Source organism: Hippopotamus amphibius, chromosome 13, assembly GCF_030028045.1.
Source record: "Hippopotamus amphibius kiboko isolate mHipAmp2 chromosome 13, mHipAmp2.hap2, whole genome shotgun sequence".
In the NCBI taxonomy this organism is placed as follows: Eukaryota; Metazoa; Chordata; class Mammalia; order Artiodactyla; family Hippopotamidae; genus Hippopotamus; species Hippopotamus amphibius.
Window position 1 is genome coordinate 41,825,425 of NC_080198.1, and position 71,302 is coordinate 41,896,726.

The following is a 71,302-nucleotide window of genomic DNA, read 5'->3' on the forward strand; positions in this document are numbered from 1 at the left end:
TTAAATGCTTTCCTCAGATGTCTTGAAATCCTACTGTCTAGTCATATTTGAAAGTGAGAGATCAAAAGCTGAATTGGTATGGCTTACCAACGGGGAACATCATCATAGGGATCTGGTTAGCCTGCTGATGAGGGATTAGTGTCTGTATCTTTAGGTCTTTCCCCCTGAGCTGGTCAGATTCTCCAGAAGAAGGCTCTTTCCATCTCCAGAATGGACTGATACTATTGCAATCTGGGAGGCAAGTTGAGACCAGGTGGCCAGAAGAGCTCAGCATAGAGAATGAATGTGTTCCTTTTATCTTCCTATTTTTCAGAATGTTTCCTAGGCCTTCAGCTTTGCCTGGCACTTCTCAGCCCAGTTCCCTCAGTTTTAACCTCTTCAGAAAACAATCCTTCAGACTTCTGCTGAGGGACAGTTGCCCTCAAGAGGAATGGAGGACAGTTTCCAGAATCTAACTATAGTATTTTTCAAACAGCTTTCTCCCAGGCTTCATTGTTTTAGGCCCTCCCTCACCCTCCCATTCCAGAATACCTTGTGTTGCCAGTTCTGTAGGGTTCGTTTTTTGTTTTGTTTTGTTTTTGTTTCTTTTTGAGAATTCTGTGGTATAAATCATACCATTTCTCAATTTTCCCCATTACTGGCTTACAGTTACCACTTGTCCATCTGCTTTCCAGCTTCCAAGAGGATTCTGCTGTTGTCTTCTGTCTGTTCTCCCCATCTTTGTAGGCTTATGCCTTTTTTTTTTTCTTTTTTTTTTTTTAAATCCTTGTTTTGTAGCTTTTGTGGGATTTCCAGAGGGGTCAAATTAGATAGACAGTCTGTTTTAAAACATCTTTCAATGTCATTTTTCTCTGGCAACAGACTGCAGCTGCCTGAATTTCTGTCAGTTCAGAAATAACCTTTTAAAATTGACTCCTTCCATTCAACCAAGTTTGTAAAGACAAGACATTTCCAAAATTTGGCAATGCTTTGATTACACTCTGCTCCAAGAACCAAGCCATTACCTCAAGACATCTTGATTTCAACTATGTAGTTGGGTTGTCATGCAAAGGATGCTAAAGTGCCTCCCCACTTTCCTCATCTCTTTCTCTTTGCTGTCGTTATCTGGAACCATCACTAATCCTTCACATCTGAGAATTACTGACTCTTGCGTCATTTACAGAAAGTTAGTTTCATTCTCCCAGGGAGACCAGTTAAACAAACTTTGATGAAATGAGAAAGTAAAGAAATAACTTATTCGGTAGGCTTAAAGTTGTCACGAGATACTTCCAGTATTTTCAATTCAACACACTGCCGCCATCACCATCATCATCACCATCATCATCATCATATGTGGAAAACAATGGTGTTATGGATGCTAGGAAAAGACGCTGGGGTATATATGCCTGCTTAGAATTAGAAAAATGGACAAAATCTGCTTTACTCTCCTGTCACCATAAACATATTTGAAGCATGTTTAGATTTTCTGAAAATTTCTTTCTCTTGATGAATCTGCCCTCAATTCCCTGGGGAGCACCAAGAGCCTCCCTACTTTTCTCATTCTCTTCCTTCCCTCTAAGGCCTCAGTTTCCCAGTCTGTCTGCCTGAGGAGGAAAGTGAACTGGAAGGTAAACTCTGTTGTTCCCCCAGCTCACAGTCTAGGCCCTGCCATAGGTGGAGGGGTGGGGGACAGTCATGCCCGCAGCCTGGACATCCCTGCCTCCCTTGTGGACTGTGGGCAGAGTTTGCTTTATTCTCAACATTGAAGACACATAAAAGGAACGGGATGAAGCTCCTAAGAGATTGTTTCTCACCCTGTTCCCAATGAGAGTAGGGAGAGCCTGGATAAGCTCAGTTCCTCCAAGAATCAAACAAAAGTGGAAGCTGAACGTAGACCAATGCTCTTTCACGTGCTCTGCTTCCAGGTTGTTCTGGGTGACCCTGGCCCAGCCTCTGGCTGCCCACTGGCACAGACAGACCCAAGGGGGCCCTTGGAGTCGTTTCAGCAGAACCTTGGTCTGCTAGGTGAGAGTCCCTGAACCATCCATTGCCTCTCCTTGTGGCCCTGTACCCTGGATTTGGTGCATGGTCTGTAGCAGGGAAGGAGAATCCACAGGACCTCGGAAACCAGAGAAAGGTGGCACACCAGCAGTTGGAAGGAGGAAATGATGCCCAGCGCCACTGATTTACAGCCCAACGATTGGAGTAAATGCCTCATGCCAGTACCATTCATGCTATTCACAACTCAAGGAAGGGGCCCCTGTGGACCTGTTCAGGTTTCTTTTCTTGTCCCTCTCCAGCCTCATGCATTTATTCACTCACTCATTCACTCTTCAAAAATGTAACAAAGCAACCCCGGTTGTGGAAACCTTTTCTGGAGCTATCAAATCCTGCATCCATAGATTACTAACTGGCCTGGTGACCCTGGGCAGGTTGCATGACTCAGTAAGTCTGTTTCATCTGTTATGTGGAAGGGATGCTGTGAGCATGAGAAATACTGTCTGTGAAGTGCCTGGAGCTGGTAGCAGGCTTACAGTTCTGCAAAGACTAGCTGTAGCAACGGCTTTAACGTTCAGCGAGCCTCCAGCCCAAATCAGGAAGCAGAGTCAGAAACCAGAGCTTGGGACAGTGAAAGGCTCACTGGCTTCCCCAAGGGCGACCTTCGCGCCCGTAGACAAAGCCTTGAGAGGGACGGCGGCCAGGCCCGGGAAGGTGGCTACCGGTCCCAGCGCTCTGGATGAGAGAGGCGGGTGCAGAGGCAGGAAGGGGAGGAGGACAGGGAGGAGGGGACTGACCCGGCCAGCTAGTGCTCCCGCGGCGCTGGGCGGGGCCAGGGCCAGTCCGCCCCGCGCGCAGGTGAGCGAGCCGGGGCGGAGCGCAGCGAAGCCGGTGCCAGGCTCCGGCGCCCGCGGCTGCTGCTCCGAATCCCGGGCCACAGTCGCTTAACCCGCCGAGGCCTGGGCGCCCCGCAGCCATGGCCGGCCTGAACTGCGGGGTCACGGTCGCACTGCTGGGGGTCCTGCTGCTGGGCGCCGCGCGGCTGGCCCGCGGAGTGGGTGAGTGCGGCGCTGCGGGGGTGCGGGGGCGCTGAGGGTCGCGACCGCCCGCCCGTTCGCGCCAGGCGGAGAGGGGGCGCAGGGGTGCGAAGGGTGCAGGGTGGGGCGGGGGCGGCGCGATCGGGGGGGCACCGACGGCCGGGGGCCCCCCGGGACGGCCCGGCTCCCGGGCGCGCGGCGTCGGGCGCGGTGGCCGGGCCCTTCTGGATTCCGCGCGACCTCGCCCAGGGCGCAGGCCGTGGCACGTGGGGGTGTCCCCGAGCGGGGAGCCCCGCGGTCGGGGGCACAAGCCGGGCGGCGACTGAGAAGGAGGAGAGAAGGGCGCGCGGAAGCCGGGCCCGGGGGACCTCGCTGAGGTGTGAGGTGGCGCGCCGCGCGCTCGCGGGGCTCTACCTGAGTTATCGGCGGCGCCGGGCTGGGCGTGAGGAGGGACCTCTCCTCTCTGCTCACTCTCTACCTCCGCGCCTGGGCCAGGGAGACGGGGCGAGAAAACCGGGGTTTGGCGTCACGACATCCCACCTAGTTTCTCACCTTTTCCCCTGTCCGCCGCTCCTTTCTCGCTCTCCCGACGTTCAGGAACATTCATTCAAAGATGAAAGCGCTTCTGCGGCGCGGAGGCTCCGCACCCCCCCGCCCCTCGCACCGGCGGGTCGTGGGCTTTGACGGCGGAAGGGGGTCGTCGGAGGGGGAGGTCCAGAGGGGTGTGGGAATTCCGAGTTCCGGTGGGGGGCAGGGAGCGCCGCATCCCGGCTGCCTGGGCCTGTGAGGAGGTGCCCTGCGGGCCCTGGAAGTATTAAAGCCGTTCTGGTCTCGTCATGTAAGAACTTGATCTGAGGCCTTTTCTGAGACTCGTACAGGTTGTGTTTTTTTTAAAGAGCTAGCCAGGAAGAGATTTGGATCTTTGATTACCCTTTGCTGCATCGAAGGGGACGTTTGTGTTTGGCAGGCAGGTAAATTAGGGGAAATTAAGTTAAAGAATCAAACTAAGCGGATGAGTTGAACTTGGGCGTTCCAGCAACTGCCGTCATGACAAATCCGAGACAGGAAAGCTTCCTGGTTCTTTTCTCCAGCAGCACCAGGTGACATATTGCTGCACAGGAGATGGGACGTTGAAAAAAGTGTGTGCATATTTACTGTATTTATTGTAATTTAGGACTGAGTTTTCGAGATTTCCCTGAAGAAAAAAGTCAGTTTGAGAATAAAGAGTAATTTAGCTAATGAAAATAGGTGTACCCATCTGTGAGAAAAAAGTGTGCCCACCACACTTGAGAGCTGTCTTGAAACTCCAGGAATTGTCTGAGATGTTTCCGGTTGTCTGTAATAACAGTTGAGAATTCCACCAATAAAAGTAGGTGGACATGTGTTAAATGTAAATTAAGGCATCCGTGCATTACTGACAACAATGATAGCCTGTCCTGAACTGACTTCTGTCACGGGTCTGATGCCTCCCTGTGGCCTGGAGACGCTGCCATTTTGGTCTCCAGTGGCTCCAGTGGAGTCTGTTCTTTCCAGGAAGTTCTTGACTGTTGGAGCCATGTCTCATGGTTCATTGTATACATACAGGAAGCCCAGGAACTTTCCCATTTCACTTTCTTAAATTCTTCCTGTGGTCTTGGGAACTGGACCTTTGAGGCCATGTCGCTGGGATGAACTACAGGTTATGCCTTTGTGGTTGGAACAGCCACAGTACATTTGCTTTGCCCAAAATCTCGGGGTTGGTCTAACTGATGGGGGCCTTTGAGAAGTTACTAGTGTCTGTCCTGAAAAGGTGGAGAAAGCCAGAAAGCCTGGCACGGTGGATTTAGTTTCTAAATCCCTGAACTCTCTAAAGACTCTGCAGAGTGAAAATGAAGTTGGTGTCACTGCAGAGATGGAGAGTAAAGGAAGATTTGCATCTTGGTGGGGTGTGTTTGTTTGAGTTTGTTATTCCCACCAGCACCCCCGCTTCTAAGAATGAAAGATTGATTAAGTTAAAATAACCTTGTTAAAACCTCAGCTTGTGGCTTTTCTAGAACCAGGGACCAGGGTTTGGATCAGTGACTCCATTCTTGCTGCCATTGTTTCCTGCCAAAAATATGAATAGACGTCAAATGATGTGTTCACTCACCCCGGGTGAGTGTGTGTGTTCATCATTCTTCAGATCCAAATGAGGAGCTGGTGGCTGTTTCCTGGAATGTGTAACTGGCAGAACTGATGAGTCCTCCCCTCACCCTCCCCCACACTCACGCAGATTTATGTGACACAGTCAGACACCGCTGCTCTGCTGGTTGTAGAGATGTGCCCAGGTGCTGACCCATCCGCCTCAGGGTTCACCTCAGATGCAACTGTTTTCTCTGTAATGACTGTATCCCCTCCCCGTTCTTCTAGGGGTTCTCCCAGGCTATCAATGTGGGGAAAAGAAGTTGAAATTATTTAAATGTTTTACGTTTTATATATATATAAAATTATTGTAGAAAAATTTGCAACAAATATAACAAAATCATCTGTGAGCAAAGCACATTGGTCATTTTGGTGCACAGTCTTAGTGTGTGTGTGTGTGTGTGTGTGTGTGTGTGTGTGTGTGAAGCCAAAAATGGGACCATCCCTTTGTATAGCTTTAACTAGTCCCCTATTGGTGGGCATTTAGATTGCTTTCAATTTTTCCTACTGAAAACAGAACGTGTCCAACAATCACGGTCTGTTCAGTGAAAAGACATTAAGAATTATGTAGCACAGATTATATAATGAGTATGAAATATTATCTTTGTGTTGCCGAGGTTATAAAGCAGTATCAGCTGCATTATCCCATTTTGATATATCTGAGAAGGTGTTCCTGTGGCTATATTGTTCTGCACATTCTTGACTATTTTGTCCGACTAGCATTCTGGAAATAGAATTGCTGGGAGAAAAGAGTAGAGAGAAGGTTAGGGTTTTGAATACACATGTCCATGTTGCCCTGTGGGGAGCTTGTCCTGTTGTCCTGGTGTACATTCCGGCCAACAGAGTGTGAATGCCTGTTTCCCACACTCCCCCGGGCTGTCATCATTGTTTCACGAGCATCTGTGGAAGAAGCATTCCTCCCTCTAGCTCAGCAAGCAGGATCTGAACAGTGTTGGTGGGTATTCAAGTATCTTTGGAGCACCCCAGCTAGGTGGTACAAGCAGTCCAGCAGCACTTTTTTTCTTTTAAATCTTTATTGGAGTATAATTGCGTCAGAGTATTCTGCTAGTTTCTGCTGTACAACAAAGTGACCAGCCATATGTACACACATATTCCCATATCTCCTCCCTCCCGAGCCCCCCTCCCAACCGCCCCATCCCACCCCTCCAAGTCCTCACAAAGCATCAAGCTGATCTCCCCATGCTCTGCAGCAGCTTCCCACCAGCCATCCACTTCACACCTGGCAGTGTGTATATGTCAACGCTACTCTCTCATTGTGTCCCAGCTTCTCCTCCTCCCTCCCTGCCCCGGTGTCCTCAAGTCTGTTCTCTATGTCTGCATCTCTATTCCTGCCCTGTCACTAGGTTCATCAGTACCATTTTTCTAGATTCCATATATATGCATTAGCATACAGTATTTGTTTTTCTCTTCCTGACTTACTTCACTCTGTATGACAGACCCTAGGTCCATCCACCTCGCTACAAATAGCTCGATTTCATTCCTTTTTATGGCTGAGTAATATTCCATTGTGTATATGCAGCAGCACTTTTTTTTGCTAAAACAAAAACAAAAACCCAGAACTGACTCCCTTGGCTTATAATACAAGCCTCACCTTTGATTTTGCTTAGTGGTGCTGACTTTGGTTTGGACGGAGGAGAAGGGGAATTTGCTGGTCAGAAGGATCCATGATTGACATTAAGATGGGTGGGATGGTGGGGGCTGGTATGGGGGAACCATGGCTAAGTGTCTCCATCTGGGTGATTAAGAAAAATTCACACCCTTTAATTATCATTCTAAATTATAAAAATTATTCCACAGTCAAATTATTTCAAACCACTTCCTACAACCTTGTAATGAGCCCATCACCTTCTCCTGGGCAGCTGGCAACATTTTAGAGAACATGGCAAAGAGAGCCAAGTTCTCTTCCTCACCTCTTTGTAGAATACAAACCTTGGATTTGTATTCAGTACATAAGTTTTTTGTTTGTTTGTTTTTTTAATTACTAACTACTACTTGTAATAGCTAACACATACTGAGCTTCTGCTCTGTGCCAGCCATTCTTCTGAGTATTTTACATGTAAGCATCTCCCACTGAACATCAGTAATCCATCCCTAGAAACCAGACATTCTGCATGAAAACACTAACAGATGCCCTGCATCTTATTATTTCATGTGGGACGAACTGCAACAACCCATTGCACGAAACCCAAACCCCCAGCAGTTTCCAAAAGCATAATGAAACTCCGGAAAATACCCGTGTGTAATCAACAACCAATTCTATTAAATGTAAAATGCATAAGACATCCCTTCTGGATTGCCAGACCATTTACGGTATGTGGCTTTTCACAGACAATTTCTTCCTGCACCCCTTTTGTTGGCACTCACAGGCATCTCCACTAGATCCTAACATTCTGCCTGTTGTATTTGCAACATACATTTTGTTTCAAATGTTGTGTTGCATTTGGAGATGTAAATATACATGTTTCCTAAATAGACATTGGCCAGCAATAACTATGATGGATGACACAATGTTTGAGTAATAAAAACTCAGCTGTTCCCTCTTGAGAAAATGTACCCTCGTAAATCAAGGAGTTGAGGAGGCATTCTTGAGTAGACCTGCTAATCATTTAGCTCTCCATCCTCAGGGAAGTACTCCTATAACCCCCTGAATAGAGGGGCACAGAGAGGTGAAGTAAGTTATCCAGGGTTACCCAGCAAGTATGTAGTGATGCTGAGATGGCAGCCCAGGTAGCTTGACTTCAGAACCCAGCTTCTGTCACCAGTGTGCCAGGCCCCCTGTGCACAGTGGGACTCCCAAAGACAGCATTTGCTGGTCATCTTAGAGACCGTGTCTGCACTCCAGACATTTTCCTTCATTTTCTGAAAAATCAACCAACACGTAGTGAGTGCCGTGTTCATATTTGTTTTAGGAATGTGTGTTTTTGGGGGGTTTTTTTGAAAATTTTTTATGGATGTCACATTGGTTTATAACATTATATAAATTTCTTGTGTACAGCATTATATTTCAACTTCTGTATACCCTATGGTGTGCTCATCACCAAAAATTTATTTTCCATCCATCACCATACAGTTGATCCCCTTTTCCACATTTGCACCCTCTCACCCTGTCCCTTCCTCTCTGGTAACGGCTACTCTGTTCTTTGAATCTACATGTTTGTTTTTGTTTGGTTTGTTCATTTATTTTGTTTTTTGTTTGTTTGTTTTTTATATTCCACATATATGTGAAATCATACAATCAAACAGATGACTTCCTCCATCTAATAGCATAATACCCTCAAGGTTCATCCATGTTATCACAAATGGCAAGATTTCATCCTTTTAAGGCTGAGTAATATTCCATTGTGTGTGTGTGTATCTATTTATATGTGTCACGTCTTCTTTATCCATTCATCCATAGGTGGGCACTTAGGTTGTTTCCATATCTTAACTATTATAAATAATGCTGCTATGAATATTTGGGTACATGTATCTTTTAGAATTAGGGTGTCATTCCCAGAAGTGGGATAGCTGGATCATATGGTAATGTGTGTATGTTTTTAATATGTAAACAATTTAAAAACTATGCTTAGAAAAAGAATTACCTGTACATGGTAACAAAATTTCAAATAGTACAAAATGATCTATGGGGGGTTTGAGGGTAATATGTCAACTTCTACCTCTAACCCTAGGCCTCCTCCCAGAGGCAGCTGTGGTTTCTTGCACATTGTTCCTGAGCATATACAAGTTTACAAATATACATACCTCCCTTCTTTACACAAACAGGAACACAAATATAGTATATAGTATAGGATATGTCCCATATGTGTCTTGATTTTTTTCATGTAGCAATCCATCTTGGTGCTAACTCCATACCAGAATGTGCGGAGCTGTCATGCTTTTTTGACAGCTGCATAATATTCCTTGCCATGGGAACATCATGTTATATTTAACCAGCTGCTTGTTAATGGATTGTTCCAATCTTTTGTTGCTATAAACAGAGCCTCATTGACCACCTTTGCAGTTGACTTTGTTGGGTATATGGACAAGTTTATCTGTAAGTGAAATTCCTGGATGAGGAATTACTGGGTCAAAGGGTTTGCACAGAAAATGTCAGAGCAAGTAGAAGAAAGTGAATAACAGGGGAAGCAACTTGCCCAAGAGCCCAGCTAGTAAGTGGTAGTCCTATCTGTAAATCTGGGCCGTCTCGTTTCAGAGTACAGGCTCTTAACCACCCCAGGCTGCAATGTACTCCTTTCTTTATGCTTTCCAGTTGAAACTAATCATAAACTTTAGACAAGGGAAATATTTTGAATTTCCTTCCAAACATTTACTTTCGGTTCCATGATCAGAATGCCATGAGCACTGTGTATCGAGAAGGCTGAAGACAGGCTTGCTCTCTGATAGCTCTTCATGTTTGCATTGAGGATTGATTAATTCTTAGTGACTTTTTTACCTTGGTAAGTCTAATAGTTAAGGTGTAACACACTTTGAGATGCTATAACACAGACCCAAATGTGTCTAATGGCTCAAACACAATAGATGTTTATTTCTTGTTCATAGAAGGTCCTAAACAGGGGATCTCTTCTAAGCAGTGATGTGGGGACCCAGGCTCCTTCCACTTTCTGACTCCACCATCTTCAAGAAGAGTGGCTTCTGTGTCCATTCATATCAAACTGATAGAAGGAAAAAGAGCAGGAGTGGTCTTATATGGAGGGTTTTATGGTCCAGGAATGGAATTTGTTTCATATCACTTCTGCTGCCACTCTGTTGGCTATAACTCAGTGGCATGGCCCCATCCAACTGAAAGGGATGGGATATAGTATAGATGGGAGCCCAGGAAGAAGTCATTGTCCAGTTGGCAATGTGGCCAACAGAGTGGTAGGAGCGCCAGACTTAAGGGTCAGGACACCTGGTTCTAACTTCAAGTCTTGTCAACAGTTAGCCTTATGATGTGGGAAAAGTTGCCTCATCTCCCTGGGCCTCAGTTTTCCAATCTTTCATGTCGGGGCTTGGACCGTGCAAAGGAGCTACCAGGCCTAATGTCTTATAAGCTGATTTATATCAGAACTGATTTGTGGACCTTCTGGAGACCCCTGAGATAGTAGAAGAGCTCAGGCAGGGTCATATCCAATCCTCATTAGGAAAGTGGCTGGAATGGTGCTTGGGACATAGCAAGTGCTTGATAGATATCTGTGGAATAAACAAATGGATAATCCAGGTCAACGCCAAGTCCTTCCAGGAGAGGGTACAAGTTTATAGACGTTAGATGACTTCTTCAAGTCACACTGTGAGAAGGTGGTGAGGGCAAGTTCTAAAGCCCAGGTCTTCTGGCTCCAAATCTGATGCAAATCAGACAGAAGAGGAGGAGGGGGGAAGCACAGTCCCGGTGACTGCATGTGTGCACTGGGAAAACTAGAAAGTAGAAAAAAGGAAGTGTGGATTGACAAATGGGACCACAGCTTTCTGTGTGCCTGCAGAGTATAGAAGATACCTTCTTGGTGGCCTGGGTTCTCTTCCTCACCCCAGGGCCTGGGATCTTCATTCTGTAGAACATGCTTATAAGTCTCTGCTGGTCCCTTTAAATGCGTATCCAGGAGGAAGTGGATGAGGGTGTAGGTGGGTTTTCGTGAATGCTGTCCCACTCCTGGATACTTCCAAGGGAATAACTAGAAAATGATGGAGATAAAGTAAAAGAAGCAGGGTGTAAAGTACTGTGTATGTACAGTGTGACTCTAGTCATAGGAAAAAAGACTGGAAGGAAGTAATTACACCAGAAGCATCTGGCCTACGGTGTAGCCAGCAGAACTCTCCTGTGTGAAGGACAGCTTGCTGGAAGCCGTGATGATCGTGACAAGGACTTTGTATTGTCCTGCACTTTCTCCCATGTGAACCACATTGCTTCACAATATCCCAGCTTGGTTTGTTTGGTTTGGATTTCTCTTAACAGTAATATTGAATTTGTGAAAGACAGCAGTAGAAAATCAGAATTTGTTTTACAGATATGTACTTCACAAACTTTTATAAAATTTAAAGTTCTTTCTTCAGTTATTGTACTTAAAAAATAATCTGCACTTTTCACTTGTCTCCTGAGTACAGCCCAAGCCAAGGGCACCACTGAAAACCTTATTGGTCTGACTTTGCCAGGAAGGGGCTGTCCTCTTGGAGAGGCCGTCCATTCTGCCAAATGGAAGTGCGGCTCAGCAATATACTATGAGTCCATTAACCATCTCACCTCAGAGTGTGAACATCTTTAAATGATAAATTTAGAAATATTTCAAAAAAACAAATTATAACTATTCTGTGAGCACAAATGGTATAACTTTCTTTGTTTTAAATGCAGAGTAAATATTTCCGACCCTCAATGACAGAATATCAAAGTATTCTGGGGGAAATGTACCATTTCTGCAAAAATGTTTGGGTGCCAACCTGCTGCCTTTGGCTGTTACAATAAAAGACAGTCTCCAGAATTGAGTGCATCAACTTTCTGAGTCCAAAAATTACACGGAGTTCAAGTTAGGCTGTTGTTTTTGTTTTGGGGTCTGCCCAGTTGGCCGTGTTCAATGTCACACAATGCTTGGAGCCATGCGGAGGCTTCTCAACACTTGACAATGTGTGATCCAGCTGGGAGCTGAGCTAGGATGGTGTATGTCCAGGCATGTGCTGGATTCCTTCAAGCAGATGTTTTATCTTCCATCGTGGTGCTGGTGGTGGGGACATCAAGCTATCCAAACAAGAATGTGTGGCTAAAACATTTTTTAAACTGAGAACAACTCACAAACATTTGGTGGGAGGTCCCAGGACATCATGGAGGATGCAGAGCTGGTGAGATGAAGCCCCTGAGTGTGAAGGGCTCAGGGCACCTCCCGGACCCAGACAGACACTTGACTCTGGTGCAGAGTGGCACACTGGCCACAGAGGAGAAGCCAAGAGCCAGCAGCACAGAGGGTGAAGTTATCATATGCTGCTGCTCCTGATAGAAACCTACACTGTGCTGGAGGCCCCAGCCAGCTGAGGGCACTGTCTCAGGAGGACTCAGCCTGTGGTGATGGGCTGTCTTCACCACCAACCACCCGCTGACAAGTCTCAGTAGAATGGGGCCTTGGAGCATCTTTGAGGCATAGACCCAATGAAAATAGTGTCTGTAAATCACTGAGCACAGTGTCCAGCCTCCAATATATTCCTCACTTGATAATTGTTATTACTTTGATTATTTGAGTTGAGCCCAAGAAGAGCACTGAGATTTTCAGGAGCAGACAACCTGGACCAAACTGCAAGGCCGTTGTCTCTGTAACCAGGCTGCTTTTGGGAGACATGTTGGTTGTTTGAACCCCTGCTACTATACACTGTGTTTCAGTCACTATCCCAGTGCCGTCAGCTTTGGGCCCTTATGAGGAAGGGGAAGGTCCTAGAATTGAAGCTGCTGGATTAAAAACTGCAAGATAATTGTTCTCAATGGTGCTAAAACATGTTTTAAAAAATTGTTTGCAAGCGAGCACCTGCGCACGCACGTGCGCGCACGCACACACACACACATTTCCTTTTAGCCAAGGAACTGATCAGACCGGTTTTATATAACTTAAACATCATGCCCAATTACACATGAGAAGTGAAGAGAATGTCCCCGTGGGCTTCTGAAGATTACAGCTTTCCTTGTGAGCAGATGTCATAAACGGAGACTGGGCTGGAGTGTGCCAGGCCGTGACACCGGAGCTGGGTATTTCGTGGAGCCTGGCAGGGCCCCTGCCTGTCATCCCTGCTGAGAGGTGGAGGATTTCCCAACTGCCCTGCAGTTGCTGACAGTCTTATCAGGCACTTCAGCCCTGGGCTGTCAAGAGCAAGTCCTCAGCTTGTCACAACAAAGAAGACATTTTTCAAATTGTAAACAGTGCTTGGGTCATCTTGTAGAAGCCCATTCCCAACGCAATGCAGCCAAACCCTTGAAGAAACATCTTCCAGCCTCCCTGGTTTCCGCTTCTGTGGGAATACAATTCCAGTTCCAGTCAGGAAGGTATGTCCCACTGGCACCTTGAAACTCCAGATGAGCATCTTCTTCTCTATCCCTGGTGACTGGAGACTGGAAACAACCCAAATGTCCATCATTAGAAGGCTGGTTAAATTAATGATGGTACATCCAAATGGTGGACTGCTACACAGCCATTTAAATGAATGGGGTGGCTCTCGGTGTACAGAGATGGAATGACCCCCAGTATATATTCTGGAGGGGAAAATACGAAATTCAGAACAGTGAGGATGGTATGCTACCCCTTGGCAAAATGAAATGAAATAAAATAAAATAGGAGTGCCTTCTAGATATATGCTTACATATTTTACTTTGTGCTTCATGTATTTTTTATCTAAAAGTAAAATATATTTTCAACTTTATTGAGATATAATGTTCATACCCGAAAATTCACCACTCAGTTGCATTATTTGATGAGTCCTGCCAGGTGCCTGACACAATGTTTCAATCACCCTGCAAAATTCCTCCAGACCCCTTTGCAGGCAATCCCTGCCCCTTGCCCCCTGAAACCGTTGATTTGCCTTCTATCACCACAGTTTTATCTTAAAAGTAAGTTTAAATTAAAAAAAAAGTTTAAAGCCAGTTATGAATGTAGCAGTGATTGTCCTCAAAAAAGTCTGCAGACGCTTCCTGCAAGAAGTTGGTTGTACAGAAGGGATGGAGTAGATATATTAAGTCACTAGGAGTCAGGGAGCTAATGACCAAAACTGCCTTCTCCACCTGGAGCAACTTTTCTTGAAAAGCAATTTGCTGCACTTCCCACCCCCCTATCCACTTTTAGGGCCTAGCACTGAGCAGGCCTAGAGAATGTGACTGTTGCCTAGAATGTCTTGAAAAGAGCGAGCCTAGTCTTAAGTCACTTGGTAACAGAGTCCGTTCATTCTCCAGATGTTGGAGGCCCATTGTGCTGCATGCTAGACATTAAGAGGTAGAAAACCCAAGTCCCTTGCTCTCTGGGGGCTTACCGCCTAGAAGGGATTCACACATGTAAACCAGGAGCTACAAAAGGGTGATCTGAGGGCCTTGGCCCAGTTCTATTTGATGTGTTTTGAAAAAAGCTGAATCACAATGTATTTAGTAGAGCATGTACCCTCTGATTCAACAGAGGCCCTCCTCACACTGTTGGCTTTTCTCATTTACATTACCTGCCTGGGCCCTGAAAGCATTTGCATTTGAGACACTATCCAATGTGGTAAGTACAGCAAAAGATATATGTATAAGAACTGCAGTAAAGATTGGGGAAGGAGAATACCTTCCACAGGTGGGAAGAGAGAAGGAGGAGGACAGGTGTTCTGGTGTCTGAGGTCTGTGGAACCTCATAGTAAAACCCTAAAACATGACCTGGAACAGACGTATGGCTCTGTCATTCATCACCAGTAATCCCACGGTGTTGTTTTGATATTTTGAAAGTGTTCTCCCACCATCTCTGAAAAGACAGCTTGCAAAGTAATCCTCTATCTGGAAGAACGTAATGAAGAGTAATCCTTCAGCTTATGATTTATGACTGGAGACTGGCTAAAGGAGCAAAGCGGAATGTAGTTTGAATGATGATTAAACTCCTCAGTACTCTGGGGTTTTCTGAGTTGTATTCCCATCCTCCTCTTCCTTCCTTGGCAATAGCACTTAGCAGCAGGACCAACTCCTACTGTGAGGAAGGAGTACGGGTCATGAAAGGGAAAGTGCTCTGAACCACAGCCTCTCTCCCTTTCAGGAATAACCATCTACTTTTTTCTTCCACCTTCCAACACAATGTGCTTTGGAGCCAGGCTCCTCAAAACCCCTAGCTCAGCATTCTTGGTCCCTCAACTCAGTTTTTCACCTCCCTGAATTTATGGCATAATTATCTTAAGATCATTAGCTACTCCCACCACTGGCACTGTCCAGGCGCCAAGGGCGGCCATCCTAGTTGATGTAACACCCTGCCTCCATAAGGACCATCCTTGCTGATATAATTTTATCCATGGTAGCTGGACACCTATAATGTCCATTCTTGTTGATGTAACACCACCCGTGTTAATACCTTCTGTAACAGTCATCCTCGTGGACCTACACCTTCCATAACAACCATCCGTGTTGACACAGTACCTTCCATAATGGCCCTCCTCATTGACGTGACACCTCCTGGAGGCTGTCCTCACCCCTCTGGATGAAGAAAGCATGTGTCTGTCTGGCCCCAAATATTTCCTAGAGTGTGCAGCCTTCCTTTACTGACCTGTTTTTACCGTGAGCTGCCTGGTTTGCCAGAGGCATCACTGTATTGACCTGGCCCATGGTGGTTTGAGAGAGCTTCACTCAAAGACTTATCCTCCAAGTCAGGCTATGTGGATGGATCACCCCCCACCCTTACCCCTGCCTTTAAGATTGCTAGAAACAATGGTAACTAGACTTATCATGGTGATCATTTCATGATGTATGTAAGTCAAATCATTACCTTGTACACCTTAAGCTTACACAGTGCTGTATGTCAATTATATCTCAATAAAACTGGAAGAAAAAATTTTAAATAAAAAGATTGCTGGAAACAAAACAACCAAAGGTACTAACCTCTACTCCCTGAAAACAAGATGTTTAAACAGAAGGATGTATTCCCAGTTGGCTGCAGCCCTGGCCCTCTGGGATAGTGATATACCCACCTACTCTCCCCAATCCTATCCCCCTAAGTGAGCAAGAGATTGGGTCTCCGCAGTTAAGAAACAGTTAGACCTGATGTGTGTAGATTCTTTTTTCTTTTTTAACTTTTTATTTTTTTATTTTTTACAATAAACTGCATATATTTAGAGTGTACGATTTGGTATCCCAGTCTCCCAATTCGTTCACCCCCCCCAACCCTGTAGATTCTTATTTAACTATCTCCCTACTAACCTTTTATCAGAGGAACTTGAACAGCTAACCTCTGATGGCAAGGTGAGACCATTGGCAAAGGACTCCAGGGAACACGGGAAAAATGGGAATTTCAGTAACTTCTGAACTTCCGGCAGGTGGAGAAGGGGAAGGCCCCTCATTCTGTTCATGTCCCTGAGCACATATACAGGTGGATTTTTTAACTCTGCTCCTTTGATTCTTCTGCATCTGTCCTTGTGATCCTCAGTGACTTTCAAGGTCATTGTGACTCGTACTTCAAGGTCTGGCAAAATGAATCTTTTTAACATTTCATAAAATGTTAATATGATTTACACTGGCCCTGAGGCAGTTTAGCATATCATCATGAATTATTTGCAGTGGTTATAAACTCAGTTATATTTGTTATTTAATTCTGCAGCTCCCGCATGCAGTCTCTTATTATGCAGATTTCTCTACCTCTGTGAGCCTCTTTAAAATCATCCCTCCACCCAGTACAATTCCATTCAATCTGGAGTTAAATGTTAAAGTTTGGGTCTTAAGGCAGCAGGAAGCCTTAAAATGGCCATGGTCCCAGAGGGGTTTATACATAGACGTGCTCATTTGCTCCAGATGGTGGCCCAGACAGGGCCCATGGCCTAGTTATGCATCTCTAACATACATCTCCTATATGGCATGTGTCTCTGGTCATAAAAGGGAAAAATTGGTGGCTCCCTGCAAACCCATCACCACTTTAAAAAAGTAACTCAAAGCACAAGCCCTGCAGACAGTTGATCGCTAGTGTCCACTTTAGAGAATCATTCAGTTACTTTAGAAAATTAACTTGCATCATCGCATATAAATTTCTCTCCTGAGGAGTCTGGGAATTAAGAGTAGGGAGTGAATGGATGGACACAATGGTCCCTGTTTTAATAAACTATTCCAAAAAGTCAGATTGACTTAGAGCGCACATGCTTTCTTTTATTTAACATTGCTCTTTGAACTTTATTGTCCTCTATGATTGTTCTAAGAGCTATGGAAATAGTAAACTATTTTAAAGGGAATTGTGGGTCTCTTTCACTGAGGGGAGTGAGGACATAATGTCCTTCGAATTCTCAGGTCTGTGGATGAGATTCCCCAAAGCTGGGCCCAGCCTTGTGCATCTCACCATTACCTTGAATCATGTGTCCAGAGTCAACCTTCTTTACAATTACAGAACCAAGTTGTCTTCGGGGTTTCCACTTCCGTTGTGCGTGCCCTGGTCCTCCTCCTGTGCCTTCTTCCCTGCCCTGACCCCTGCCCCTCCAGTGCAGGCCTGGGTCCCAGTTCACCCTGGGGCAGGGCTGCCCTTGGTCACCCCCAGGCCCTTTATTTATAACTGTAGTCATGTTCAGTCCTTCCTGGTGTGTTAACTGATTGTTACAGTGTTTTTAGTGTATGGGCTTAAAATGTGGCCCTGTTCTTTAAAGAGCCTATGAAGCTGTCGTGGTGGAATGGCAGGCTAGTTCTTCAGTTGGGAGGTGCACATGCTATTTGGGGTTGGGGCATGGGACGGTCCCTGTCCTGTCACCTCCCGTGCCTCCATACTTCCAACAATAGCCGGAAGAATTCCCCCAGCTTGGCCTGACCCCCACGTTCAGCTTCTTTGTGGGGACGCTGTGTGGGCAGCCATCAGCCCACTTCCTTTTCCTTCCAAGAAAGAGAATGAAAAAAGGTTTGGCTCTGCTTTTCCCAAGTCCGGCAGGCCAGACGATTAAGGTGGCTGGAGTGGGGAGGGGGACAGGGTTGTAGGGGAGCATTAGTGTGCTTTCTCAATCATGTCCTGCCTGATTTCCAAACCAATGAACGAGCAGCTTTACAGCTCAGATACCTGGAAGGACAGGTGGGAGTCTCTTTCCAGGAGGAGGTATTTCCTGCCAAGCCAGCCAGAGGTCTGGGTTGAGATTCTTGCAGCCCAAGTAAAGGGGAAGGAAATTCAGGAGATGGGGGCTTGGGGAACTCTCCTAAATATAGGTGTGATTTTGCCCATGAACCTCACTGACAGTGGCCTTGAGAAGTGAGCCCCTCGGGCAGGGGCTTCTGGAGGATGCTTTTCTTCCAAGACATGGCACTAGCCCTTTATACCCAGTGCTTTGTTCCAGAATTATGGCTTCTTTTTTCCTGCCACTAACTTGACCACTTGCCTCCCTTGCCCATAACCCCCAGGCAAGCCTCACAAAGCTGCAGAGCCATCAATGGCTAAACTGGACAGGTTCCCTTTCTCAGGTCCTTGCCCTGAGACGCTGCCAAAAGAATCACACAAAAGAAGAACCACGCCCCAAACATTTTGAATTCCAGGGAACTTGAAATCTTTAGTTTAAATTCAAACCACATCTTCAAATTATTTTGAAACGAAGTGCCTATTTAAACAACGTGCATCTTAAACAAACACCTCTCCCTTTTGATATCCTGGAGATTCCCTGGAGAGCCAGCAGCTGGGGAATGTTTTATTCTGTTTCTATTGTTGATGATGATAATAGGCCATTCTCATCACAAGGCTCCTGGCCGTGTGTGGACTTCCCTGGGCAGGGCTGGCTCTGCTGACGTGCTGTTTTTCATGTGCTGGGCTCCAGCGCCAGGCTGCTCGGGCACAAACCTGGTCCTCTTACTAATCATATACGCCTGGGCAAGTTACTTGACCTCTCTGAGCCGCGGTTTTGTCATCTTTAAAATGCGGGTTAACATTAGAACCTGCTCTGTGGGGTGGCTGTGGGCATTTATAAATTCTTATCAAGTGCAAGCATGGACCCTGCACATACTAAGTACTCAGTGTTAGTATTAAGACCAGCCTGGTATCTAGACTCCACAGGCTTCTCACCCAAGAAAGGCTGATTCGTTTCTGAAACAGCAACTTGCCTTGTGGTTCTTTTTGATGTGAATGTAGGAAATTAATTATTTCCAGGCAGGCAGAAGGCTGGTCTTCCTGCCATTGGTGAGACTTCCGCCTCGGTTTACCAGTCTGTAAGCAGATCTGGTCAAGGCCATGCCAAAGAGATTTAGCGTGTCTACACCAGTTATTCCTCTACCGCCTGCAGGCCTTGCTGCCCCAGGTCCACTGGATTAATAACACTCTGACTTTGGCGGTGTGAGCATCTGGCACCCCCTCCTCACAGCAGGCCCCATTCAGCTGAGTTATGTTGGTTCTGATGCTCAGGCCCTCCCTGTTGGCCAAGGACTCCACATGCTTCATAACAATGGCAGCACTTCCTCCCCTTCTACTGGTTGATTCCACCAGCTTTGGCAACTTCCTGGAGGGCAGCTCAGTGTTTGGGCTTCACCCTGGGAGAATGGGGAGGGCAAGTGTGCTGAGGTCAAACCAGAATCTCCCAGCTGCCTCCTGAGCTCAGCAAACAGGGACGTGAGGTCACTTCTCTGAGCCTCAAAGGGATGCTGGAGTCACATGAGTCAATAGTTGTAGAAGGACCTTAATAGCCGGTGGGCAGGGCCAGGCCAGGGCAGGGGAGGCGTGGAAAATTTAAGGAAGCATTCACACTTGCACAATCCTGAGTGTAATGAAGTTTGCTCTTAGGTGCCTTACCTGCTCATCCTCGTCCGGCCCAGCCAGCCGGGACTCTGGGCTTTAGATTGAGAGCCGAGCTGCTGCTACAGTTGTTTTCCTACTTAACACCCTTCAACAGTTCCCAGCAGTACCGCCCCAGTAGCAGTAGCTGCAATGTGCTATCTATCATTACTAATATCAACAACGGCAGCTAACAACGCTTGACTACCTGGCACCGTTCTAAGCCCTTCATAGGTACTAACTCATTTAGCCCTTATAAAAATTCCATTATTACCCCTATTTGCAGGTAAGGAAAGTAAGGCACAGGGAAGCTAAGGAATCTGCCCAATGGGACACAGCTGCTCAGTGGTACCAAGTCAAATTCTAGAATCTAAGCTCTTCACCACTACTTAAAGCTGCTAACATATGCTGGTCCCACTGAGTGAAGTCCAAACTCCATGGCAACAACCAAACCCTTTCCCAGCCTGGCCCCTGCCTCTGTGTTCAGCCTCCTCTACCCGCATTTCCTTGCCCTCTGGCCAAACCAAACTCCCTGGAGTGACTCCAGGTGTCTTCTTCACACCTGTGACTTTGCACCTGCCATTCCTTCCACCTATTCCTTCCAATACCCATTTCTCTACAGGCAAACTCCTTATTCATTTTCCTAGACCCCTCTTAAGCCTCCTCCGTGAAGGCTTCCTTGACCACCCCAGATAGTTAATAGCTGACCTCGGCGTCTTCAGAGTACCATGAACTTCCTTGGTGCCCTCAAATTGCTGACTATCTGATGGGGTCTAATGGGGCAGACAGACAGTCAAACATACATTCAACTCCTGTGAATTCAGCAATTGCCTTCCGCAGGGAGTAGGCGGGAGAAGTCATGCAAATGATGTGTGTCCCCACGGGGTGGAGGTGGGGTGGAAGGGTGAATGCCCATCCCTTCTGCTGGTGCCCCTTCCTCCGGCTGTCATAATATGAGCATCCACAATTTAACAAATTGGATTTTGCAAACCTGGCCCCTAAAATCAAATCAGTGCTTTATCTGGGGCTCAGTCTGAGAAGAAGGAGGGGGAAGCAAACACCAGCCACAGCCCTGTGGACTCTTTGAGAGAGTGATGTGGGTCTGCAGTGTGACATCTTCCTGAGAGAGGACAGGGCTTAATTCCCCAGAAGTGGTTATCTCCTTAGGGGCTTGCTTCGGAATCTGACTCCCACGCAGACTGTGACTGATCGGCCATGCTGATTCACAATCGTACTGCTTGGTTCCTGAGTCTGAGTCCTTCACATCCTGGGCATTAACCCCATAGGTCTTCATGTGTATCTTCTGGTGCCCAGGCTGTGCCCAGTCCCTGGCTGGGAGCTGTCCTGTTCATCTTCATTGGACAGAGAGAGTGGATGAGGGCAGAGTGTCCCAGGAAACCACACCCAGCTTTGAGGCAACAGGTTCTGACCCATCTAAGAAACTGTAAATTACACCTGTCAGTCTTTTAACCTCTATTAGACACATCTGGGAACAGATAACTTCCTGGTATTTACCTGGTGAATCCCCTTCCTTACATTTGCTTCCCTTACAAAGAGATAGGATGGCAGGGAAAGGAATAACAGGGGCATTTGTATAATATCCTGTGATATGTGATTAATGAACGGTGATTAAAACAATTGGAAATTCCCACCTGAGAAGCCGCTGGTGAGGCAGAAACTAGCCAAGGCATCCTAATAAGGAGAGGTCGGAAGGCAGGAGAGCTGAAGATGAGAGCTGTGAGTCATGAGCCTCTGTGTGGTGCCTGCAAGCTCTCCAGCCCCACAGCCCACACGCTGCTAATGTGAGGGTCGCCTTGGATTTCTTTCAGCCCGTGCGATCTCGAAATCATGGCAGAATCTGGAGCTTTGGGTTTCTGTGAACTTGGGTAATAGATCTTCCAAAATACCAGACCAATGAAGTACCAAGTCCCCAGGGAGACAAAAGAGATGTTGAAGAAGAAAATGCCCATCCATTTTCTTTGAATTACAGTACATTTATCAAGCACTCAGATGTGCCAACCTGACTGGGGGTGGGGGTGGGGTGGCAGGAGGCTGAGATTTATTCTACAGTGTTGGAATTTTCAATTTCAAGGGATGATTAATGGTGGTGAGTGAGGAAGAGGGAAAATGTGCAAGCAAGATGTCATTCTCAAACTCCAAGCATTTTTGATAAATGAGATATAAATGGTTTTACTCAAGCAGTGGGGGTCTCTCTGCTACTTTTATTACAGTGGGGGCTGAGTAAGGAGGGTCTAGATTTCAAGTGTATACATGGTTGAATCATTATCTTCTCATTCTGGCTCTCCCCCTCCAGCTAGTATATTTATCATTGATGATGAGGGGGGACAGTTGAAAATAACATGGCCTTTGCTGTGACCCTAGGAAACAGCATGTAATATAAATGGTCTCCTGCTGCAAAGGTGGATAAGCCCTTTAGTGCTCCCTGGGCTCTGAGCCAGGTGGGGATTCTCTGATCTGGGGCACTGAAGGAGAGATACGAACTATGGCCTGACTGTAGAACATGCTGGGTTGGTCATCCTGAAGTCAGAGCAAAGAAACATGGTAAGATGTTAAAAGTCTACCCCAAGTGAGTCATTTAACCCTTACAAGGCTTCATCTGCTTTGTTTCCAAAAGGAGTTTGGATGAAAATCTGGGTTATTTAGACCCAAAATAAAAAATATAAACAACAGAAGTAGCATTAGCAATTCATGAAGGAAGAATTGGCATATTCAGTCATTAGAGTTGGGACAATTGGTTTTCCATATGGAAAAAATAGACAAAAAAGGAATCCCTGCCTCCCACCATAGGGGAAGAAAAAAGTATTTCGGATTCAGATTCCCAGGTCCCACATTGGGCCTACTGTGACTTAGAACGTCATCATTTTCAAAGCCCTCCATGGACCACTTAGAAACCCCTAGTCTAGACTATTAACTCCCAGAGGGCAGGAACTCCACAGCTGTTTTTGTCATTAAATCTTTTGCACCCAGGATGGTCCCTGGAACGTAGCATGAACCCAGAAAATGTTTGAATGAATAGTTGATTTCAAAGATTCTAAAAGAAAAAAAAATGAATTTTTTCAAAAGATTGTACATTTTTATTTGGCTGTCATTGATAATGGAATAGACTGTCATATATGCAGAATTATTTGGGGTACTGACCTGGCTGAAAACAGAAGAGAAGAACTGAATGGAGAAATTTTACTGAGATCAGCCTTTTCTTCTCAAAATCTAATTTAAAGCTATTTGAAATTATTATACATAACTTGGGAGAAACTAGGCCCACCTCAATATATTATTAAACCATATTTTAACTGTGGTCATGATTATTCTTTCTTTCATTTATTAAGTGCCTGCTTTGTGTAGAAATACAATTTTTCTAGCACAAGTTTTTTCCCCTCTGTTTTATTTATTAAGGTGTAACTTACACATTATAAACTTCACCAATTTTAGGTACATAGTTTTGATGATTTGTGGCTTTTGTGTGCAACCTATAATCACCACCGTGGTCAAAATAAGAGAATGGTTTTCTCATCCTACAGAGTCTCCTCTGCCCCTTTGTATTTCATCCCATCCCCTCCACCTCCAGCCTTAGGGAACTGCTGATCTGCTTAGGGTCTAACACTCAATTAAAGTAACAGTAACCATGACTTCCCCAGTGGTCCAGTGGTGAGGACTGTGCTTCCACCGCAGGGGGCCTGGGATTGATCCCTGATCAGGGTACTAAGGTCCTGCAAGCTGTGAGGCATTCTTTATAAAATAAAATAACAGTAATCACAGTTGTAGAGCCAGGAATTTTTTTAATATTTTTGCCAAAGAGAAGAAATAAGAAAGAAATTGGTAACCTAGCCAGCCAGGCTGCAGCTCTGAGGTGATTGCAGCTTCACTTGACAGTGAATTAGCCCCCGTGGAGACCCAGGGTTGGAGGCTGTGAGAGAGTGTGCCGAGCCTTCGGAGACCCCGTACCCCAAGACTTTTTTTTACAAATAACATGGTAAGACCTTCTTTATGATTACAGAAAGAGAACGCAAGGGTTGACACATTCAGCCCAGATATACATCTGACAACTGGGTTTCTGAACATGCATGTAGACTCATTTTTTTTTTTTTAATTTTATTTTTTTTTTGGGGGGGGTACATCAGGTTCAATCATCTGTTTTTATACACATATCCCCGTATTCCCTCCCTTCCTTGACTCCCCCCCCTCGAGTCCCCACCATAGACTCATTTTTAATCTGGTATCTTAAAGAACCCCTGGGCCTTCTGATCTCTTTCAGAAGATTCTCAGCGGCCATGCTGCTTGAAGATGAAGCATTCAAGGAAAGAAACTTCTGCTTTAGAGAATGTTTTCTTTCTCTGAGGCTATTAGTTAAAAAGCTCAGAGTCCCTGGTTCCCACCCAGATTTATTAGCCCAAACTGAAATACAGGAATAGTAGTAAGTCTATGAGAAACTAAATGCGGCAAAGACAAGAATGTGGAGATATTTTTATGGTGCTGTTGGGAGGGGCCTCAATTGTGCCTCCATGTGGGTACCAGGCACTGTTTGGGTCCTGAGGCTATCAATGAAAAAGACAGGCAAATTCCTGCTGCCTACCTGTAGGCAGCAGCTCCCATTCTGATCGCAGGAGGTGGGAATGAATAGCACAGGTCCTCTCAGAGAGAAGAGCAGGGATGAACAAAAAGCAGGTGCAGGATGGCTGGGGTAGCTATGGAGTGAGCACTTTAGGTAGCTGGTCAGGGTAGACTGCTCCGAGGAGGTGATCTTTGAGCTGAAACCTAAATAACAAAAAAGAACCAGCTCTTGCTAGGGAAAGAGCATTTCAAAAATCAGGACCAGCACATGCAAAGGCCCTGAGGTAGGAAAGAAGTTGATGTGTTCAAGAAAGAAGGCAAAGGTGGCCCAAGCACAGTGACCAAGGTGGAGACGGGTACAAGCTGAGGTTAGAGAGATAAGACATTTTGCTCCAAAAATGCAAATCTGAGCACAAGTCACAAAGCGAACTGTGCTGGTGCCCCTGTGCTCTGAGAGATGTGTCACTGCTGGGCTGTAGTTGGGAATGCTTACATTTGCAAAATCGCTTCTTATTTCCTCGGATACTGATTACAGATGAGCTAGCAGGGAAGGTAGAGCTTTTCTAGCCCAACCCCCTGATTTGTAAAATGAGGCCCAGAGAGGGTAAAGTTCTTCCCTCGTAACCTGGAGGAAGTATTTGCGTTCATTATCACAGGTTGAGAGATCAATTTCCACCCTACATAAAGAGCTGCTGCCTGGTGGGGCTGGTGCAGAGTGAATGGGGGGTGGGGAGGGCGTGAGGGGTACAAGAGAAGGTTGACAAAAATCCAGACAGCAGCTGGGCTGTGGGAACACAGACACTCCCGTGCAGTGAGTGGGAGGAGAAGTGAGTACAGCTCTCTAGCAGGCTAGCAGTTCTGATAAAATGAAAGCACAAGGTTGGTCAAAAACTGGAAAGAATGCAAATGTCACTGAATGGGTGCCTGGGTAAATAAATTGCAGTCTCTCCAGACAATGGAATACTACTCAGCAGTGAAAAAGAACAAACTGCTGGCCCATGCAGTTATGTGGGTGACTCTCAAACACACTGAGCAACAGCAGCCAGGGGTAAAAGGGAGGAAGTGAGTATGCACACTGCTTTGCAGGAAGGTCTAAGTCAGGCAAAACTAATGGATAGTTTTCTGGGGCCAGGACTGCAAAGGATGCCGAGAGAACTTTGGAGGGTGATGAATATTTTTATATTTTGCTTGTGGTGGTATACGTGTGTATACACATTTGTCGAAACTCTTTAGGTCCTTTTATAATGTATATAAATTATATCTCAATAAATTTGATTCTAAAAATTTTTTAAAGGGAGGGAAAAAGTAAAGCTTTTGATTAAATTCTATATAACCAGCTATTCACTGGCTAAGCAGTTACTGAGCCCCTTCATGTACAAGGCGCCATAACAGGTGCCGACCAGCTGTTTGCGCAGAACACGGTGGGACAGAGGCTCCAATGCCAGCCTCTCTGTGAGCCCCATGATTCCCTCCTCCAAACAACGGGCCCCCCATCCTCTGCTCCCAGCCCATCAGCCACCCAGAGACCCTAATCAGAACCCAAGTCAGGGAAGGGACAGTGGCTACTAAGAAGAAAAGTAGCTCTCCCTTTTGGTCTGAGAGGACCTAAAAATCCATGAAGCAAAGGGAATCGGAAGGAGATTGGGCTTGTTCATGAATCAGGGCCCTGTCCTGACTGGTGTGTACCCACTCCTCTGTTTAGTAACCAACCCCCATCTCTCTTGCTTGATACTGTTTGCTCAAATAATTTTGCTGCGCCTCCGTCTGAGGTATTAGCCTTGTTTGACTGTAATTTTCCAAGTTCATTGATACAATATGTTTGTATCTAATTTCTGCAAGTTTTCCCAGCCTCCACTGCTGCATATATGTGTGCATGGGGGCCTATGAAGTGGCCTGGGCAGGAGATAGCCCCTTTTTACAGATAAGCACGTCTCTCTGTAGAAAGACAGTTTCTGTGTGTGGACTTTCACCTACATTCATATTGTGAAGAGATGTGGCAGTTTCTCTCTATTTAGTGTTATTGCACAGATAGGGTATCTGAAAACATACTGCTCCGGACACCTAGGATGTGATATAGTGTTTTTAATTTTCAGAAAAATTAATCAGCCAAACAAGAGCTGTGTGTCAATGCCCAGCCCGCAGTGGCCGGGATCTTGCCCACAGGTAAAGATAATACTGTCATTTTGTGTCATCCCACTTCTCACACCTGGGAGAAGGAACAAAGGGGACAAGGAGGGCATCCTCCTGGACCAACTGAGGGGACGGCAGCAGGTTGGCAGCCCTAAATCATCCTGTTCACTCCATTTTTCTTCCTTCCTTCAGAGGCTTATGAGATTGCACTGCCACGTGGAAGCAACATTATGGTCCTCATAAAGCCTGGGACTCCAACTCTGCCAGTGAAGCCCTGTCACATCGTTTTTTCTAAAAGATGGGTGACCACGTTGTCCATCAAAGCAGGAGAGAAAATAGTCTTTTCCTTTAGCTGCCGGGATCCAGAGAATTATTTTGTTATCGAAATCCAGAAGAATATTGGTAAGTATGCACTCAGGGACAGTTCGGCTTCCCTGCCTCTCTTTTCCACACTAAGCCAGCCTCTATTGCTAGAGAGGTGAGATCTGTTCTGAAACTCTGCACTCTCTTTAGCTTTTATGTGGCCAGTCACAGTTTTAAGTGCTTCACATGGTTTCAGTTGTTTAATCCTCAAAGCAGCCCTAGGAGAAGTTCTCAAAGAAAGGAACTTGCCTAAGACGGCATAGCTGGTGTGTAGCAGCAAGACAGGAACCCAGGTAGTCTGGATCCAGAGTCTTTGCCAGTAACCACTATGCCACAGTGTTTTGTAACAGAGCTACAGATCCTCAGGTGATGCTCTGTCTGATGTGCTAAAAACATCTGGCTGAGCAGGAGCAAAAGTCAAGGGAGTTGGAGGACAGAAGAATTGGAAGGTTGAGGAGATAAGAGTGGGTAAATGGGTCCACAAGGCACAATGGGAAAAAAACAGTAGCTTTGCAGGCTGAGGGACCTGGGTTTGACCTCAAATGCCAGGGCTACTGATCATGTGGGCTGATCCCATGGCTTCATATGAGTTACTTAACTGCTTTGTGATTTAGTTTTCTAGTCTATAAAATAAAGGCATTGTTCCAACCAATAGGGATGTTTTGAGGATGAAATAAAATTATGGATTGAGAGTGTATGACACATCAGAAGTCAACAAACTATAGATATTTGGTATTATTAATCATAATTTGAGTTTGGGATAGGAGATTGACATAAGAAATAATAATCAGGCAGAAAGAATTAAAGGTATACTTTCCCAGTCATTTTAAGGTGGCACGCCAACTAGGAACTAATAGATATGTTAACAACAATGTGAACGCTATTTTGATCTAATCAAAGCTATATTCAAAATTTCTTCACCTTTAACTGAAAATAAATGAATTGGGAATAGATCATGAAGGAAGAAAAAGGATAAAATAAACATTAAGAAGAAGGAATTCATAAAAAATAAAAGGAGAAATTAAAGTACTTAAAAGCAGTTTTAAAAACTATGTTTGATAAATAAAGCCAAGACCTGGTTCTCTGTAAAGACCAATTAAATAGACAAACTCTGACTAGTCTCCTGGAAAAAAGAAAGAGAAATTACAGATGTACAACGTTGGGTATATGAATGTGGATTTAATGACATATACAAAGCAGATTGCTAAAATTGTTAGAGACTATGATAATAAATGTGAAAATCTGAATTACAGGATGATTTCCAGGGGAAATTTAATGGGCCAGATTGACTCAAAGAAAGGGGGGGATCCTGAATAAGTAAATAACCAAGGAGGAGATTGGAAAAAATGTCCAGTGTGAAGGAGAACAGAGTTTGGATTAGAGATGGTTTCACAGAGGAGTCCTATAAAACTCCAAGTTAGCAGATAATTTCCATAATATTTAAACCATTCTAGAGAAAGATTGACAAACCTTCTATGTAAAAGGCCAGAGAGTAAACATCTCAGGCGTTATGTGCTGGATGGTCTCTGTCACAACTCCTCAGCTCTTCCATTATAGCACAAAATCAACCGTAGACAATAGATAAACAAATGGGCAATGAATACCCCACGTTTATTTATAAGAACAGGTGTTTGGCTGGATTTGGCCTGTAAGCTATGGTTTGCCAAACCCCATTTAGAGCATTGAAAGAGGTGAAATTTCACAGTTCATTTTATAAGGCTGTTACAACCCTGATGTCAAAATCTTCTACCGCATAAAAAAAGAAAACCATAGACCAATCTCTTATGAATATATATGCCAAAAATATCGTAAGTAAAATATAAGTATATCAAATGCAAAAACTGCATTGAAAGACTAAAGCAAGAGGAGCAGGGGGGCTTGTTGGAAGACGGAAGGATAGTTCACCATTAGTCAATCAGTTTAATGTACTGCTTTGTGTGATTAGGTGAAAGGGAAGAAACTCCATTTGACTGTCTTAATAGATGGTCTTAAATGTTTTTAATAAAACACTCTTAGTAAACCAGAAATAGAGGGATGTTTTCTTAATCTAACAAATTGTATCTATCAAAAACGGATAGCAGGGGCTTCCCCAGTGGTCCAGTGATTAAGACTCCATGCTTCCACTGCAGGGAGCACAGGTTCGATCCCTGATGGGGGAAGTTCCGCATGCCCAAAACAAACAAACAAACAAACCTGATAGCAAGTATATTTAACAGCCAGACATAGAAGCGTTACCAATAAAACAAGGAACAACATAAGGATTCCCACTATGCATGCTTTTGGTCCCCATTATTCAAAACTTCTAGTTAGGTATTTAGAGATAATCTTAATAAATACATAGAATGTATATGAAGCAACATATGCAATTTTACTGAAGGACCAAAGAGAAGATGTAAATAAATAGAGAGATATACCATGTTACTTGATGAAAATCTCAGTATTTTTTGTGTCATTTCTCCCCCAAATTAATTTACGAGTTTGTCAATTACAATTAAAATCTCAGTGAAGCTTTTACAGAGCTCAGGAGACTATCGATATACTTAAGAATTCAAAGGAATGGTGTGTTGCTATTAAAAGAATGAAGTAAATCTATGTATTTGACATGGAAAGATGCCCCAGGTCATTCTGTACCATTAAAAACAATGCAGCTTTTAGTAGAAAGAATAGTTTGTATAGTTTAATCCCACTTTGTTAAATACACGTAATCGTACAGAGCCCAAAGTCTGGAGGGTTAAACACCAAAATGCTAATTATATTATTTCTCTAGTGAGTAGGGGAGGGGAACAGGTGACATTCATTGTCTTCTTTCTGTTCTTCTGTTCTGTCATTTTTTTACAAGCATGTATTACTTTTATAATCAATTAAGCCAAGAAAGTGACTGCCATTTTGAAAAAGGAAAAGGGTGCTAGGACTTCCCTGGTGGTCCAGTTGTTAAGGCTCCTCCCTCCCAATGCAGGGGGCCCGGGTTCAGGGAACTAGATCCTACATGCCGCAGCTGAAGATCCCACATGCCACAACGAAGAACCCACATGCCGCAGCTAAGACCCAACATGGCCAAATAAATAAATAAATATTTTTTAAAAAAGAAAAGAAAAAGGGTACCACAATCTCATCCCACAAGACACATCTCACAAGACCAGTATCACACACAGACCACACATAGTTTACTGTATAATAAAGACCCATGCTCACAATTTTTGAAAATGATATGAAAATAAAATTTTTAGGTTATAGATCTAGACACTGGAATCAAGTTCAGTGTTCTGCTTGCCTCTTGTTTTTAAAAACCCTTCCTGAATAAACTTTCTGAAAGTTTCAAAGTTTAGCCCCTCTGCCATCATCGCTTCTTTTTTTTTAATTATTTTTTAAAATTTTATTTTATATTGGAGTATAATTGATTTACAATGTCATCCTTTCTTGAATGGCCCCATTAAAGCTAATGAAAGTAGAAATCTGTGCTGGGAAAAATGAGGTGTGAATCACTTCAGAAATGATACTTCTCCATCCTCTGGATAGGAATCATTTTAGTTATTTAACATTTTTGCACTGGATAGGGAACAGACTCGGAGGCATGCCCGTCATTTTGACTACTCTTACTTGTGTGTCCATTCTGAAAACAGAGGTTTAACAACAAATTAAGAAGTACTCACACAACCTGACACTGCTAGGGTGACATGGCTGGTGGCAGAGCCATGGGTGAGAGATGGGGCTTTTTGACTCCAGGTACTTGGTATGGAATTAAATCAGAATCACTTGGGTGGCCCAGGCATGTGTATTTTTTAAATGTCCTACAAGTGAGTCTAGTGTGGAACCAGGGCTGTGAACCACTGCCTTAGTAGGGTCACATGATCCCACAAGAACACAGAACCCAGTAGGAGCCACTCCAGGGCACATGGGAAAGTGTAGTTGAAAAGTTAGGAAAGAGGTTGCTTGATAGAAACAATGAAGTTTCCACGAGCTCCAAAAAATAGATACTATCTGTACCTACACACAAAATCTAATTTTAGCTGCCCTGGTCACCTTATTATCTAACCTTATTTTATTGGTTAAGCAGTGACGTGCATTGGCAAGAGCGCAAGTCGACCAAACACAGCCTGGGCTTTTGTCCTGGGAGCGTGTGCACTGCACGCGCCACACAGGTCACCCAGACTCCAGGGCTGCTTTGCAAAAATGAGAGGTTTGATGTGATGTCCACAGAGGTCCTAGGCAGCTCGGAAGTTCTCCCATAATTCCATTTGAAGTTGGCAGTAGTTTCAAATACTCCACTGGAGCAGCAATAAAGACTTAACAGATTCTTATTACAGTGGCCAAAGTCCACTGCACCTTTCAGATTCCCGGTGCTCGAAACAGCAGATGCCTTCAAGCACCTCACTATTAGGGTGCCTGCTTTCTCTTAGTGCCTCCCTGATAGCAACATTTCTCCCTTTGTTTTAAAAAGGCCTAGGAAACAAAGTACATCAAAGGATGTCATTAAGTGTTAGACTTTGGGGAAAAAAAATTCAAGTGCAGTGGTAATAAAATACCAGCATTAAAGCCAGGAGGCAAGAAGATGACCTTGCCTCTGGATTCCAGCCATTAAGGGGTTGTACCTTCAGAGCGTACTCAATCTGTTGATGAGTGTGTTGATGGGAAAACCAGTTTCAAATGGTAGAGCTTGGCGCAACACCCTAAAAATTGAGAAAACATGAGTCTTTCGGGATAGAGGAAGTAGCATATGTATCCCAAAACACAGGCTTCACTGCAGAGGACTTCCTCTGGCTTCCAGTAGGGCCTAGGCAGAGACCCACCAACTGGACTCCACTAACTTAATCTGGAAAACAATGCAGGCCCCCCTATCCCGCTACCCAAAAGTATGACGTTTTTCACAAGCCAAAATGGCGTAAATCAAAGAAACAATTACCTTAGGACACATCTTGCTAACGGATGCACAAAGTCATTTAAAACAAATCACAAATGCTCACAGACACAGTTCAGAGCTGTAGTAGCTTGATGCTGAGTCGTTCCCAGGGAAGGAGCTTGGTGGTGCCACTCTTGGAGTACCCACTACCTCTGTAACAGCTCCCTGCAAAACAAATACTGAACACTTTTTTCTCTTTCCACCTTTTTTCATAAAAGCGAAAATTCTCTTGGGATTTATTTTGGTTAGCAGAAACAGGTACCAATGTAAGTCTTTCGTAAAAGCAAAGTGGTATAAAGCGAACTTTCAAAAAGTGAGGGAGACTTGGGTCTGGTTCCCTGGAAGCAGAGCCTGATACAGGGATTCTTGTCTTTAAATCATGTATCAAGAGAGTGCCCTTGGAAGAAACTTGTGAAGTGAGGAAAGCAGGATAAAATGAGGAAAGCAAAGCAAAGACGTGGTTTTATTTGCGGGCTGATCTGGAACTTGAGTGACAATTGCCAGGCTGTGTGTGAAGCGGAGATGTCAGCCTTTTCACTCCTGGGTCGGCAGTGACTGGCTGTGGGCTGCCACTCCATTAAGATGGGAGTCAGGGGCAGGGAAACCTTTCAGGCTTTTCTGCCCCAGGGCAGCTCCCTCCAGCCGAGGCACTTCCCCAGAGAGGGGTGCATCTGTGAGCCTTTGGCAGCCAACTTCCATGCAGCCAGGAAATGGGTGCGCACCCCCTCCTCCCAGTAAACCTCCACCCCCTCCAAAGAGGGGCTGAGGAGGGGCAGTGAGTGGTGTTTGTGACCAGATTGCTTTGTGACTGTGTTTCAGACTGCATGTCAGGCCCGTGTCCTTTTGGAGAGGTTCATCTTCAGCCCTCGACGTCGGTGTTGCCCACCCTCAACAGAACCTTCATCTGGGACGTCAAAGCTAACAAGAACATCGGTCTAGAGCTGCAGTTCTCCCTCCCGCGCCTGAGGCAGATCGGGCTGGGGGAGAGCTGCCCCGACGGAGTCACTCACAGCATCAGCGGCCGCATTGGCGCCACGTTGGTCAGGATTGGAACCTTCTGCAGCAATGGCACTGTGTCCCGGATCAAGATGCAGGAGGGAGTGAAAATGGCCTTGGACTTCCCGTGGTTCCACGACAGAAACGTCTCTGGCTTCAGCATCGCAAACCGGTCGTCTATAAAACGTGAGCTTGCCATGCCCTCTCTCTGCTGTTTGCTGAGGTTGAAACCTACAAAATCACCCTTGCTCTCCATCAGAAATGGTCAGATGTCGACAATGGTGTGATTCCATCTGAATACCGTAAAGGAAGTCCCACTCTTCTGTAAGCATGTGGGCCAGGCCTGGTATGAACCTACCCTCCTCCATTAAACAAACCAGGTGGTGACTCACTCCTTTGTCCTTTGTATGTGAGGCTTGTTTTCAAGAAATGAAACGGAACTGGCTCTACAGACATACCCCTTGGTGACTGTTTCTCATGTCTTTGTGCTGTCTTCTGTCTCTTTCACATTTTCTAGAATTGTATCGGTGGTGTGCCAGAGCTGGTTCACAGTAGCTCATGAGTGCCAGTTGTGAAGTGTTCTGGAATTTTGTGAGCTGGTATTAAACAGAGCCATTACTAAAAATAAAATTACATAAACTTAAAATTAAATAGATTAGGAACAAAGGTAATAAGTACTCAAAATGCATCACTTCCTAGTTAATGTATTACATTTTACTAGTCCCTATGCTTTGAGGTTAGGGATGCTGATAGGATCTGTATGGTGAAAATCCTATGTGATGGGGAGAGGCTGTCCATCTCCTCCCAACTCGACAGTCATCCATCTCCTATTAGTAGCTTGAAATCAGCTGTAGTGGGAATCTTTATACCAAGGAAGTGGGCAGACACTACAAATTAAGGCTTTTTTTTTCCCCCTGCTGGGTGGGTTATTGAACACTTACTCACACACCACTGATGTATCCTCGTTCTCACTCTCCACTTTGAGTGTAAACATGCCACATCCAGACCCAGTGCTCAAGACCTGAGACCCACCTTCACCTCTTCTCTAACCCATATCCCCCCATCCGTGGAAGACCAGGGCAGGGTCTAATCGCCTCCTGTTCTCTCATTTGGGTTCCACCCCCAACAGGCCTGTGCATCATCGAATCTGTGTTTGAAGGTGAAGGCTCAGCCACCCTGATGTCTGCCAACTACCCGGATGGCTTCCCCGAGGACGAGCTCATGACGTGGCAGTTCATCATCCCTGAGCACCTGCGGGCAAGCGTCTCCTTCCTCCACTTCAATGTCTCCAACTGCGTGAGGAAGGAGGAGCGGGTCGAGTACTACATCCCAGGCTCCACCACCAACCCCGAGGTGTTCAAGCTGGAGGACAAGCAGCCCGGAAACATGGCCGGGAACTTCAACCTCTCTCTGCAGGGCTGTGACCAAGATGCCCCAAATCCAGGCATCCTCCGGCTGCAGTTTCAAGTTTTGGTCCAACATCCACAAAGTGAAAGCAGTAAGTGAGCGCCACTTTCCTTCCCCTGCCCCTCCTCCAGCACCTTCTTTTCTTCCTGGGTAGTCTGCTTGGGGTGAGGTTCCCTTCCTACTTCTCGTCTGTGGCTCTGGCACACTTGGACTCTGGACCCTGTAAGACTTTCGGAAAGTGCGTTGCTAGGCAATGAGACCAGCTCACCAGTGAACACCAGGCATGCCGTTCCATTTCAGCACCAGAAGCAGCTAAGATGATCTTGCGTTCAGGGTGCTAAGTTGTTTTTAGTGAAGACATTGGAAGGTTACATTCTAGAGCTCATGTGTTGACTTGAGCCTGCAGTGTGAATTAGGATGCCACCAGCACCATGAACAGTGACGCTAAATAACATTTTTATTGGCTGAGTGCCCCATTCCATGGGCACACATGCTGCATGCCAAGCCCTGCCCTAAGCACACCACACACATGGTCTCGGCTAATCCTTATTACAGCCTTGTATGGGAGACAGGAATTATCTTCATTTATTGATGAGAGACCAGAAGGTTCAGAGAGGTTATGGAACTAGCCCAACATCACACAGCTTGCCAGGAGCAGAGCAAGCTCAAAACCCAGAGCATGTGCTTCTGGACCACATAGAACCCCAGGTTCTGTGAGAATGAGGTTGTGTATCATTCCACACACATTCACTGAGATGCTGTGAACCTAGAGAAGGATCATCAGGGCCAGGACTTCAGGGAGGTCATGTGCCCAGGGCACAACACTGAAGGAGGTACCTGCTCTAAGGAGCTCACTCTCACGCAGATGCTCACCCTCAGGGTTGTGTTAGTACAAGGTCAGCCCCCAAGAGAGAGCGCCTCCTTAAAACTTGCTCCCTGGGTGCTCTTGCCTCACGGAGGAGCGTGGCATGGATCTTGAGAAGAAGGTACAGGATGAGTTCAGAGTGGCTGTTCCTGGGGCTCGTCCATGAGCTGGAGTCTGTGAGTTGTGATCAGTGGTCTTGAACCAGGACATCTGTGATGTGTGCTGAGGATGGGTTCTGCCCACAGGGCTGACTCTCATCCTTGTTTTTATTATTATTTACTTCTGGGAAGCAGACAGAACCAGGCAGAGAAATTAAGTGGGAATGTGGGATGGCATAGCTGATAAACATCTGAAAAGCGACCGTGTGGGATCCACTCCCAGGGTTGCCCATCTGATGCTGCCTTGAGGGTGCCCACTTGGCACCCACTTGCAGCCCAGCTCTTCAGGGAGCCTCAGTTCCTTCATACCTTGACCCAAGATTCCTTCTAATTCACAATGACTGTGTACAAGGCGTAACTTTATATACACATGTGTGTATGCGCATGTGTGTCCATTGACACATGTTGATGGCTCTCCTCTCGCAATTTTATCAGAATGTTGAAAACAGCCATGAAAGGATTCGGAAATGGAGTGGGTTTGAGTTTTAGAAGATGGAAGGATTTGTTTATCATCTCAGTCACAGTGAAGTGCTGCTGATTAATTCTGTTTCCTGTAACATTAGCTGGGTTTATTTATAAATCTAATCAAATTGTTAAACATGCTATTACCAGCATCAAGAAGGATATGGCTTCAGTTTTGAGGTAAATAGTGGTTAATTGCACTTTAGATGTGTTTAGCAGTGTCAAGGCTTTACGTCAAGCAGGGTTTGCATTTTTCTATACAAGTGAGTGAGTTTGGCCAGCAGAATTATTTTAGAGATAAATCAGGCAAGGCTGGACTCCCCCGAGGGCTCTGATTTCTGGACATATCCATCTTGATCCTTTGAATCCCAGCGTGGACCCTAAATTTCAAGAGATTGCACAAGGCAGCCAGCCCTGTGCACTCACACGTTTGTCTGGGTCTATAAATACGTGTGGACAGCTTGTTTGCAGACATAGCCCAGTGGTTAAGGGCACTTACTCTGGAGTTGGCCTACATGGATTTGAAATCCTGGTTCCCCTACTTATTGCATGACCCTAGACAAGTCACTTAACTACTGTGTGACTCAATTCATCTTCAAATGGAGATAATAGGACTGCCCTTGTAGGGTGTTGTGAGGTACGAGGTGGCAGTGCCTGGCAGGTAGTAAGCACTCTTTAAATGTTATCCTGCAAGGTTCTAGGTCAAGGAAGGGATACAGAGTCGAAAAAGACACAGCACTTGTCCTTAGAAGTTAGCCTACAATCCAGAAGACAGATGAGACTTGTAGGATGCAGGAGGTCACTTCCCAGAAGGAGTTTCTTCTTTTTATTGTCTTTTCATATCTGGTTGATTTTACGTGAATAATTGCAATCTATATACCCTACGGGTGTAACATTTGGTCTCCGTGTGAGTGGCCATTCTCCACAGGCTCCTCTGGGGATGCAGCGGATAGTTTGCAGGTGCCCAGGACTCTCTGTACACTGTGCATCACTGGGATGGGCAGCGTTCTCCAGGGTAGGATCTCCTGATTCTGCTCCAGCTGATTCTCTTGTTTTCATTCACTCTCTTCATCAGCTGGTGGTAACAAATGCTGTTGGTCTTGTTTCTCTCTTGCACTTTCTTGCACAGATGATAGATGTTTCAGAGGAAGTTTTGGCTGGCATCTCTACCCACTGGGCTGTCTTCCACACCTTGGCCCTGTCTCTGCACTTGTTTTGGCAGGGGCTGTCCTTTCCTGAGTGCTGCAGTCAGCTGTTCCCTGCCTGTGGTTGGCTGGTCTGTGCTTGTGGTTGGTTGTTCCCCAACTGTGGTTGGTTGTTCTGTGCTAGGGGCTGGTTGTTCCTCGCTTGTGATTGTTCTGTACTTATGGTTGGTTGGTCCATATCTGTGTTAAACTCCTGTGGTTTGCCAGTAACTTCAGCCATGCTGAAGCCTCCCAGTGGTCCGTGCCAGGGTTCCTGATCTCCCTACACATACCTTCTCCTAGGCAATGAGGAGCCACACCCGTCAGCTTTGTTTGGTCATCAAGTCACTGCTGCAGCCAATGGTAGCCCTGGGATGGCTTAGACATCACAAAACACCCGTCCTACCACCCAGGGGGGTGGTGAGAAGAGGGAGGGGGAGGCACAAGGAAATTTCTGTGGGTGGTGAATGTATTGACTATCTTATTGTGGTGATGTATATACAGGTGGGTACATAGGTTCAAAACTGGTCAAATTTGCACTTTAAATATGTACAGATTATTATAATTCAATTATTGCTCAATAGAGATACAAATTGTATGCTTTATAAGAAAGCAATTTTGAAAAAAAAAAAGAAAAACAATTTTGGAAAGAAAAACAATTTTTAGTGAGGGAGAGTAATTTATCACTGACATTGTTTAGAAATGCTGGAGTATAGTGACAATAAAAACAAGCCTGGCTTTACTCAGATTTATTATTGTCTTGAAATTCTTTGTTCCCCTTTATTCCCTCACAGGGAATGAAATATCCCCACTGCCCTGCCCTGGATAGGCCACTGCTCGACTCCAAGTCTCTTAGCAAGAAGGTGTCCTCACCTATGTGGGGTGTGTGGCCTCCAAACACTGTTATGGAGGGTGGGGTTGGTGATTTTCCGTAGGGCAAGTTTTCTGTCCTTTCTGAGGGTTGAGTTGTTTACAGCGTAGGGTATGTTCTAACACACACTACCAGGAGGTAGATGGCTGGAAGCAATGCGTTTGTGTGCCTTTTTTGGTGGGTGCCCTGCCAGCCCATACACATCACACCTCTCCTCCGGGCCCCCTCTCCCCAGGCCAGGAAGCAGTGCTGAGCCTTTTTTCCTCCCTGCGTCAGAGATAAAGTGTTTAAGGGGGAATCTGTCTCAGGTGCTCACGGCTCACCCAGTCCTTATTCCCAACGTCTGGCTGACTGTGGACCTGCCAGTCTGGTCCTCCACCTTGAAGGACCCCACCTCCATTCCTTCTCACACACCTGCCTCTTCCTTTCCTTCCTCCCCATCAGCAGAGAACTTGCAGAGACACACACTCATCCCCTGGATGAAGGAGCCTTTCACAAACTGTCGATTTTGTTTTAACTCTCCCTGTTTAAGATTCGGTCTCTACGTGGTTGGCCATAACTCATTAGCTTGGCCCCTGGAGACCAGCAGATAGTTCTGAAGTTTCTGGCTTTGCTCTGCAGTTACTGTCTGTACCAGTCATTACTTGGAGTGGTGGATTTGTCCAGGGTCTCTTGGTCCTGTTCTGGCTGATTTTGATTCATTTTCTTATTTAGACTGTGGCAAGAGACTAATATGGTTGGAGTCTCACTCTCGGGTTTTCTCAAACCTCCTTAAAAGGGTCTTTTGACCTTCATGGTTTTCTTCTGCACCTGGAAGGGCAACAGGGTGAGCCCAGAGTGGCTTTGGTTTGGGGGAAGAGGATGGTGAGTGCTGGGAACAGAGGCTTCATGAGTAGGGGTGTGGGTTGAGAAGGGGATTTGTACCCAGCAAGGACAAGGTCAGAGTCTTAGCAGGCGAGTCTGGGGAAAAGAGGAGCATGTGTAAGGCATTCTGACATCACCACTGTTTCTGGTTTTGGGTTGACAGGGGCCTTCTTTCCTTGCTTTCTTTTGTGCTGGGAGTGAGTTGTTGTATATGTGTGTGCAGGTCTCCTTGGTCATAGCAGAGCCTCCCATTTCTACCCAGGGAGATTGCCCCTCTTCTATGTCAATGACTCCTGGACAGTGAGGCTCCACCCCTTTCAGTGTTGCTAGATAGCAAGCACTATCCCCAGCCAATGGTGACTAAGGGTAGGCTTAGACTAAGGACGGTACCACTCCTGAGGCTTCCTTGGTGGGGCATGCTGGGAGGCCATGAGATTGTGGTTGGAGAAAAGGACTGTTTCCTCAACGCCTTCTAAGGTTGTGTCCCAAACTGACCTCCACCTCTCCTCATCTCCCCATGTTCAATTCTTGTCGTGTGTGTGGTGGAGAAAAGAGGATTCCTCCAAGCCACTTCCCCCATTCAGTGGTTCATTCTGTTGTCTCCCTGTCACTGCCATTACCTAGGATTTTGGATGTCTTACCTAAAATCCCTTCAAATTAATGTAGCCTTATTTAAATCTTGGTGGAGATATGAATTATCCCACTTCCCTCCTACGAATCCCTCTTATGCACCTTGAAAACCACTCACTTCTTAGATTCTATGAGACAATGTTTCCATCCCACCTCCTTTGCCCCAGCGTCCACACGGATGTCTTCAGTTTTCTGTCTTCCAGTCTGGAATCACTGCCTTCAGGATGAATTTGCTCTACTGGGTACCCTTGTCTTGTTTTAAATCTGGGACCACGTTCATGTTAGTAGATATAGGATCCCAACACGGGTTTTACCAGTGGAGGGGGAAGGAGCAGGTATGCATGTGATGAAAGTTGTTGTAGGTATTTCATGCAGGATATTACAACCCAGGGTGGGGGCTGTTGCCCTTTGTACTGGAGGTTCCCTTTGAGGAACAGGGCAAGGATGCTCTCTCTCACCACTCCATTCAACATCAAACTGGAAGACCTAGTAGATTACTGGTTTGTTATAACACATCGAACTCAGGAACAGCCAGATGGAAGAGATGCATGGGTGTGTGGGAAGGGGTGCAGAGCTTCCATGCTCTCTTCCCAAATCTCCACGTGTTCACCTACCCAGAAGCCCCCCAGAAGCAGTTTCAGTGGCACGTAGTGGGGTCCAAAGCAGGGAGCGCACCTCAGGCCAGCAGGAATCCCAAGAGGAGAACCCTGGCAGACCCCGGCCCTTCTCAAGCTGCCCAGGGAGCCCCAGACAGCATCTGCCCCTCATCGCCGCAGGAAGGAATCACATATGTGCTGTTTCTGTTCTTTCTTAGTCTTGGAGATGAGAAAGAAGCTGGCGGTTTGGAAGTGGGGGGCTTCAAGAGACTTGACCTTGCTTTGTCCCCAGCAGTGGGAAACAAGTGCCCAAACCACAACCCCAAGAGCCCCCATGTGAGTGGTTTGCACTCACCATACACCATGTCATGTTTACCCATCTGAATGTCTGTGTCCTGCTAAGCTCCCAATCAGGCACCTTGTCTTATTCCTCCATCTTCCTACACTCAGCACAGTTTCCAGCACACTCCAGGCCCTCCATAAACCCTGTTACACTAATCTCCAGAGGCAGCCTCTTGTCCAAAGTGCTGGGTTTATAGGGGCGTGGGGTTTTTATTTTTATACTGTACACATTATTTTAATTTGCTTTTCTCTAATTACAAGTGGTATTACAAGTGATATTAAGAACACTTCATATTTTGGATATTTGGACACTTGTATTTCCTTTACTGTGAACTGCTCATTCTATGTTGTGAATATTTTCTCCCAGTGTGTCCCTTGGCCTTTAAACATTATTTATGGTACCTAAGTCAGTCAGATATTTTCATCTTTTGTTTGTTTGTTTGGCTTTTATAACTTGTGTTTACTCCATTTTTATAAAGATGTTCTCTTTGTTTTTATTTTGATGACTGCTTTGAGGTACTAGTGTAATTTTATTCTTTTACTAATGGGAGAGACCATTCTCCTGGCCCAGCCTTTGGAGTAGTAGTTCATCTTTTTATCACTTATTTGAAATGTAGCCCTTATTAGAGACTAAATTATAATACCTATGGTTCCCTCCTGCCTATGAATTGTCTATTCCTGAGCTAATACCAACTGTTGTTAATTACTATTCATAGTAGGAGAATATTTAAATAGATGATGCTCAATCTCACTGGGTTGACCAAAATTAATGAATATTTTAGAAGATTAGGAGTACAAAAACTGTATGGTAAAATAAGTATATCTGTATAAAATAATAAAGTAATAGCTGAGTATAAAATTTTATATACACCACCCTTTTAAGTAGATGAAAATATGCATGTATATGAACAAGGACTAAAATTAATTTGAGGAAAGGAAAGCAGTTACATAAGGTCAAAATGCAGTCCACTGATTTTCTTTTTAAATTTTGTTTCAAGCTATCGAAATGTTGTCTTAATAATAAACAAATTTCCCAACATTCCCCAGCCACGAGAGGTTTTGTGCTCATTTTTGCCATCTCACGGGCTTGGTCCTGATCACGTTCTTCATGCCTGTTTTCTATTTGTGATTCCAGATAAAACCTACGTGGTTGACTTGAGTAACGAGCACGCCATGTCCCTGACCATCGAGCCACGGCCCAGCAAACTAAGCCTCAAGTTTGTCCGCGGCTGCTTCGTGTGTCTGGACTCTTGGACCTGCAGCACCAACCTCACCCTGACAGCTGGCTCCAAACACAAGATCTCTTTCCTTTGTGATGACTTGACACGCCTGTGGATCAATGCCGAGAAAACCATAAGTACGCCCCTGCCCTGCCTTAGTGGGGTCCACTGGGTGTTGTAAATAGTGTGATCAGAAATGCCAAGGCCACCCCATTAGGAAGCGGCAGAGCTGAAACACCAGCTGAGATCTCCCCAGCTCTACTCCCTGCTCTAACCACTACACAGAACTGCCTCTGCACAGGCAGGGATGCTGGGCAGCAGGGCTGGGTGAAGGGAAAAACCTGTACCCTGCCCCTGTGGCACTTAGCATCTAAGACACAAGTTGCCTCAGATGAGAACTTGAGCAAACAAGAAGAGAAAATTTCAACCCTGAATACTCCCCAGAAGTTGTTCAGCCAGTTTAGTGGAGGGTAAGAATGCAAGAGCAGGAGGGAATCTAGGAAAAGTGCATCAAAGAGGCAGGAGTGTAGGACAGAGCAGGAGAGGAGAGACCAAAGGGAAAAGTGAGAAAGCCTCGGGCTGACTTGAGAGCTGGAGAGGATGCACTTCTGGTCTCCTCCTAGCCTGGGTACCATGAGCCCCTCTTTTGCAGGCTGCCTGGACCACCGGTACTGCCAGAGGAAGTCCTACTCGCTCCAGGTGCCATGGTACATCCTCCAGCTGCCTGTGCAGCTGCGTGACTTCTCCTGGAAGCTGCTGGTGCCCAAGGACAGCGTCAGCCTGGCATTGGTGCCGGCCCAGAAGCTGCAGCAGCACACGCATGAGAGGGTCTGCAACACCAGCTTCAGCTACCTAGTGGCCAGTGCTGTCCCCGGCCAGGACCTTTACTTTGGCTCCTTCTGTCCTGGAGGCTCCATCGAGCAGATCCAGGTGAAGCAGAATGTCTCGGTGACCCTCCGCACCTTTGTCCCCAACTTTCAGCAAGAGGCCTCCAAGCAGGACCTGACCGTGTCCTTTATCCCCCACTTCAAAGGTAAGGGGGTCTTTCGCTCTCTCCCTATCTGCATGCCCCCTTAGCCTTTCTTGTTGGGGCGCTTATTTTGGTTTTGTAATCATCTTAATTGTCAGTTTGAAGAGAAGGGTTAGCTGAGTGGGCTGTTCCTCACAAAAGATGATGAGTCCTAATCCTGACTTTACCATTAACCTAGTGTGGAAAATTCCAGGAGTTAGAAATAAGACTCTCTGACAGTGGGAGGTGATGGTTGGTAGGCAGCAGAACAAATAATCAGGTTCAAAGCTTTTTTGGAAGCAGGCAGGGCATAAATGAGAACTAACCAAATATTCCCGAGTCCTGTATTCTTGAGGTGGTAACATAAAAATCCTTATGCAGATATTTTTATGATTCTGCTTTGACAATTCAGAATGCATTTTGGAGGGCACAGAGGAAGGAATATTGGGAGAGATGAATCTCTAGGGCATTCTCCTGCATGGCAGAGCAGACCCCTCCTGGGAGGCTAGTGTATGATCTTCTCAGGCAGTAAATGAGGTTTAAATCAGTCACCATGGTGAACTCTACATGGTTGATTTTAAAATTCACAGTCACCACTACAAGTTGCTCAGTTCATTTTTAAATTGACCAAGACCTTAATTCGAGGTTTCCTCTGTAATTTTGTTCTCACAGGCACAAGTGGGAGGGAGATGAATCTGGCCATAAGATTAAAGTCAGTCCAGGTTGCCTGGTATCTTCAAGCTTATCAGAGAAACTCCTTCTGGGGAGTCTTTGAAAATAAGACAGCCTCCTCAGTGTGGAGTGTTGGGGTTTTATCTCACCTGAAGGTAATGAGTGGACTAGTTGACATGTCAGAGACCCTTTCAGCTTTACAATTCTAGAATTCTTCCCACAACCTGAAGTTTTCTAAATCTCCAAAACAGAGGTCAGTTTACACCAGTCCCACTATGGAGCAGGGCATTAGATGAATGTTAGCTCCGTTGAGGGCATTTCTGAAAGGAAGTGGAGATAGCCACCAATTTGGCAAACTGGCCTGTCTTGTGTTTGGTTGGTTGGTTGGTTGGTTTTTCCAAAAGGCCCAAGAACCTAATCTGAGACTCTCTATTCCTTTGCTGAACAATATGGTAGCCACTGGCCACATGTGGCAATTTAAATTTAAATTAATAGTAAACAAAATTAAAAATTCAGTTCTTGAGTCACACCAAGCACTTTCCAAGTCTTCAACAGACATGTGTGGCCGTGGCTACTTTCTTGGCCAGTGCAGATCCAGAGCCTCTCCATCATGGCAGGAAGCTCTGTAGTCTGCACAGTGTAACATCATCTTCTCCACCTCATGTTCTCTCCGTCTTGATTGAGTGAAACAACATCTGAGTGGATTCTCTTTCCTTTCCTGCAGAGGAAGGTGTTTTCACAGTGACCCCAGACACGAAAAGCAAGGTCTACCTGAGGACCCCTATCTGGGACCGGGGCCTGCCATCCCTTGCATCCGTGTCCTGGAACATCAGTGTACCCCGAGACCAGGTGGCCTGCCTGACCTTCCTCAAAGAGCGGACGGGCGTGGTCTGCCAGACCGGGCGCGCATTCATGATCATCCAGGAGCAGCGGGCCCACAACGAGGAGATCTTCAGCCTAGAGGAGGAGGTGCTGCCCAAGCCAAGCTTCCGCTATCACAGCTTCTGGGTCAACATCTCCAACTGCAGCCCCATGAGCGGGAAGCAGCTGGACCTGCTTTTCTGGGTCTCACTTACCCCAAGGACCAGAGGTAAGGTCCTTTGGTGGTGGTGGTGGATAGCAGTTGGTGGCTGAGGGGTCAGGAGCAAGCCTGGAAGGCGAGTCAGAAAGCATGAATTTGAGTCCTGGCTGTCCATGTATCAGTCAGCTATTGCGTCAATAATGCTGCATAACAAACCACCCCAGAGCTCAGCAGCTTAAAAACAGCCATTTGTTATTGCTCACATGTTAGCTGGGCAATTCTGGTCTGAGCTGGGCTTGTCAGGGTTCATTCACTGAAGCACCTGCAGGCAGCTGAAAGTTGGCTAGAGGACTTTGTCAATCTTGTCCAGCACTGTCACATGCCAGGGGCCCAGCCAAAATCAGCCAGGATAACTGGGATTCCTTGGCTCTCCTCCACATGGTCTCTTATCCTCCAACCTGGACCTGTTCTCATGGCAGAGGCAGAGAGATCCAAGAGAGGCTGGGAGAAGCATGCAAGGTCTCCTGATGCTTAGGTTAGGAACTCATACCCCATCCCTTTGACAGCATTGGTTTGGTTAGCCCAGATTCAAGGGGTGGATAGGTAGACTCCATCTCTTGATGGGAGGAGCTGCAGAATCACACAGTAAATAAAGGACATAGATCAGGGCAGGGGGAGAATTAGGGCATTTTTGTAGTTAATCAACTATTAATCTTTTTCTGACATAGGGGAAGTCTTTATACTCCTCTGATCTCCCTCATCTTCCTCTGTACAGAATAGATGATTGTAACTACCCCATAAAATTATCACTGGGGATTCAGTGTTGGTGATTAAAATGTGAGGAACTGGAAAGTGTGACACAGATACATGATGCTGGCACTTTTTATTTAGTCCAGTGAAACATTAGAATCCTTGAATGCCCTCAGTCGTGGGCCTCAGAGCCACGATGAGGATTTTTGCCTTTATGCCCAAAGTGGCAGTATCCACTGAAGAATTTCAGGCAATCTATACTGAGGCCATGTTTGCCCTTTATTCCAAGATAGTCACAGAGCACCACGGAGTGTTGCAACCAAAAGATTTTTTTCCCCAGCCCCTTCCCTTTTTGGTGGTCAGATAGATTGTATGTCCACCCAAGGCCACACAGGTGGTTAGCAGCAAGAGAAGTGATGAGGACCAGCAGCCACAAGTGAAAAGCTTTCCCACACTCTCGAATTAGCTCCTGGGTTTTCTTCCTTTCTTACATTCATTTCCTGTTATTTATTTCTAGTCCTATTTTCTCTCAGTCTCACCTTTTGTTTTCTTGTTGAACAAGCCAGAAATTCTAAATCCCAATTTGGTGCAGGGCTCTCTATCTGATTTATTTTCTTTTTCCTTTGTACAACTGTAGGAGGACAGCATACATGAAACAACCCTCTCCTTAACTCCTTCACCTCTGACTTTTGACTCCCTGCTTTCTTCTACACCCCCTGCTCTTCTCTCCTCCAACACAGGCTGTGGCGACTGGGGGAACACAGCTGGGATAGGCCAGGAGTAGCCTTTGGAGTAGATCTGGTAGGTCCCCCAGTTTGCTTTAGTTATCTTTCACTGCATGACGAAACTGCCCCAAGATTGAGTGGCTTAGATGATAACCAATTTTTTTTTTTTTTTTGCTCACAATTCCATGGGTCAGGAATTTGGATGGGGCACAGCAGGTGGCTTATCCTGCTCTGCTCTAAGATATCGGGGGCCTCAGCCAGATGCCTTGAACAGCTAGAGGGAGCTGGGATGGTTCCCCTTTGCTCACATTCAAGGCTTGGAGCCTTGGTTTGTTTTCCTCATGGAGTCTCCACATGGCTACTTGGGCTTCCTCACAGCATGGTGGTCTCAGCATAGTCAGACTTCGTACATGGCTGGCTTTTCCTCAGGAAACACAAGAAGCTGACAGGTTTCTAAAAGGTTAGGCCCACACCGGCACAGCCCATATTCAAAAAGAAAGGAAGCAGATTCTCCTAACGCGAGGAGCAGCCTGTGTGTACGGGCAGGGGAGGCGTGGATGGCGGCCGTCTTTGAAGACTGTGTGCTGAAGTTCATCCCCAGCCTAACACCACGTGTCTCCTCATCTCCCTCCCTTGTGTCTCTGCTCACAGACCTGACTGTCATCATCCTCGCAGTGGTGGGAGGTGGCGTCTTCCTGCTGTTTGCCCTCGGACTCATCATTTGCTTTGTGAAAAAGAAGTAAGTGGAATTTCTCAAACTGTCTTCACCTGAGCTGACACCTCCTTACATCACAACGACCAGAGTGCTCATTAAATACTGACTTTTTTTCCTTGCTTTCTATTTACCCCCCTCCCCCCCCCCAAAGATCAATGTTGAATAATAGTTCCGGGGCGGGGGGAATTCCCTGGTGGTCCAGCAATTAGGACTCCGAGCTTTCCCTGCCGAGGGAGCAGGTTCCATCCCTGTTCGGGGAACGAAGATCCCACAAGCTGCCCGGCATGGCCAAACAAAAGGCGGGAAATAAATAATATTGCCAGATGTGAATTATGCTTGGAGGGGGAACATAATCCCCTACCTAGCAGGAAAAAAAATACGCGCGTGGTGACATTTTAGCTTGCAGTTTTTGTGCAGCTGCCTCAGCACAAGTCCCCTGTGAATCGTTTACTGTCTGCTCATTAGACTGTGGTCCTCAAGGGGTGATCTTGGCAGGAAAACACTCACGTAGACCCTGCCGGACCAGGCCTGTGAACCCGCTCCCCCGTCACCTTGAGGAAAACACATTCATGCTGCCTAGCATGTTCTCCAGTTTCTTAAATAAACTGTCTGTTTTATACTTGTTTATTGGCCTCCAGACAAGCACCAAAAAGCCAGCCCTGTGGGCACGAGGAAGAAAGACCCAGTTAACTGACTCAGTCTCACCTTCCACCCCCTCAGGATGACAGCTTCTGTTTTATGAGAGGAAAGTGTTGACCTTTTTAGACAGTGTACATGCTGCTACCAGATTTCATCAATTCGGTTCATGTTTCTGATTAAAGCCATGGTGGCGGGGGGGTAGGGGGCGGGGGGATCTGTTTTCCTTAGCAAAAAGCTAAAAAAAAATTTTTTTTTATTAACTGAGGCCATGAGCAAACAATTGAAATTGCTGACCAGCAATGAGACTGTCTAGAAATGTCTCTGCTGATGAGGACCGGCTGGCAGGTCCCGGGGGAGGCGTGTTCTCTGTGAAATGGGACTGCACACATCTCGCATGAGGGGAAAGGACTTCTTTTAACAACACATCATCGTATCATTTCTCTCAGGAAGCTTTCCTGTCTGGGGTGCACAGTATGTCATACCCAGATGGGAAAGCATGGCATTAACACTGGGCCCCAGCTTCCTTGTCAGGAGGGAATTGGATGAGCGGAGGGGCCAGCACTCACCTCCATCCCTAAAGTGCCCCAGTCCTGGCCTGAGATTCACCAGCCCCGGCCTTGCTGTAGGGGAGGCCACGGGCTGGCAGGTTTACACAAGGCTTGTCCATCCCCAAGTTGGGGTGGGAGTGGGGACGGGTTCCTGCAGTGAGAAGAAGGGCAGACAGTGCCTTTGAACTTGTTCGTTAAGCATGTATTTCCTGAGGGTCTCCTGGGCCCTAGGAATCAGGAGAGGTGCTGGAGATACGCAAGACACAGTCTTTTCTCCTGCCATCTGCAAGGGCAGAGGGACTAAAGAAGCAGGCGAGTAAGGAGGCAGTGTCAGGATAGCATGAGAAGAGCTTGGTGGGGACAAGCAAGGTGCTGTGGGAGCACGTGGGAGGGGCATTGTTACAAGGCTTCAGGCTGGAGCCCTTGCAGCCCATCATCCTGGCCAGGGAACCCAGTGTTACAAGCTACATGTCCTAGATTTATTTTTATCTCAGAAAAGTACAGGTTCACAATTAGTGAACCGCCAGCCATGCGTTATGTGGTCCATTATGCTAATTGAGCTAATGTCCTCCATTTGAATCTCTGGTCAGCTAAAAAGTCAGCATCCCTTGCTTTTCACTGGTGGAGATGGAGGGCAAGGCTTTGTTTTCTGAGACTAGTGCCTCAGTGGGAGTGCTAATGCCTGTCCATGTCCAATATCAAAGAACATTACAAACCAAGCCTTAATGGTGTTAGGGAAGAACTCGTGCACCCCAGCCTGACTTTTGCCTTCTTTGTAGCTCTTTCCTCTGTTGGAGGCTACTGATGAAGGGACTGGATCCCTCTGCTGATGCTGAGTCCTACTGTCCCCAGCTCCAGCTGAAGAACTAAGATACAACCTTCTATCCTGAGTCTCATATGCTTATCATTTAGAAGCTAGATAGTCGTAGTTTGTACTCATGCAAAAGTGAGATGAAGCATTAGCTACAGGAAAGAACTCAGAGTCGTAGAAGGTTGGCCTAGGCACACCCGTGCCTGATGTGGTTGGATTGCGACACCACCCGTCTCTGCTAGGAAAGAGGGGTTGTCAGATGTCTCTGCCTTTGGATACCATGCAGGTATCAAAGCAAATTCAGGCACAGATAGTGTTAACAGTGCCCTCTCTAAACCACTCTGTGCTCGTTTCCACCTTAAAAACTGGAGACAAAAGCTGGTTCCTTCTAAATGTTTGCTGAGGACAGCAGTTTCAGTTTCAAATGCGAAGCAATTTGAGGGACTTGGGGGAGACCCAGTCAGAATCCTGAAAGATCTACATTCCAGTAGGGATGTACAGTTGGTGAGCCTCTAAGATCATTTTCTTCCTAACTTCTGTCTCATTCCCTTCCTCAGTAAGAAAAAGAAGATCAACAAGGGCCCAGCTGTAGGTATCTACAATGGTAATGTCAATACCCAGTTGCCGATGCAGCCAAAAAAGTTTCAAAAAAGACGGAAGGACAACGACTCCCACGTGTATGCCGTCATTGATGACACCATGGTGTACGGGCATCTGCTACAGGATTCCGGGTCCTTCCTCCAGCCAGAAGTGGACACCTACCGGCCCTTCCAGGGCCCAACAGGGGACTGCCCTCCCTCCCCACCCCCCATATGCTCCAGGGCCCCAACGGCAAAGTTGACCAAAGATGAGCCATCCCCTGGCTTCCCTTCTGAGTCTGACAGTGAACCATACACCTTCTCCCACCCCAAAGATGGGAATATAAGCAATGGGAACACAGACACTCCTTTGCTCGACACCCATGAGACCACAGAGCCTGGGGAATAACCTGGATCCACCCCAAAGACTTTGCATAAAACAGGGCACTGAGATGCCTTTTAGTGTTCCCACCCAGAAATCCTGAAGAAGAGGAATTGTGTGGAAGGACAGCAAGAGGTTTTCCTGGATGCCTCTAACTTCTGATTTCCAAACAGACTCATTCCAATGCTGAGACATTGAAAATGATGAATTGTGATCTGGATACAAACTTCACAGTGCATGTCCTTCTAAACTCAGGTTGGGTTGTAACCAGTCCATAACGAGAGGGAAGAGGCTGAATCACCCAGGACAGGGATGCAACGAGCCCTGGATTTGGATTTGGGTTTGGATTTGGATTTAGACCTCTTCAGGTTGACAGTGCCAATCCCTAGGAGCCCATGGAGGTCCCTGCTCTCATTGGGGTCCCCTGAGTGGAAATGTCAATGTGCTTTTTTTTATTATTATTATTGTTATTATTTATTTGGTGGTCTTGTGTATTTAAGAAGTCGAATGTATAGCTATGCAGCTCTTTTCACCTGACATAGTGACAGCTCACGCTATCTGGTTAGATGGCTGGCTTTTGACTTCTGCTGACCACTAGATAAACGTGCTTCTCCCCTCGGAGGTGGGAATAATTTGCAGTCTGTCCAGCCAGAAAAGGGTCTGTGTGGTTGAGGGCACTGATGCACATCTGCTTTGATAAGAGACTTGCTGGTTCTCCGGCTCTGCGTGTGGTTATCTTGTGCAGAAATCCATCTTGAGTCCCATTGTCCTTTGTCCTAGAAATAAGAGAAATTTCCTGGAATTGCCATGTGTGGCTCTCCCAGCTGTGGCAATACTTTAGCATCTAAACAGAAATTTAGAGAGTATTTTCATCCTCTAAAAATGTTGAAAGATATACCGGAGGGTGACCACCTGTATTAGTTACATAATGCTACTGCAACAAATTACTGCAAGCGTGGTGGCTTAAAAGAATACAAATTTCCTGTCTTACGGTTCTGGAGATCAGAAGTGCAAAATGAGTTTCACTGAGCTAACATCCAAGTGTCAGCAGAGCTGTGCTCCTTCTGGAGGCTCTAGGGGGACAATCCATCTCCTTGCCTTTTCCAGCTTGTAGAGGCTGCTCACATTCCTTGCCTTTGATGGTGGCAATGTGGCATTCCTGCTTCCCTCTTTTACTGACAAGGACCTTTCACTTATAAAGCCCAGCCGGATAATCCAGAATAATCTCCCCATCGCAAGATCTTTACTTACACTGAAAAGTCCCTTTTAGCCTGTAAGGTAACATATCCACAGGTCCTGGGGATTAGGACATGAACCATTATTCACCTACCACACTTTTCCTGCCCCTGCAGGAGAGCCTACAGAAGGATCCAGTCTACAGGTGTGTTTTGTTTAGCCTGCAGCATCTTTTTAAAGAATCAGTCACCGACATTTAAAATTATAAAATGTTTACATAAAAATCCAGATCAGAATATCTAGCCATGCTGGGGCTCGCATTCTCACCGAGCAATAACCGGCTAGAGTTGAAACACAGTTCATGTTTAGGTGGGGCATCCAGTTCCCCAGTTCACAGGCAGGCCCCACCAATCCCTGTTGCCTCCCACACTGAGGCTGAGGGTCTGTTGCTATTAGTTGCTTCTCTCATAGTGAAATGGAACGTTATCAGGACCCATATCTCATATGAAATAAGAAAACAAGTCTTGAGGCTGATGTGTGCTTTAGGAAAGTTTTTTTTTTGCACATAGCCCACATCCTTCATTTATACTAATTACCAGTCAAGCTCCTGTGGGTGTTTGCCTTTGTGGCCCCTGTTCTCATCCGAGACAAGGACTGTGTTAAGGCTTGTCAGCACAGTCCCAAGGTCAGCATTTCTGTGACAAGACCTTCTTTAAAAAGTAGATGCAGGTTGTCGTGTTCAGTGACTTCACCTTGGAAATGCACTGCCCAGACTTGTCCACCGGCTACTTTGCCTCCATGAAAAGGAGTTTTGCAATCTCCTAAATGGTGTGTGTTCCAAGGTCTCTTGAACTCTTTCCAGAAAGAAGGGTATGTTGACTTTTTTTTTATTATTATGCCTTCGGTGCTGCCTGTGACGCCTTTACTTCTGAAAGGCTGCCTCTGCCTAGGGACCCTTAGCCTCTTGACCTGAGATGCTGGCAAACCCCCTCCAGGAAGGGCCAGAGGAGGGCTGTGGCTTCCTGCCCTCCTGAAATTGTATCAATATTTAAAATCATCTTTGGGGCCCTGGCCCTCCATTCTCTGCCTTCTCCGACCTCCTGGCCACTTCTGATGGTCAGTCAGTCAGTGCTCTGAATCCTCCCCAGCCGCCCGCCCCAAAGCGTAGCTGTCATCACACATCACCTTTACTTACAAGGACCCCACGTAGCCATTTTCTTTTAACAGAGCTCAGAACTCCAGGCCAAGTTGCTATCTTCCTGAGACGTCAGGTAGATTTAATGTTTTTTGAAAACAAGCCTCCTTGAAGGGGCCAGCCTGATGTACCCCGGCTCTTTTCTTTAAAGCCCAGGCCCCCACTTCTGTAAAATATTTCAGGGTCACTGGAAACCAAACATGTGTTGAAGCCTTGCTTGTGCCAACACAGTGCCCTCCAAGCTGGGTCTGGTGATGTCGGGCTGGCCCTCACATTCATCCTCTGAACCTGTGACAAAGCCCGGCCCAGACAAGACTGATTAATGCTGCAGTCATTTTGCACGGGAAGGGGATGTCTCAAGGAAGAGTCAAGGGAGAAAAGCATAAGTCCATGCAATATAACCTTGGTCAGGGTTGGACTGGTTTGTGTGGATCTGCAACGCTTAACACAAAATAATTTATTTGTTTTAGATACTTTTGAGGCAGCATTTTATTCTTTTCCTACATTTTTTAAAATAAACAAATATACAGAAAAAAAAAAGGCATCAGGTTGTTTAAATGCTTTGGTGACTTGTCCTCTGGTTCAGCTGAGGCCCCCATTTCCCAGTTGTTTACTGTAATAGGTTCAACACAGGCTCAGCAGATTCCATCTTCTCTGTGTTTATGGTCCAACAAGCTGGGCGTTGGGCTGCCAATGAGTGACTCAGAGGCCAGAGCTCTGTTCGCTTCTTGTTGAGGCAACCCGAGCCCCCTCTGTGTGACCCTCTCAGTACCTGACCCCCACAGATACCACACCTGACACTGGCTGCTCTAAGCCCCGTGCAGTTGCCAGCCACCAGAACAAAAGCAAAGGAAGGGCAGTGGGAGAGGGAAGCTCCAAGTGGGCCCCCACCACCTGCTGCAAACTCGGCGAGGAGACCCAAGTGCACGGAGGAGGTCGGGTGCTGCTGTGTAACAAACCACCCCAGACCTTAGTGCCTTAAGAACAATCACATGTTTTGCCACAAACCTAAGTTCAGCAGGGATCAGCAAGGATGCCTTATCTCTGCTCCATGTAGCCTCTCTGGGGCAGCTCAACTAGAATCCACTTTCAAGATGGTGCATCACACAGCCAGCACATTAGCGCTGGGTACCGGCTGGGGGCGTTGATTCCTCGTCACGTGGACCACTCACTCCACAGGGCTTTTTGGCCTTCTTCCCAACACAGAGGCTGGGTTCCCAGGGCGAGTGTTCCCAGAGTCGGGACATTGGAGCTGCTAGTCTCTCGAGGCCTGGGCCTGGAAGCTGGCACAGCGTCACATCCATTCTAGCCTATGCATGCATCAGTCTCAGAGCCTCAGATTTAAGGGGATGCATATATAGCATCGTAAAAGAGCATTAAATTTGTAGAGAAGTGACAAGACAAAGGAAAAGTACTTTGAGCTTCTAGGAGTGGCAAATTGTGAAAAGGTAAATATATGGGGGAAGCTAGTGGAAAATACAGGTTTTAGCAAGGTGTGTTGTATAGATTTCTCTGATGTTATCTCTAGACTAAGAGTCTAGAGTTATCTCTGGTGATTAAGAATCATCCTGTCCTTCCTGGTAGACAGGGAAAGAACAGAGAGTTTTTCTTGTGTCTGCTTCTTTTTAATTGCCTTCAGCTCGAAATAATCCTTATGCCAGGCTTGCATATTTTGGGGTGGAATACTTTGAATCCCTCATTCCCCCATTTGAAACATAAATAAGTTTCATATATTAAAAGTTGAGTTGGCAGCTGTGCAGAGAAACTTGGGTTAGAAGTATTGAAATAAGAGATCTGCAAAGGCAGAAAAAGCATGGATGGAACAAGGCGAAAAGAACAACTCTAAGTGTATTGCCTCATATCTTGTTGAATCAGTCTCTCAGACCTGGGATTCAGTCACTCAGTTGAAACAGTTATGTTTCATTTCAGGAAATGGTACTGCACGTGGGGGCAGGGTTCCCGCTTAAGTTAAGCCTCCATATGGTGTGAGCAACCAGGCACTTAATAAGGGACATTTCTATAGCAAATGAAGGGGGGAAAGGGCTAATGGTTAGAACTCAAACCTCAGTTTTGGAATCCAGAGGGTAGTTAGAAGATTTCTAAATGTTGGGCTGAAAGCACTTCTAGATGGTGGAGTGAAAATAGCAGTGCCAAGCCAACAAATTTCCTAGTTTGCAGTTTGAATGTCTGGTGCTAGCATCGACATCAGTGTCACAATCACAGATATTTCTCAGTGCAGAACATGGAGGTGTTCAGCTGCACTTTGCAGGATTTCTCCTTCTGCTGCTCCTTCTCCTTTTTTTTTTTAAATAAATTTATTTATTTATTTATTTATTTATTTATTGACTGTGTTGGGTCTTCATTGCTGTGCGGGCTTTCTCTAGTTGCAGAGAGTGGGGGCTACTCTTCATCGTGGTGCACAGGCTTCTCGTTGCAGTGGCTTCTCTTGTTGTGGAAGCACGGGCTCTAGGCTTGCAGGCTTCAGTAGTTGCGGTACATAGGCTCAGTAGTTGTGGCGCACAGGCTTAGTAGCTCCGAGGCATGTGGGATCTTCCTTGACCAGGGCTCGAACCCATGTACCCTGCATTGGCAGGCGGATTCTTAACCACTGTGCCACCAGGAAATCCCTCCTTCCTTTTTTTTTTAGATAGTCCCAGTGAGGATCTGGGCAATCAGGTTTCAGTTCTCAGTGGCACCAAGTTGGGAGGGGGAAAGAAAAAAATGGAAATGTTAATTACTAAAATGCACAAATGTTAGGAGCCAGTTTACAAAGAGGTCAAAAAGCTCAGAGAGTGAGCATGGCTGTAATTCGATGACCCACAAGAATAGACTATATATTTTTTTATTGACACATAGACTTTCTCTCTACAATTATCCCCATTTCTATCAAAGATAATCAAAGAAGACTATTTTGTTTGCAAAATAAATATAGTCTCAATAAATTTGGCCTAATTATTTACATAAGTGCAGCATAAATAGTAACATTTATCTTCAGACTGAAGAGACCTCAGAATTACTAAGAGCCAGCTGTGAAGCACTAGCTGTGTGACCCAGAGAGGCAACCTAACTTCTCTGAATCAAAATTTCCTCAACTGTAAAATGTGAATCTTAATACCTATTTAACAAGGTGATTGCTGGGGTGGGGAGAGATGATGTATATGACAACGTCTGGATTTAATAGCCACTCTTCATTACATCTACATTGAAGAGAAAAAAAATATCTCCCATAGTCTGCTCATTTGGCTTGATCTCATCTTCAGCAAGCTGGTTGTCTTTTCCTGTGAGCTGACAGTTCTCTAGCTAATTGTGTCAAATTAAAAGATGCTCTACTCCTCGTCCTCTCTAAACTCATTTAGCTGTCAACTCCAGGAAGCTGACATATGATCCTACAAAATTTGTGCTGCCCTAGAAAGAGATGTTCCTGGGAGAAGCAGCACAGCATGAGCTGTGTGGGCTCCACGGCCAAGGAAACGGGAACTGCCGGGTTTCATTTTCTAACACTATTGCAGTGTGATCAGCTATTTGGCTGCCCATGTCTGAGGCAGCCCTAGGTGTTTGGGCCTGCCTGACCAAGCACCCAGATCAGAGGTGGCCCCCAATAAACACGTGAGGGATGCAGCATCCCCAGCACTATGGTCTGAAGTAACCATAGCAACTGTCCACTCTTTTCTCCTTGCTCCACCCCTACCCCCAAAGGACACCTTTCCTCAATGACAAGGGGCTGGGCAAAGAGTACCACTTCTTTAAAGATGGTCGGAAACTCACCCCTTCTTCTCCAATGTGGAACTAAGTCAATGCCCCTAAATAGCCTTGAAGCATTTGAAAAGTTTCAAAAAAAAGGAATTTGAAAAAAATCTTGTTAAACAGAAACTGTGGACAGTGATTGCCTTCATGGAAATGTTGTAAGAAGGGGAACCCCTTCCAGGGCCCGAGAGTGGGCTCTTGTCTAACACTTGGAAATGAATGGTCCGCAGAGACACTCATGCTGACAAAGCAAGAGATTTTATTGGGAAGGGGTGCCCGGGCACAGAGCAGGAGGGTAAGGGAACCCAGGAGAACTGCTCTGCCACGTGGTTCACAGTCTCGGATTTTATGTGATGGGATTAGGTTCCAGGTTGTCTCTGGCCCTTTCTGGTGGCACACGCAACCGCTCAGCCAAAATGGATTCCAGCGAGGAGGATTCTGGGAGGTTGGTAGGACGTGTGGACTGGTGTCCTTTCTCTGCTTTTGACCTTTCCTGTATTCTTCTGGTTGGTGGTGGCTTGTTAGTTCCATGTTCCTTACCAGGCTCTCCTGTTGTAAAATAACTCATGCAAATTGTTACTGTCTTTGCCTGGCCAGGGCAGGCTATTTCAGTCAGTGTTGCCCCCAACAGAAAGAAACTGTGACTGGGAAACTTTCCCTCCCCATATACCCTTTTGTAGCTTTTGAATTTGAACCGTGTGAATATATCTTATTCTAAAAATAAAAGAAAATGAAAACAGACTTCCTTGGTGGTGCAGTGGTTAAGAATCTGCCTGCCAATGCAGGGAACACAGGTTCAATCCCTGGTCCAGGAAGATCCCACATGCCTCAGAGGAACTAAGCCCGTGTGCCACAACTACTGAAGCCTGTGCGCCTAGAGCCTGAGCTCCACAAGAGAAGCCACTGCAATAAGAAGCCCGTGCACTGCAAGGAAGAGTAGCCCCCGCTCGTCACAACTAGAGAAAACCCTCGTACAGCAACAAAGACCCAATATAGCCAAAAAAAAAAAAAAAAAACCATTGTTTTTAAATTAAAGCATATTTGTTTTAACTTTAAAAATTTTTTAATTAAAAATTTAAAACATTTCTTAAACTTTTTTTTAAAATTTAAAAATATATTTAAAATTTAAAAAAAGAAAATGAAAACAAAAACTTCTAACAACTTGTCAAAACTCAAGATTCTTTGGTGGTTTCAGTCTGTCAACGTCCTATGAGTGACGTTTTTCAGAGATTTTAAGCCTCCCTTCTCCCCTCCCCACCCCCCAGTGGTGGGACCAGTTTGGCCGGATTTCACCGCCCCCACCCTCATCAGAGATCCCAGGTTACTCCCAGAGAAGCTAAAGGCTGAAAAAGACTGCAAGGTGTCGCGGCTGCTCAAACAGCCTGGAAGCCTCTTCCACAACCACCTCAGGGACTCCATTCCTCAATGTTGATACTCCCAGGCCAAGAAGTGCCCCGGGGACTGACAACCAATCTTGGAAGAGGAGGTGTTGAACTTCGCACCCCCTCACCTCCCACCCCCCACCCCCACCCCTGGCCTGGAAAGAGGAGTTCCAGCACCAGCTGGTGAAGTGACTTCGGCCCCTTCATGGCCCAAGACATTCAGATCTGACCTCTCCAGGATCCAGGCCAGAGGGACTAAAATCTGCTTAGGTCTTAAGCCCAAGAACTAGGGTTGGGAGGGGTTGGGCTGCTCCTTGGAGTTCAGGGAGAGGAAATCATTTTGTGCTACTTCGTCATTTGAAAGGAAAAAAAAATATTTTTAGTCAAAATCCAAGTCCACAGCCCCGTGGGAGTGAAAGAGCCATTCTGCCTCAGACTTGGATTCAACACGTACTTTGGATTCAGTGACACTGGGCTGGCTCACTGGACCTCAGGATACCAGCAGGGGCCAAGCCCATTGTAGGTTCCTTTCTTTTCAGGAGACACTAATTGCTTGGCTGCCTGCCACCTGCAGCATCACCAGAGCTATTTGCAGGCTGAGCACTTTCCCCAGCTTCCATGTGGGGGGTTGTGGGGGAACTTGCCCTCCAACCTCCTCCCAAGGCCACCCCCCTACCCCCACCACGGTTGCAATCACCACCCAGGAGCCCCCTGCTGGTATCCTGACACCCAGTGAGCCAGTTTACAGAAGGGAAATGTGTTCTTCAGAGGTGATCCTTTCCAATCAGGAGTTAAATCTTCCTCACTTCCCCTTGAAAAGCAACCAAGTGATATTTCTGCAAATAACAGTCTCTTTGAGAAACCCTGGCAACATAGGTACTTCCAATAATGAAGATAAAAACCCCTTATACCTTTTAAAAAATGTCTAGTGTCAAATCAGTGCACTATATCCAGGATGAAGTATTTTCAATTATATTTTCCTTAAATAACATGGGTAACAAACTCCTTCTGAGATAAAAAAGACTTTGCCTTTGGCGTTAAAAAAAAAATTAAATCTATTTTCTCCAGGCCAGGGACATCAATTTTTAAGATGAGAATTTACATTTGCTACAGATGCTGCAAGCGGACTTCTTGCACAAATAGATCAAGATGTTTCTATTTGTCTTCAGATCCTTGCCAAGAGTTGAGCAATAATTGAACATGGCATCAAATCTGCTTTCATCTGCATGAAGAATTTCAGTGTGGGTAGCACTCAGCTGTGTTTCCAATTCAATCCAGTTATTTCAATGTACTCATTAAATACCTACTATGTGCAAGACAGTATGCTAAGCCTGAGTGCTGGTGGAGAAGAAGTTGCCGTGTAAAGCACTACGAGGGAGGGTTGAGACATGAGGTGGGGGAGGGGAGGAGATTACAAACCTTCTGTGGCAACATTTGCTCATGCATTCAACAAGCGTGCCACCAAGTGAGGTGCTGGATGTCTCAATCCCATTAGATCCTTCCTTGAGTTGTTAAGACAACTTCTAAACCGAAAGAGGAATGAAGGTGGGGCTTGGCTGGAGAGGCGGTCATAAAATGTGATGAATTCTTTGCCAATTTTTATTCAGTTTTCCCAATTCTGACCTTTTGTTTCTAGCCCTGCTCCCAAGGCAACAGACCACATTGCAAGTATTTAGCAAACAAGCTACATTAATCTATAAACTATTTAAAACATACTGTGATTTCTCAGCAATATTCTTTAACTCATAACCTTCACTTTGGATACTGAAAAAGAAAACCATGCACTCTGTCGTGGCCCTCAGGAATGCTGAGGGCTGGAACAGCTAGAAGGTTATAGACCCTGCACTTGTAAGACACAGGTCACCTCAAGATTTAACCTTGATTTCAAACCTCTGCACAGAGAACTATTGTTTCTTTTTTTTTTTGCTTCTTTTTTAATTTTATTTATTTGTTTGTTTGTTTGTTTATTGGCTGTGTTGGGTCTTCGTTGCTGCACACAGGCTTTCTCTAATTGCAGCGAGCCCGGGGGTTGGAGTGGTACTCTTCCTTGTAGTACCAGGCTCCTCATTGCTGTGGCTTCTCTTGTTGTGCAGCATGGGCTCTAGGCGCATGGGCTTCAGTAGTTGCAGCACATGGGCTCAACAGTTGTGGCTCATGGGCTCTAGAGCACAGGCGCAATAGTTGTGGCACATGGGCTTAGTTGCTCCTCGGCATGTGGGATCTTCCTGGAGCAGGGATCGAACCCATGTCCCCTGCATTGGCAGGCGGATTCTTAACCACTGCGTCACCAGGGAAGCCCCAGAACTATTGTTTCTTTAGGAACAGCAACCTAATATTTTCTCACCTGAAGGAGAGATGAAAAACATATTCAGGCCACTGAGAAGTAAAAGGAACCAAACAGGCTCAGTTGAGGATGGTGGCACACCTGGGGCTTCCTGGATCCAACTCACCATACCCGGAGTTTGGGGTAGAGAAGTGTGGGCCCTTCTATGATGCTTTAGTCCCATCTCAACTTTCGGAACTGTCATTTTCCAGGTCCCCTTTCCCAAGTTCTTTGAGGACCCAGAAAATTAGAAAGAGGGTTTTGTAGATCATGGAGCAAACACTGTCCTCCTCTCTGAACAGCCACCCTGAGATGCTACATAAGGGATGACATGAGAACAGGGGAAGGGAATCAATGAGCTTTGTCTCCTCAGTTGGTCAAATTCTTCCAGCAAATTCCTGTGAAAGGGCGCTTGTCACAGGGGGACTATTAAATAAAGGACTGTTCGTGCTCAGGGGGCACCTTTCTCCCACCCATGTTCAAGGCCTGCCCCAAAAGGACAGCAACTACAAAAATCCCCACCCAAGGATCCTGGGTTACCTCAGCTCCTAATCCTTCCAGATCTTTCTAGTTGAAAAGCAAAGCTCTCATCCTGGAGCTGTGAGGCAAGGGCCTGAGACCAGACTCATTCTCTGCCTTCCTTCCGTGCCATCTCCCAGGGGAGGATGAGGCCCATCTCCAGGCATATTTGTAAACCAACTGCCCTGGTCTCCTCTCCTGCCTCCCACTTCTATGCCGTGTTTTTAAACTATGTTTAAAGAGAGAGCCCAAGGTCCAAAGAAGGGAAGGCCCTGATCGAGGTGGGGCTTGGAGGGGGAGGATGAGGCGCGGCATGGCAGGGGTGGGGATGGGGATGGTGTTGGCGGGTGGATCATGAGGGTGGTTGGCACGGTTAACCTCCTGGTGGTGAGTCCGGACGGCCTCCTTCCAGGCTGCCTGCTAGTATCCTGAGACCCAGCAAGCCAGCCGAGAACCAGGAACCGCACTCTGTTCAGAGGGGAACAGCACAGAGGAGGCTGAGGGCTCTGCCTCGCCCGTCTGCGAGGAAACTTCCCCCTGGCTTCCGGATACAGGTGAGGAATCTTGGGCCCTCCTGGGGGCGCAGAAGTCTGTGAAGACCAGGTTTAAGGCCACCAGCATGTGAGTAAGGAAACTGCAGGATCCCCAGTCGAGGATATAGGCGGATTACCCATGAGACTGTGCCAAGGGAGTTTCTGCTAATATTTTCACCACCGAGGCCAAGAGAGGTTGTTCCATCTCCGTTTGGGCCCACTTTTTCCTTTGGAGCTTGCATTTCCCCACCTGGGGCCCCGATCCTCCCCCACTTAAAGCTCACAGCTAAAAAATGTCAGGCGTATGTTAGGACAGATGGCTTAAAGGTCATCCGGCTAGCGGCACCATTCAACACAGGCAGCCTCCCCGCAGCTCAAGCTGACTTGGCCCAGGTAAGACGCATAGAAAACCTTCCTCCCACCTTTTGATTTCTTCCCTTTGAGCTCACAGTTCCTTTAGTCTGGTCCGTCCTAGAAGCATGAGTTTTCCTAACTGCGCTCTACTTCCACCCACGAGTTGAAAGTTAATCCGTTACCTTTGGCCACCTAAGTCTCTAGAAGGCAAGGATCGTTACTGGTCTGTTTTTGCTCCTGAAAGTCATGTGCATTTCTTTCTCTTTTTTTCTTTAATTTGTTTTTTTGTTGAAGTACAGTTGATATACAAAATTATATGTTACAGGTGTACAATATAGTGACTCTGCTTATAATTATCATAAAATATTGGGTCTATTCCCAGTGTTGTACAATATATCCTTGTAGCTTATTTTATACCTAATAGTTTGTACCTCTTTCTCTCCTACCCCTATATTGCCTTTCCCCCACTTCCCTCTCCGCACTGGTAACCACTAGTTTGTACTCTATATTATCTGTGAGTCAGCTTTTTTTTACCCCCTGTACCATGTGGCTTGTGGGATTTTAGTTCCCCAACCAGGGAGCAAACCTGCGCCCTCAGTTGTGAGAGTGTAGAGTCCTAACCACTGGACCACCAGGGAATTCCCTGCTTCTTTTTTGTTATATTCATTTGTTGTATTTTTTATTCCACGTATGTGTTATTATACAGTATTTATCTTTCTCTGACTTATTTCATAGCATAATACCTTTCAAGTCCATCCATGTTGCTGCAAATGGCAAAATTTCATTCTTTTTGATGGCTGAGTAGTATTCCATTGTATTTATATACCACATCTTCTTTATCCATTCATCTGTTGATGGACATTTAGGTTGCTCCCATATCTTGGCAATTGTAAATAACACTGCTGTGAACTTTGGGGTGCATGTATCTTTTCAAATTAGTGTTTTCATTTTTCCCAGATATATACCCAGGAGTGGAATTGCAGGGTCATAGGTAGTTCTATTTTTAGTTTTTTGAGAAATCTCCACACTGTTTTCCACAGCAGCTGCACCAGTTTACATTCCCACCAGCAGTGCACGAGGGTTCTCTTTTCTCCACATCCTTGCTGACATTTGTTATTTTTTTTTAAAGATTGATTGATTGATTGATTTTTGGCTGCATTGGGTCTTCGTTGCTGCGCACAGGCTTCTCTAGTTGTGGCAAGCGGGGGCTACACTTTGTTGTGGTGCACGAGCTTCTCATTGTGGTGGCTTCTCTTGTTGCAAAGCATGGACTCTAGGTGCTTGGGCTTCAGTAGTTGTTGTTCATAGGCTCTAGTGTGCAGGCTCAGTAGTTGTGGTGCACGGGCTTAGTTGCTCCAAAACACATGGGATCTTCTGGGACCAGGGATAGAACCCATGTCCCCTGCATTGGCAGGCAGATTGTTAACCACTGTGCCACAAATGAAGTCCAGACTTTTGTTATTTATATTCTTTTTGATGATAGCCATTCTCACAGGTGTTCTGTGCGTTTCTAAACTGATGACTGCTCAGACAACAGTAGACTTAACTTTGCAGCCCTGTGAAGGTTCAGTATATTTCCACTGTGTATGACTTGTTCAAGGGCACAGAGCAACTTGAGTTAGAATTGGAACCCTAGTCAGGAGATTCATCTCCACCTTGACTCTTTGTACTAAAACCTTTTTTCTCATTATTGCCTTGCCTTTCATTTCTTCTCTTTTTCTTTCATAGGCTGGATCCAGCACCTGTGGACCACCTGTCTATACCCTGTAGCCAAAGACCACCAGGAACAAAGTTGTATTTACTGATTTGTTGCAAGGAAGGAGACTGTGTACATGCATAGATGAGGAGTCATGGGGCTTCTCAGCACAAGAGACTTAGAATAGAACCTGGACTTGTGTTAAGTGATGTAGGGGAAGTCTCAAGGAAGCAGGGGTTTGCTCAGGACTGAATGCTGTCAGGAAGCAGGATTGAATCTATGCTCAGGAATTTCAGTTTTTATACAGAAAGTAAGACAAAAGCAGCAGTGCAAAAGCCATGATTGGTGAAGAGACAGCTGTCACTTGTGTTAGCTGGGGGCGGGTAATTTCTTTGGTTTGCACAGTGTCTAAGTTTTTGTCTGTGCTGAGACATGACTACAGAATGGTCTTTTGTCAGCCTTGTCTGAGGTTGGTGATCTGTGAGACTGGCTCTGTTCAGCAGTAGAATGTTGCAGCCTAGTTCTGAGTGCCTGATGGTAGGGACTACTTTTCTCTTGGTCATTACAAAGGCAAAGACTTGATCCTCAAGTTCCAGCTTTTTTTATATCCTAGTCTCATGTCTTCATGGTGGGATAGGGGTCCTCACATTTTAAGAGGAAGAGGAGGAGGGACGGATGAGAATGAGGAGGGGGATTTCCTTGGGGGTGGGCAGTGAAATAGCATCTTAGCTTAGAGGATTCATATCTCTGTCACCTGAAGGGATCCAGGGTTCCATTCCTATACCTGGACAGAATGATACTGCAAAGCCATGTTGAGGGGGCAGCGGAAGGAATTAGGATAACACTGGTGTGCAGATGTCTTATGAATTACTGGAGGAAGTTCCAGGTAGAGGGGTGGGGAGGGCAATAAGAAGTGGCCTTTCTTAGTACAGATAATCCTCACTTAGAAAGAGTGGATATATGTGTATGTATAACTGACTCACTTTGCTGTACAGCAGAAACTAACACAACATTGTAAATCAACTATACTCCAATAAAAAATTAATAAAAAAAAGAAATGTAATCCACTCTCCTAGGAAACATAGATAGGATGACTGTACCTCCCAATTTTCTGGTACATCCCTGATTTTAAGTAATATAACTATTCGATTACCTTGGATATAGTTTGGCTACATATTGTATCATTCTATACAATTTTTTTTAATTTTTATTTTTTAGTGAGGGGAATCCATTACATGATGGATCCTCTGAGAAGCAGACAGCAAAATGGGATTCGAAGTGCAAGAGATTAATTAGGGGAAACACCTATGAAGGTGCAAAGGTTCAAGGGACCAGGAGTCTGCAGGGAGAGTCCCCTGCAATACAGGTCTGACCCTGTGTAAAGAGAGAGGGAAAGAAGGACTGGTGAGGAAGAACCTCAGAGCACAGTGAAGTTCTGAGAAAATTGTGGCCAGGCCTTTGGGGAGTGCCCAGGCTAAACTTTCCCCTTGCAGGGGTCACTTCTCTGGTGGGAATGGTTCCCTACTGGTGCCCCTGCCCTGCTCAGTCATGGCCCAGAGGCAGCCAGGGAAAGAATGGCCCCTGTGCCCCTGGGTGGCAGCCGAGGTTATCCGTCAACTCCTGCTCTTGACAGCAGGTTCTGTTAGAGCCATCTGAGTGGCACCCTCAATGGCCATAGGTTTCTTCCTTTACTGATACCTCTTTTTTTTTTTTTTTGAGTCATTGAACCAGGTCAAGTCCTCCTAGAAGCAGAAGCCAAGACAGGATTAGAGATGCAAGAGATTTGTTAAGAGAAATGCCTGTGAAGGATTAAAGGGGGAAGAGAGGAAGGGAAAAACCTATACAAATGTGATTTAAACTATATACTGCTGGTGAATAAATACATTCATAGACATGTTTTCTTTGGTTTGAAGCCTCTATTAAGTCATATGTCCTGCATTTTGGCTTGGGAAATATGGTTTCTTTATAGGTCGTGTTAAGCGATGATCCTGGAATGTAGAAAGTGCCAACAAGGTGACGGAGGCAGAGCAGAAGAAGAAGTGGACCCTCTGCAAGTTCACCTGTGGCCGCGTGGACCTCGTCCAGCCATTGGACACGGCCTATCAGCAGCTGATGCAGCTGTACAGCCTGGGGCGGCGGCGGCGGAGGAAGCTGCACTCGCTGCTGAGGCGCCTGCAGGAAGTCAAGACAGAGGCGCCACCCACGGAGGAGCGCGGAGGAGCCAGAGGTGGTGAAGACGCTCTGTGCCATGTGATCATCCTGCTCAAGATGGTGGGTAGCATGGTGGGCGTCTACAATGGCAAGACCTTCAGTCAGGTGGATATGAAGCCTGAGATGATTGGCCACTACTTGGGGGAGTTCTCATCACCTACAAGCCTGTGAAGCACGGCCAGGCATCAGGGCCATGCACTCCTCCTGCCTCATCCCCCTCAAGGAGCCGTCTGGCCAATGAAGGTACAGACTTCTCTCTAAAAGAAAGAAAGAAATTGGAACTTAAAGCATCAAACAAACACGGTCTGCCTCAACTACTGTTATTTGCATGGCTCCTTTCTGTGAGGGCTTTCCAGGTACCCTCTCCCTTACTGCTTCTCAGCTTCTCAACAGGGGTGGTTTTGCCCCACAGGGGACATTTGGTGATGTCTGCAGTTATTTTGGGCTGTTACAGTTGAAGCCAGTGTTCTGGGGGAGTAGGCTCTCCTCTCCTTGCAGAAAGAATTCAGAGAGCAGACAGGGAGGTCAAGAAAGCAAAGCGGGGACTTCCCTGGCAGTGCAGTCGTTGAAAATCCACCTTCCAGTGCGGGGAATGCGGGTTCAATCCCTGGTTGGGAAACTAAGACACATGCCATGGGGCAACAGCCCATGTGCTTTAGGGCCTGCATGCCACAACTAGAGAGTCCAAGTGCCACAACTACTGAACCCACATGCTCTGGAGCCCGTGCACCACAACTAGAGAGGAGGCCACGCAAAGCAACGAAAGATCCTGCGTGCTGCAATGATGATCCCATGTGCTGCAGCTAAGACCCGCTGCAGCCAAATAAATAAATAAATATTAAAAGAAAGAAGGAAGGAAGGAGAAAGAAAGAGGGAGAGAGAGAAAGGAAAGAAGGAAGGAAGGAAGAAAGGAAGAAAGAAAAAAAGAAAGAAAGGTGAGGATTTTTTTTTTCATTTTTTTTTTATTTTTATTTTTTATTTTTTTGGGGGTACACCAGTTTCAATCATCTGTTTTTATACACATATCCCCGTATTCCCTCCCTTCCTTGACTCCCCCCACCTCGAGTCCCCCCCACCCTCCCTGCCCCAGTCCTCTAAGGCATCTTCCATCCTCGAGTTGGACTCCCTTTGTTATACAACAACTTCCCACTGACTATTTTACAGTTGGTAGTATATACATGTCTGTGCTACTCTCTCGCTTCGTCTCAGTTTCCCCTTCACCCCCCGCCCCCTCCCATACCTCGAGTTCTCCAGTCCATTCTCTGTATCTGCATCCTTGTTCTTGTCACTGAGTTCATCAGTACCATTTTTAGATTCTGTATATGTGAGTTAGCATACAATATTTGTCCTTCTCTTTCTGACTTACTTCACTATGTATGACAGATTGTAGTTGTATCCACCTCATTACATATAGCTCCATCTCATCCCTTTTTATAGCTGAGTAATATTCCATTGTATATATATGCCACATCTTCTGTATCCATTCATTTGTTGATGGGCATTTAGGTTGCTTCCATGTCCTGGCTATTGTAAGTAGTGCTGCAATAAACATTATGGTACAAGTTTCTTTTGGGATTATGGTTTTCTTTGAGGCACGAGTATACAATGGAAAAAAGACAGCCTCCTCAATAAGTGGTGCTGGGAAAATTGGACAGCAACATGTAAAAGAATGAAATTAGAACACTTCCTAACACCATACACAAAAATAAACTCCAAATGGATTAAAGACCTACATGTAAGGCCAGACACTATAAAACTCCTCGAGGAAAACATAGGCAGAACACTCTATGACATACATCAAAGCAACATCCTTTTTGACCCACCTCCTAGAATCATGGAAATAAAATCAAGAATAAACAAATGGGACCTCATGAAACTTAAAAGCTTTTGCACAGCGAAAGAAACCATAAACAAGACTAAAAGGCGACCCTCAGAATGGGAAAAAATAATTGCCTATGAAACAACGGACAAAGGATTAACCTCCAAAATATACAAGCAGCTCATGAAGCTTAATACCAAAAAAGCAAATAACCCAATCCACAAATGGGCGGAAGACCTAAATCGACATTTCTCCAAAGAAGACATACAGATGGCCAACAAACACATGAAAAGATGCTCAACATCACTAATCATCAGAGAAATGCAAGTCAAAGCCACAATGAGGTATCACCTCACACCAGTCAGAATGGCCATCATCACAAAATCTGGAAACCACAAATGTTGGAGAGGGTGTGGAGAAAAGGGAACTCTCCTGCACTGTTGGTGGGACTGTAAGTTGGTACAGCCGCTATGGAAAACAATTTGGAGGTTCCTTAAAAAACTACAAATAGACCTACCATATGATCCAGTAATCCCACTACAGGTGAGGATTTATTTAAGGGATGGTAGGCTGTCTCTTAGAGCTGAGTAGCTGGGCTGTCTCTTTGGCAAACTAGTTATGTGGGATGTAGAAATGAAGGGGTGGAATATTCATCGCGGAGGGAGGGGTTTGGGGTCGTATTCCCTGATTTTCATTCTAGCTTCACCTTGCTGAGGGGAGGAGTGTTCTTTGTCCTTATTTAGTCTTGATTGGAAGTGTCATGGAGTCGGTGCTTGACGGGAACTTCTTATCTGCAAGGTTTTATTGTGATGAGAGCATCACTAGTGAAAGGTTACATTCAGACGCCAGAGATTCCCGCCTTTCCCCACCTTTCTTTGTCTGCCTCCAGGACATTTATCACCCCAAAATATGTGGTTTCCTGTCAGTTCAGAAGTTCCTGTTTTTCTGTTTCTGCTCAAGAACCCCCATTGTTTACAAGATGTATGGTTTCCTGCCATTTGACCCATGTCACATCTAGCTATCTGCCTGCTCTAACATTCCCCCTTCAAGGAGTCTGGACCCTTAAAATCTTTTAAGGGGCAAAGCGTCGATGGTCCATCTTTTCTGTAACTGTGTCAAGCTGAGCACGGGCACTGTCCCTACCTATGCGTCCAGATCTCCTTGCTGTCTGTCAGAGATGGGGTCTTGGGGTTGTTTACAGTGGTGGAGATGGAGTGGATGGTGGTAGTCTGCATCTTCAGGTGGGATGGATTGAAATCCCTGATGCATCATCATTTGAAGCTAGAGTTTTCTGAAGCCGTGGGATTTTTTTCGCTTGGAACCTCAGATTTCAATAAAGCAGTTAACAGAGAGAAGTTGGAGTAAGTCTGAATATAGTTATTAGTGATATTAAACATTAGTCCAGAATATTGTCCAATCCCTATGCTGGTCTTCTCTTGTGTATTGTTAACCATCATTATGCTTTTATTGTGAGTTTTAGTTTTATTTATTCCAGTCACTAGGTTCTTCCACCAGATAGTGACGTTCCCCATATATTGGATATTGGCAGTCTGGTTGGTGTCTGTCACCCAGTTGCGATTACTAAAAATTAGAGTGTGATTGTAGTATGTTTCACCCTAATTCTTGTACCCAGATGCTAATAGCAGTAAAACAAAGGCTAGCTTTGCCTAAAAACTGAAATACCCTTCCCTCTGATTTGGAAGAGGGTTTCTGGTCCAGAGAGTTTGGCCTCCAACTCGTTCCTGCCCCGGTCCTTCCTTCCTTACCACACTGGGTGGTAAATGTGAACCCAGAATATTTTGCTGTTAGCCCCACCAAGTCCTTCAAGGAGGCAGGGAGTCCTAAAAGACGTAGGTCCTCTGGGGAGGTGCGGCTGTGGGGGCAGCTCCAACAGTCAGATGAGTTCGTAACTTTAGCAATGGCATTCATGGTGTCTGAGAGTGGATGTGTGTAAGCTGGAGCTGTGCCAATGTGAATGACAAGGAAGACCATTAGAATGGGTGTGGTGAAAGGAGACATGACTTCATGAGAAGCAAAAGAGCAGAGAAACCTGGAGAGTTTACTGGAAAGGGAGGGTATTGATGCCTGGAAGGGAAGTTATTAGCTTTCTTTAAGGTGATTTTTACAGGAGTGACAAACTTTGTTTACCCTGGGATTCCCTGATCCAGACCTGTGGATCTGTAGGGTTTTTTGTTTTTTTAATTTGGGGGGAATATTTTGGGCTGACCATAATGCATAATCCCGCCAAAAATAGGCCTTGGTTTTGGTTTTCAGGGAGAGTAAGAGTTGCCCCCGAAGCTGAGAGAAAAATCCCTTCCCAGTAAATGGACTGGGGCATTTAGGCATGACAAGAAACTTGTGTAACAAGAGTCTTTCCCCAGATGCAAGCTAGAGGAGTGGTGAAATGTTCTAGATTTGGTCTTCCTTCTATCCCAACAAGAGAGCAGGTTTCAGGGGCAAGGGGCCCAGCATGAGAAGTCAGGACAGAGTAAGTGGCCCTTGTGTTCACTAGAACCTGGACAAGCTTACATGCCACATCAGCGGTCACCTGTGGTTCCTCCCATGTGTTGATGACTGTCTTCTAAGGGAGCCTTGGGAGGTCCCAGATTCCGTCAATCAACCACTGCCATGGCTGGCCTAGGGGAATTTCCTTGCTCCCTTCAGAGCTGGGGGCAGTTTGCACCTCCATCAGCCATCTTCCTGCAAAGTGGGCATGGCATTTCAGGTGGAGGCTGGGACGTTTCCAGGGCATTCCTTGCTCTAGTGTTCGGGGCTCCTATAGCTTAAACAGGTTCCCTTTCCTGGTGGGGGGGTCTTCTAGGAGTACTTTTGGAATGACCAGGAGGTGAGTTAGGTCTTGTCATGACAGCTGCCAAAAGCCTGGCTTGCCGTCGTTCCTTCCTTAAGTCACACTGTTCTTTCCTTTCTTCCTCAGCCTGGTCTCTATAGTTAAAGACACTAAAGGCTGTGTCAATAAGAAGGTTGAGAGGGGTTTGGGGCCCATGGCAAGCTTTTGAAGCTTCCAACTGATGTCAGGGGTTTGACTGGCTAATGCAGTGGGCTGCAAATACAATGTGTCCCTCAAACATGTTTGGGTCCACATTTGTATACTTTCTGAGGGCATCTACCAATTGGGCCTGAAATAGGGTGGATTTTTATCTTGGCCTTGGGTGATCTCTTTAACCTTATCATAGTTAACAGGTTTAATTATGCATCGTTTCATCCCTTCAATGAGGCAAAGGGTCATGTGGTCTCTTCTAGTGATACCAGGCTGGCCTGGCTGATCGTCCCATCTGGGATCCATTAGAGGCACCGCTGTCATGCCCACAGGGTATTGATGAGGTTGGGCAACGTGTAATCCACCAACATAGGTTTGAGCCTGTGCCTACACACAGGTCTTTTTCCCAGTGGGGCAGCCGTGGGAAAGGGCAATATTTAGGTCCTTCCAGGTAAGGTCAAAGGAGAGAGTCAGCCCATGGAATTCTTTGGGGAACTGGCTAGGGTCCTCCCAGAATCTGCCCAAGCAAGTGTGGCACTGGTTGAGGTCAGACAAAGAAAAAGGGGTGTGGACTCTGGTAATTCCCTGAGGCCTGTCTACTACTTCCTGAAGTGGGCAAAGAAGCTCCGGCTGCACTTCTGGTACAGAAGGGTAAAGAGGCTTATAGGGCAGGGGAGGGGCTGAAAATGGTGAAAGAGTGTTGAGGCTTGGGTTTTCTGTCTGGATCTTGTGTTCCTCCAGGGATGCTACTAGAGCAGGGTTTTGTATAGTCTGAATGGGTCCCGGCTGGCAGGGTTCCCCAACATAGGACTTGCATAGCTCTGGGATCTCCCTTAGTGTCATAAAAGCCTGAACATAAGGAACTTCTGTCCATTTTCCCTGCCTTCTGCAAAAATGTCTAACCGTAGGATGGTATTATAGTTGAGGCTTCCATTCTCAGACCAGGCCTCATGGTCCTTAAGTTTATATTGGGGCCAGGCTTTTTTACAAAAGAAAACAAGCGTTTTGCATTTTAAAGAATCTAAAGAAAACTTATTCCAGTGACTCAGAATGTACTGGAGGGGTGAGTCCCTGGGGATGGAGGATGCGTTTCCCATTGTTCCTTCAGGGAGAGCGTGCGCCTATAACAGAGAGGAGCATTAGTGTTAGGAGGCCTTGTGGGGGCTCCCTAAGACAGGACTGGTTCCGGGTGTCCCTGTCCACCTAGTCCTGTCGACCCTAGCCAAAATGGGGGTTAGCTACTCCCCCATATGATGGTCCTGTTGGCCCCGGCATCCTGGGGCCTGTGTCCTATCCTGGCATCCGTGGGACCCAGGAGGAGCGACCTTCCTGAAGGCTTCTCTATAGATTCTATGGCCAGTGATTAATCCCTGTGTTCCCGGGTGCGCTCCCCTGAAATGGCCACCCTTACGATTCTAGGACCTGTTTAGTCAGGAAATCATCCTTTCTCTAAAAGGAAAACAGGCACTGGCCATCAAGGAACCCGTGACTCTGGGGAAGCAAGCGCAGCAGACAGCGGTCACTGCGCTGAGGATGTATCGCACGGGGTGTGGCCATGTGCGTGTGGAACGCTGGGCGGCGAAGAATGGTGGCCTGAGGCGTCCTCCTACCATGAGTCTCCCTTCCCGACACACTGGGGTACATGGACAGACCACCCATAGAGCGAGGGAGCTCCTGAAGGAACTCAGGTGCCATGGCCAGGGCGCAAACGCTAAGTAAGGCTGCATTTTATATTTCCACACAGTTGAACTTGATGATGGTAAATTAGATGGTAGATAAGGCACACCCAAAGGACGCAGAGCTCGTATGGTTGGGGTCCCTCGCTGCCTGTGAGAAGGGCCGGAAAGTTTTCCTGACGCACCTTGCACGAGAAGTGCAGGACCTAGTGGAAAGGTTGGAAACTGCCTGGCAGATTTCTTTCCCCCCATTTCCAGCGGAGTAAGGCGCGACAGTGAAGTGAAGGAGCAGAGATAGACAAGGATAGTGAGGCACAGGTGGACCGATAATGAGCCTCGAAGGGCAGCTGCGCGGAGGGGGCGGGGTTACGCTTTTCACCTGGTGCCTGAAACGTTGCGTGGAAATTGCCTTGAGGTGGGCAGACAGACCCACCATCTCTCCAGTCCGTTGTGGGACCCACTCATCCCCTCAAGGGAGACTTCTGGTAAGTGTCCTAGTGGCCTTTACAGCTTGACCTCATCATTGAGGCAATAGGTCTGAAAATGTGACAGACAATAAGAAAGCAAAAGAGAGAGAAAAAGAGACCGCGGGAGAGAGAGAGAATAGTGGCAGGAAGTAAGGCAGTGCCTCCCAAGCGCAGGAGAGGCCAGAGGCTGAGGCTTACTGAAGTCTCCTGGCTGTTGCTCACCACAGATGTTATA

At 46.1% G+C, this 71,302-nt stretch overlaps 2 protein-coding genes across 2 annotated transcripts; both read left to right on the forward strand.

Moving 5' to 3' along the window:
- The first annotated feature begins 2,826 nt into the window (after positions 1-2,826).
- Positions 2,827-49,451, forward strand: CDCP1 (CUB domain containing protein 1). The gene is made up of 9 exons (XM_057705548.1): positions 2,827-3,035; positions 26,462-26,671; positions 32,349-32,711; positions 33,655-34,023; positions 41,040-41,261; positions 41,777-42,157; positions 43,530-43,895; positions 45,953-46,040; positions 48,572-49,451. Exons 1-9 carry the CDS (start codon positions 2,954-2,956, stop codon positions 48,999-49,001), a joined length of 2,511 nt encoding a protein of 836 aa, XP_057561531.1. The 5' UTR covers positions 2,827-2,953; the 3' UTR covers positions 49,002-49,451.
- A 13,300-nt stretch (positions 49,452-62,751) lies between these two features.
- Positions 62,752-64,348, forward strand: LOC130834437 (40S ribosomal protein S15-like). Its single transcript, XM_057704607.1, is given in 4 exon segments — positions 62,752-62,782; positions 63,896-64,255; positions 64,258-64,281; positions 64,284-64,348. Coding segments are annotated over 4 exon segments (480 nt in total).
- Positions 64,349-71,302: the final 6,954 nt, after the last annotated feature.

What these genes read in the sequence shown, in the direction of transcription:
- CDCP1 (XM_057705548.1), top strand. Translation starts at nt 2,954, where the DNA reads ATGGCCGGCCTGAACTGCGGGGTCACGGTCGCACTGCTGGGGGTCCTG. An exon ending in ACTTACCCCAAGGACCAGAG is followed by an intron (nt 43,896 to 45,952) that starts GTAAGGTCCTTT and finishes CTCTGCTCACAG; the next exon opens with ACCTGACTGTCATCATCCTC. An exon ending in ATTTGCTTTGTGAAAAAGAA is followed by an intron (nt 46,041 to 48,571) that starts GTAAGTGGAATT and finishes TCCCTTCCTCAG; the next exon opens with TAAGAAAAAGAAGATCAACA.